General features: G+C 34.0%; 9 protein-coding genes and 4 pseudogenes across 10 annotated transcripts in view; 8 read left to right on the top strand and 5 right to left on the bottom strand.

The window, feature by feature from the left end:
• The window catches only part of LOC120164941 (serine/threonine protein phosphatase 2A regulatory subunit B''beta-like), a 6,440-nt gene extending 5,587 nt beyond the window's left edge, over nucleotides 1-853 (top strand). The window contains exons 12-13 of the mRNA XM_039174563.1: nucleotides 1-64; nucleotides 261-853. The exon at nucleotides 1-64 is cut by the window's left edge and continues 87 nt beyond it. Of these exons, the coding sequence (XP_039030494.1) occupies nucleotides 1-54 (54 nt within the window). The 3' untranslated portion in view covers nucleotides 55-64; nucleotides 261-853. The remainder of the gene's footprint in view (nucleotides 65-260) is intronic.
• Nucleotides 854-4,138: 3,285 nt separating this feature from the next.
• Nucleotides 4,139-7,600, top strand: LOC120164958. The gene is made up of 3 exons (XM_039174578.1): nucleotides 4,139-4,504; nucleotides 4,742-6,652; nucleotides 6,922-7,600. Exons 2-3 carry the CDS (start codon nucleotides 5,063-5,065, stop codon nucleotides 7,312-7,314), a joined length of 1,983 nt encoding a protein of 660 aa, XP_039030509.1. The 5' UTR covers nucleotides 4,139-4,504; nucleotides 4,742-5,062; the 3' UTR covers nucleotides 7,315-7,600.
• A 2,030-nt stretch (nucleotides 7,601-9,630) lies between these two features.
• LOC120164920 lies at nucleotides 9,631-11,097 on the top strand (annotated as a pseudogene).
• Nucleotides 11,098-11,612: 515 nt separating this feature from the next.
• LOC120164954 lies at nucleotides 11,613-15,214 on the top strand (annotated as a pseudogene).
• Nucleotides 15,215-20,344: 5,130 nt separating this feature from the next.
• On the top strand, nucleotides 20,345-27,379 carry LOC120164948 (probable UDP-N-acetylglucosamine--peptide N-acetylglucosaminyltransferase SEC). Of its 2 annotated transcripts, XM_039174571.1 has the most exons (27): nucleotides 20,345-20,534; nucleotides 20,950-21,095; nucleotides 21,179-21,277; nucleotides 21,378-21,428; nucleotides 21,543-21,659; nucleotides 21,855-21,911; nucleotides 22,411-22,530; nucleotides 22,734-22,796; nucleotides 22,891-22,969; nucleotides 23,189-23,298; nucleotides 23,404-23,457; nucleotides 23,547-23,614; nucleotides 23,702-23,804; nucleotides 23,913-24,115; nucleotides 24,342-24,438; nucleotides 24,774-24,845; nucleotides 24,940-25,016; nucleotides 25,103-25,304; nucleotides 25,386-25,553; nucleotides 25,798-25,908; nucleotides 25,985-26,071; nucleotides 26,180-26,307; nucleotides 26,398-26,480; nucleotides 26,573-26,678; nucleotides 26,761-26,907; nucleotides 27,017-27,137; nucleotides 27,233-27,379. In XM_039174571.1, exons 1-27 carry the CDS (start codon nucleotides 20,345-20,347, stop codon nucleotides 27,344-27,346), a joined length of 2,973 nt encoding a protein of 990 aa, XP_039030502.1. In that variant the 3' UTR covers nucleotides 27,347-27,379. The 2 variants fall into 2 exon arrangements, with proteins under 2 accessions (XP_039030502.1, XP_039030503.1); XM_039174572.1 differs by lacking the exons at nucleotides 20,345-20,534; nucleotides 20,950-21,095; nucleotides 21,179-21,277; ... (1 more) ...; nucleotides 21,543-21,659; nucleotides 21,855-21,911 and adding an exon at nucleotides 22,050-22,192 and having other exon boundaries at nucleotides 22,300-22,530.
• A 1,559-nt stretch (nucleotides 27,380-28,938) lies between these two features.
• LOC120164918 (pentatricopeptide repeat-containing protein At5g18390, mitochondrial-like) lies at nucleotides 28,939-31,242 on the bottom strand. Its single transcript, XM_039174545.1, has 2 exons — nucleotides 31,216-31,242; nucleotides 28,939-30,382 (listed from the first exon to the last, which is right to left on the bottom strand). The coding sequence occupies exon 2, from the start codon at nucleotides 30,322-30,324 to the stop codon at nucleotides 28,939-28,941; it is 1,386 nt and encodes a 461-aa protein (XP_039030476.1). The 5' UTR covers nucleotides 30,325-30,382; nucleotides 31,216-31,242.
• A 3,785-nt stretch (nucleotides 31,243-35,027) lies between these two features.
• On the bottom strand, nucleotides 35,028-35,998 carry LOC120164952 (germin-like protein subfamily 1 member 14). Its single transcript, XM_039174574.1, has 2 exons — nucleotides 35,823-35,998; nucleotides 35,028-35,743 (listed from the first exon to the last, which is right to left on the bottom strand). The coding sequence occupies exons 1-2, from the start codon at nucleotides 35,947-35,949 to the stop codon at nucleotides 35,208-35,210; spliced, it is 663 nt and encodes a 220-aa protein (XP_039030505.1). The 5' UTR covers nucleotides 35,950-35,998; the 3' UTR covers nucleotides 35,028-35,207.
• Nucleotides 35,999-37,561: 1,563 nt separating this feature from the next.
• Nucleotides 37,562-39,090, bottom strand: LOC120164917 (tyrosine decarboxylase 1-like). The gene has a single exon (XM_039174544.1). It carries the CDS (start codon nucleotides 39,053-39,055, stop codon nucleotides 37,562-37,564), a length of 1,494 nt encoding a protein of 497 aa, XP_039030475.1. The 5' UTR covers nucleotides 39,056-39,090.
• Nucleotides 39,091-42,270: 3,180 nt separating this feature from the next.
• Nucleotides 42,271-43,021, bottom strand: LOC120164953 (putative germin-like protein 2-1). The gene is made up of 2 exons (XM_039174576.1): nucleotides 42,904-43,021; nucleotides 42,271-42,809 (listed from the first exon to the last, which is right to left on the bottom strand). Exons 1-2 carry the CDS (start codon nucleotides 43,019-43,021, stop codon nucleotides 42,271-42,273), a joined length of 657 nt encoding a protein of 218 aa, XP_039030507.1.
• Nucleotides 43,022-43,683: 662 nt separating this feature from the next.
• Nucleotides 43,684-47,828, bottom strand: LOC120164916 (annotated as a pseudogene).
• LOC120164950 (apyrase 2-like) lies at nucleotides 47,641-51,440 on the top strand. Its single transcript, XM_039174573.1, has 10 exons — nucleotides 47,641-48,232; nucleotides 48,652-48,780; nucleotides 48,871-48,927; nucleotides 49,020-49,112; nucleotides 49,620-49,825; nucleotides 50,020-50,111; nucleotides 50,427-50,638; nucleotides 50,725-50,914; nucleotides 51,013-51,136; nucleotides 51,240-51,440. Exons 1-9 carry the CDS (start codon nucleotides 47,912-47,914, stop codon nucleotides 51,120-51,122), a joined length of 1,410 nt encoding a protein of 469 aa, XP_039030504.1. The 5' UTR covers nucleotides 47,641-47,911; the 3' UTR covers nucleotides 51,123-51,136; nucleotides 51,240-51,440.
• Nucleotides 51,441-53,997: 2,557 nt separating this feature from the next.
• Nucleotides 53,998-55,231, top strand: LOC120164951 (annotated as a pseudogene).
• Nucleotides 55,232-56,170: 939 nt separating this feature from the next.
• LOC120164915 (thioredoxin-like 1-1, chloroplastic) lies at nucleotides 56,171-57,925 on the top strand. Its single transcript, XM_039174543.1, has 4 exons — nucleotides 56,171-56,469; nucleotides 56,796-56,984; nucleotides 57,201-57,365; nucleotides 57,677-57,925. The coding sequence occupies exons 1-4, from the start codon at nucleotides 56,221-56,223 to the stop codon at nucleotides 57,923-57,925; spliced, it is 852 nt and encodes a 283-aa protein (XP_039030474.1). The 5' UTR covers nucleotides 56,171-56,220.
• The last annotated feature ends 11,793 nt before the right edge of the window (nucleotides 57,926-69,718 follow it).

The following is a 69,718-nucleotide window of genomic DNA, read 5'->3' as shown; positions in this document are numbered from 1 at the left end:
GCCTCTAATGGAAGTGCAGAAGTTTGGGATGAATCCCTTGAGGCTCCCTTCTGAGTTGAATAGGGTAAGCCTGCTGAGTTCATCCCCTGCTGAATCACTTGTTTATGTCAGGTCCTAGTATATGCATGAGATCGAAGAATAAAACTAAAATGAAAGCAAAGCATTTATATCCAAGCAACCCGAGACCTCATGCAAGCTTGGAATAAATGTCTGTTGACTTATATCAATACATTTTTCTCGTGATCTAATTGTCTATACAGGTGCTCAGAGAAGGGCTTAACAGACTTCTATGCTGGGCACCAGAAATAGTAATGTTGCATCAAATCAACGAGGAAGCTTACACCGGGTCTCATTGGAGGAATTTAGGATGTACTTTTGACACACCAGTGACGGATTTTCAGGCCTTTGCATGTGCATGGTTCAATTAAACATGATGAATCACGCAAGTGGAGACCGACTTTATCTAAGCACTTCCCTCATCGACGAGTTCTTTTGCTGGGAGGTGAGGATTAAAATCCAATTTTAAAAAGGTTCTGAACGATAGTTATTTCCCCATCCACTCTCAATTTCTAAGATACGATCCAAGTCTGTCCGTTCCTTCTTTGTGTCCCGGTTGCTTCATTTCATGCTTTGAATGCTATAATTGAGCGTAGCAATTTTGGTTTGGATTGGATCATGGTCGTCGAGCAATTCAGATTTAGTTGTTTTCCCTTTTCATTTTAATTTAGGGTTCTTTGCCAGTTAGTTGTGCTATTATGAACATAATTTAAGCAATTGGCTTATTTATCTGTGAAATTCAAAATTTCTGTTGTTTGTTATTGAATAAAGAGGTGGGAGTTTGTATAGAAGTTCCATATATGAAGTCATTGAATTAAGCAGTAACTTCTTTTACAGAAGTGAAAAATATTAAGAAATATAATTCAATTCAGTACTACCGAATGGATTCTTAATGTATATTTAGAAAAATAAATATTATTTGAACTATAATCAATTTGAGTCAAATTAGGACAAACAATTTGCGTGTGAGATGTCTTCATTTGTTGAATCATTAGATTTTTTTTAATGATTGAAAGATGATGAGTTTGGTGTTTGTAAAAAAAATATCTTATATCAAATCATAGTCCAATATGTTCATATCATAATATTTGATAATTCCAAGCCAAACCAAGTCACATCTTCTAATTTGTCTTTAAGCTAAGTACAAAACTTGTTGCTATAGTATCTATATATAGTATGCCATGGATAGATTTATAGTGTAAAAATTAAAAAGTTGTATTGATTTAAAATTATCATATGAGTATGTATTAATTGTTCAAATTATTTATTTATTTTTTCATAAAAAATTGTGATTTAAATCTTTAATCTTATTCATTAATTTACAATCTCCAATAATCCCAAATCATTATAATTTTAAAAAAATTAAACACACACACATATATGACCCATAATCAAGTATAAATAAATGAAATAAAAGCTATGTATCCGTATATTACTTTTGAACATCTCTTACCTTGTCCATCCTGTCTTTTCTATATAGTTTCAAATTTTCTTTTCTTTTTCATGGTTGGGATTCTTGACCCATTAATGTATTGTATATATCATATGAAAGATATACGAGTTGGGAGTTGGCACCAACTGCAGAAAATTATCACTTGCTTTGTGAAATGCGAAGTAGAAAGCAGAAGGTCAGTTGCCATCATAATTATATCAACGGTGACGGTTGCCAGTGTACCCTTAACGCACCTCACCCATACAATTCTGAAAGTGACCTTCCACTCCCAATATCCCTGTTTTTGTTTTTTAGGGACTCGGATAATATATTCGATACAACGTGATTCACTTTCAAAGCAATTATTGATACACCATAATCAAGCTACTATTTTCCACTACCTTCATCATCATCAATTATTGATTGACTTAAGCATTCAAGAGTATTTTGGAACACAAATTTCAGCACCTTTCTTATTAAAGGAGGCTCAAAATATCTTTCTATTTCCTACAAATATAAATTTTTTTTTAATAAAGAGAGATGCGGTAAAACTTATTTTATCTATTTTTTAAATATTAATTAACGTGAAAAAAAAATTAATTGAGAGAGACCAAAGCTCCCATCGGTCCTTTCTGGTTTCGCTCATACTCTTACATTGGTTTATGCTAAAAGTGATAAAAGTAAATATTTTACGATACAAAAAATACATATATAATACAATACATGTGTTTATATTACAGAGATAATTTTATACGAGCTAAAAATTTATTTTAGAATATATTAATTTGTCAATAATCATGTCAAATTTAATCTCTCGTGTAACTTATTTCACGTTGAAGCTGTTTTGTTTATTTTTATTAATAAATTTTTTTAAATGAAATCTAGCATTACTAATGAATATGTATTAAATAATGTTAAATTTGAAATAATCTATAAATTATTCTATTAAAAAATATTAATCGTCCTTTTAAATCTATAATTAAATAATCTGTTTGTCTATGTACAATAAGTTCATTGCATAAAAAATTGGCATAATTTTAAGTTAAAATATTTAAAGGGTTAACTGTATGATTGATCACTTATGTTTGTATTTTGTCTATTTTTTCACTTATTTTAAAAAAAATAATACATGATCATTTTTATTTTTATTTAGTTAAGACACAATCACTTTCATTTTTATTTAATTAAGATGTGGTCGCCACGGGTTAACTCTCATTAACGATTGACAAATTAGGTGGCATGATATTTTAGTATAATCATACATTTGATTCATGTTATTTACATATATGTAAATAAAAGTAGAACTCAGATAAGAAAATATATAAATAATAGAGACTAAATGTGTGATTATACTAAAATACTTAACAGTGGTTAACTCGCGGTGACCACATCTTAACTGAATAAAAATGAAAGTGACCATATATTATCTTTTTTTGTAATCATTGAGGAAAAATAGATAAAACATAAACATAAGTGATCAATCATGTAGTTAATCCATTTTTAATTAAGGATGACAACTAGTAAAGTTGGGTTGGGTTTTTGGTCAACTCAACCTGACTTGAAAATATATATGCTCTACCTGATTCGATTCGAAAAAATATATACTCATCATTCGACTTTGACCTGACTTAAATTTTCATAGTATAAATTCGATCCGAATTGATCAACCCAATATAAAATAAATATTTAATTAAAAAGATAATAGAGAGAAAGGGCATTATAACAATTATTTATAGATTTATTTGAAGAAATTCTACTATTATCTTTAGGTAAGGACGAGTCGAATTTTTTGACCCTCTACTCGAATTCGATCAGACCTAAAACTATATAATTTTTTAAAAATCTTAGCCCTATCAAATCAAAATCTATCAATTTCGAATTAAATTATAATCTTTAGTTTTAATAATTCAATAAAGCTATTTTGGTTGTTATTATTCGAAGAAATATCTGATCTGATTTCAATATATTAACTATTAAGATCCTTAAATTAAATCAGTAATGGCTAACTAATTGATTATATTTTAGCTTTTATTTTCTTTAATTAAAAATCATCGTACCTGTTAATTTTTGTTTTACATTCTTTGAATTACTGTAGTCTTTAGTCTCGGCAAAATAACTGCTGTGGATGGCAGCAGTAGTAATTTCGCACCACTCCGCCAAAGCAAGAAAAGAAAAATGCCAAATCCTTAAGTAAGTACATGTATTTTTCATTTCTTATGGATTTAGTCCTTTTACAATAATTTTATGTTTTCATGTACAATTAGAGATGTATTTTACACATTTTGAAATTTTTTTATAATACTTATCAATATGTGAATTTTTCTTCTTCATATTATTAAAGTATTCAATATTTTTAATTTATAAATTTTAAAATTTTAAAATTTTAAATAGTTTAAATATTATATATTAACACGTTAGTATATGTTTCATTTTTATTTCATTCATTGAATTAAAAATAAATTTATATACGAATAACTCATTTCAAAAATAAAAAACCCGAAAGGATGAAATTATAATAAAAAAGGTGAAATAAACTACTAAAAGATTAGATCCACTAAAAAGACATAGGACCTTATGTAGAATTTCACCAAAGGAGAAACAGAAAAGAAAAGAGAAAAATAGTTAAGCCAGTGGTCCTGCCAATTTGCAGAGATGAAGGAGATGGATGGATAGATAGGAAACCAAAAAATATCACATTTCTAGAGAGAGAGAAACTTCATTAAGGAAAAAAAAAAACAGTGAGAGAGGAGAGATCTCTGAGTTAAGTAACGAGTTTGGAGGAGGGATTAGCTCGACTCGTGGTGTGGAGGCCAGTCACTGTTTCAAAGATTAAGATCGTTACCTCTCGATCGGGTATCTTGAAATTGACGTTAATTGTTCGATTTAATCCTCTCCTCTCTCCATCGCTCTTTAAAGCCTCAACTTTTAACTGCTGTTTTTGTGAAAGAGAAAGAAAGACCTAATTGATCGGTTTGGCTTGCGGATCTTTGTTTGGATGCTGCTTTGCTTCCTCAGGTTTGCTTTTGCCTTCCTTTTCGTGTTTATTTTGGCAGATTAGATAATGAACAAAAATAATTGCTTCCTCAGGTTCGTTGTAAAATAGTTAAGACGTTGATGTCTAATTGTTTTTTTTAAAAAAATTGATACTTGCTTATTTCTGGGGGAGAAAAAGAAGAAAAAAAAGCAAACTTTTCATTGTCTTATGTAAAATTTACTTACTGGAGTTCATTGTCTTGGGGATTACATTTACAGATTTTATCTCTGTGGAAGCTTTAACTTCGTGTAAATGGAACTAACGCTAGCACTATGGAAGGCGTTTGGGAAATAGCGAAGCAATTAAAGCATCGCCGACTTTGATTTAATTTCATAGTTGTTAGTTTTGAAGTTGTATGGTGAAGCCTAAAAGCCCTAATCTCGGAAGTTTGGAACCTTCGAAAAAAATAGAATCTAAAAGATGCTGTTAGGGAGATTTGAGGTGGAGTTGTTCTGTTAAATTTTATGTTTTTAGTGTTAGGGTTATGATGGAGGTAATCATAGCTTAAGGATAGAAACTGAAAGACAGAGTATAGTACTATGGAGGATCTTTCCAAGTATGCCCATAGTCCTGTCCATTTAGCTGTTGCCCAACTTGACTATGCTGGGCTTAGGCGCATTATCTCGACTCTCCCTCAGCTTGCCAAGGCTGGCGAGGTTAATACTGAAGCTGAATCTCTTGAGGCTGAGCTTCAGGCTGATGCTGTCTCAGCAGTCATAGATCGTCGTGATGTCCCAGATAGGGAGACTCCACTGCATTTAGCAGTGCGTTTGCGAGATCCAATCTCAGCTGAGATTTTAATGGCAGCTGGAGCAGATTGGAGCCTTCAAAATGAGCATGGCTGGAGTGCTTTGCAAGAAGCAGTATGCACAAGGGAAGAGGCAATTGCTATGATCATTGCCCGACACTACCAGCCACTTGCTTGGGCAAAGTGGTGTCGTAGACTTCCCAGGATTGTTGCTTCAGCAGCCCGTATCCGTGACTTTTACATGGAGATAACTTTTCATTTTGAAAGTTCTGTTATTCCGTTTATTAGTCGCATTGCACCATCAGACACTTACCATATTTGGAAGCGAGGTTCAAATCTCCGTGCAGATATGACACTTGCTGGATTTGATGGGTTCCGTATTCAAAGATCAGACCAAACATTTATGTTTCTAGGGGAAGGATACACTTCTGAGGATGATAATCTCTGTCTTCCTCCGGGCTCTTTGATTGTTCTTTCTCATAAGGAAAAAGAAGCTACAAATGCTTTGGAGGGGGCTGGTCAACAACCAACAGAATCGGAGGTTGCTCATGAAGTAGCATTGATGTCCCAAACGAATATGTATAGGCCTGGTATTGATGTTACTCAGGCTGAGCTTGTTCCTAGTTTGAATTGGAGGCGACAAGAGAAAAGTGAGATGGTCGGGAACTGGAAGGCAAAAGTTCATGATATGCTTCATGTGACGGTGAGTGTGAAGTCAAGGAGGGTTCCTGGTGCAATGACTGATGAAGAGCTTTTTTCTGTAGATGACGAAGAGAGGATGGAAAATGGCGGCGAAAATGATGCGTATGATGATGTATTAACAGCCGAAGAACGGATGCAACTGGATTCGGCACTTCGTATGGGAAATTCAGATGGCCTTTGTGATGATGTCGTGCATGGAGTCACTGACTGCGAAGAAAATGGTTCAGGAGGTTCCCATGAAAATTGTGAATCAAATGGTGTTGCTAAGGATAAGAAGAGTTGGTTTGGCTGGAATAAGAAAGGCTCGAAGAATAGTGATAGTCCCGAGGATTCAAAGATTTTGAAGAAGTTCTCGAAATTGGCCCCTGAAGGTAGCAGCAATCAGAGACAAGTTGATAGACACAAATCATCTTCAGAAATTTCAAAGGAAGATGTTGATGGCAAGAAGGGTAAAGATAAAGGCAGCAAGAAGAAGAAGAAGGGCCCCCCTAATGATGCTAAACATGAGAGTGAGTACAAAAAGGGCTTAAGACCCGTTTTGTGGTTAACACCAGATTTCCCTTTAAAGACAGAGGAACTTCTGCCTTTACTCGACATATTAGCCAACAAGGTCAAGGCTATAAGAAGACTGAGAGAGCTTTTGACTACTAAACTGCCCTTGGGTACATTTCCAGTCAAGGTAATTTAAGATGTATACTTAAACTAATTATTTGGTTGTATGGTAAAATCCTGTTTAGTTTTTAATTGTATGCATAATCCAGCTTTATTTATAACGTGAATGCATTTTTTTTCATTCGTACCACTCGCTTCACATATCTCTTCCTTTGATCAGCTACTGTCTTGCTGTCTGAACATTTGTTATCGGGCTGTTTGCTGCAAATATCTTCTCAAGTCCTGATATTTTAAGTTATTAATGATTGCTATTGATCTCATTTTCCCCTATTCCAGGTTGCCATACCGATTGTCCCAACTATTCGGGTACTTGTCACTTTCACGAAATTTGAGGAGCTTCAACCTATGGAGGAGTTCTCAACGCCTCTTTCCAGCCCTGCCCATTTCCAGGATTCCAAGTCAAGAGAATCAGAGGGTTCAACATCATGGATTTCATGGATGAGAGGGGCTCGTGGTGGCCAGGCAAGTGATAGCGACAGTCACCGGTATAAGGATGAGATCGATCCTTTCCACATACCCTCCCACTATACCTGGGTCGATGCCAACGAGAAAAAACGTCGTATGAAAGCCAAAAAAGCGAAAAGCAAGAAGCACAAGAGGCAGGCCCCATCAGCAGCAGCCAAAGGTGGGGACGGGGGCCAGCAGGGGAATGAAGAGGTGGAAGAATAATTTTACACGGTCGTTATTTCAGCCCCCTTCAATGGCATCAGCTGCAGACAAAAGGTAAGGCAACTCCCTGTACCCATCTGACATTTGGAATTTCATTTTCAGAATGATTGGTAGAGAGATCACTGTGATGTCTTCTTGTGTCGTTGTATTGTTATATGATTTGGAATGGGGAGGGACGGATTCTGCTCATTTGATTTCTTTAAATAGCTTTGTTTCAAATTCTAAATTTTCGTGGACATGAAAATCTTTGTATGCAAGTCATTGATCATCAAGGTATTTTTTTGGGTTATGTGATTGGTATCAACTTCCATGTCATAATTAGTGGCACGCACAACCAACTTTCTTCCTCATTCTTCTGCTTTTGCATTTCTGAATATTCGATCACTGCCGCTTTGGTCATCTTCCTCCGACTTGGATTGTTTATCCATCTCCTTTAGCCTTTGGTAGGGTCTCGACATCCTTTACACGTGAACGAAGAGTAAACGTTTGTGAACTTGGACGTCAACTCGAGAGAATGATGCTGGTGACTCGAATGTAGCACCTCAAACTGCAACGTGTTGCATACATTGTGTATGTGTTATCTGCTACTCTCACACCCATAGGTTTCTTCTAAGACTTCCTCCCAACAAGCGTTGCATCGAGCACTTTCGTTATTGAGTAGACTACCAAACCAAATACACATCATAAACTTGTCCAAGAAGATGGTAAGATACCTCAACAGTCTTTCGTGAATTAAACAGCTTCTCGTGGAACCTAGAAGCGGCCATTGATTGAAGCCATGGTTAAATCCAATTTTCTAATGACGGCTTTTGTTGTATACGGCGCAATGCTATTGGAGGAGCGTATGTACAACGGATGAGGAAGACGTAGCTTATAATTTCTTTTATAAACAGCTTTGCAACGGCATTCTATACTTCGAAAAAAGATTGACAGAACCTTTACGCGATTTGAGGGGCGTGAACTTACATTCTTAATCTTATTTTTAAATGAAAAAAACATTCTTAAATCTAATCTCAATTGTTGTGTTTCTTTTAACATATACTTTTGTTTTGACTCGGACAGGAAACTAAAAAATTTAGAATTTTATTTTATTTAATATATAATAAATTAATAATAAATAGATATAAAATTTTAATGTATAATAAATTACATGATATAAGTTTTAAAAAGAATCGACGGATAAACAATCAACGAAGATCAAATAAAATCTGAGAGAAAAAAGTTGTCTCAGAATCATATATCAACGCAATCAAATATTAGAACTCGAGCTTGATCTATGTACTCGACCAATAATTTTTATATTTAATCTAAGAAAAATGTTAGCTTTTTTCTATGGGATCGATGGATAAAATATTACAAAAAAAAAAGATATTTTAAACATTCTTGATAAGCACACTAGAGATTACTCTTCAAGTCATATATGGAGAGCATAGATTATTCATAAGAAGAGAACAATGATCGAAGTTCGAAGGAGAAGAAAAAAGAAACAAATGTAATCATGAAAATATCTCATCAAGAAGCGAACGAAGAGAACAACAAAGTGATTATAAATAAAAACACAAATCAAAATTATTAAACAAAGAGAGTGTGGAGTACACTCATTGAACTGAAAGTAGGAATATTTTCAACTTCAAAAATTGAAAAAGTTAGAAAAATCAATGTGGGGGTCCTGAGCTGAATAGTTTAAAAGCGAGGCAAACTAACCCATTTCCCAGAACAGAATGATCAACGAAAACCTATAATAATACTCATCGTCATCTTCATTTTTTCCAACACAAAGAACAGATCAAGTTGAAACTTCGTCCCACTAATAATTTGTCTTCAAAGAAAAAAACCCCTGCCTTTGATTGTTTTTGTACTTTCTTTGAAAAGGAAGTTGAAAAAAGTGGTTGGGAAAGTGAAGTTATTGAAGATAAATTCTGGGTTTGGAAGATTTAAATATGCTGGGATGTGATTGTTTTTGTTAGCATAATAAACACACTGATGAAGATGATGATGAGTTCTTCCCTTTGCCTCTGCCTCAGCCTTTTTCTTTGCCTTCTCCAATTCCAGAATGTTTTCAGTTTTCTATTTTAGAAATTGCCTTTGTAATTATTTGTTTAACGTGAAGTATGTATGATGATTATGATTTATGAAGATTTTTATCTGATTATTTAGACAATAATTCACAGTCCATGGGGGGAGTTACTATATATAGTAACTCTAAAAATGCAGTTAAGGCGTTGGTTAAAAAAAATCCTCATTTTGTAATGCACTACCATTTTCTCAGGTCAAGGATTTGCACCTGGGTCAAGGAAGTGGAAAATTTTATAAACCTGTGGGATTCCGGATGGTTTTTTCTGTCTCGGTTATTACTGTCAGCCAAATGATCAGCCCCTTAGAGGGTACGTTCTTGTGGCTAGTGAAAGGGTAGCTTCGACTCCAGGAGTTTGTCGTGAACGTGACTCGGATTCGGGCTTTGCGGCACTGAAGGAACCTGTCAACTACACGTTGATTTGGAGTTCAGATTCACTTCGCTATGGTCGTGGTTTCTTCTGGTTGCCGAACACACCGGCGGGTTACAGAGCGATGGGAGTTTTGGTTACCGACACGCCGGAGGAGCCTGATGATGACGAAGTTAGATGTGTTCGAGATGATCTTACAGAGACTTGTGAAATTAAGGATGCCATAGTTTCATCTGGTACAGATCCATTTCAGGTTTGGAACGCAAGAACGTGCAAAAGAGGAATGTTGTGCAAAGGTGTTTCGGTCTGGACATTCTTCTGCAGTACCTACTGTGTTTCCGAAAACGACGAGCTGGAGATTGCGTGCTTGAAGAACCTGGATCCCACACTACATGCAATGCCGAACTTAAACCAGATTCATGCTCTTATCAAGCACTACGGCGCAAGAGTTTACTTTCATCCTGACGAAGACTATCTGCCCTCTGTCGGTGCAATGGTTTTTCAAGAACGGTGCACTTCTATGTGAAAACGGCAAGCGTAAAGGTGAACCGATTGATTATTGGGGCTCAAACTTACCTTGTGGAGGGACAAATGATGGTGAGTTTTGGATAGATTTGCCAGGAGATAATAGTGCAAGAAATAATGTTAAAAAGGGAAACGCATTGGGTGGAACATTTACGGATATTGTAATGTGGATATTTTTGTCCCTTGAATGGACCGGCCAACCTTAAGATCGGATTAATGAACATACAGATGAACAAACTCGGGCAACATGTAAGCGACTGGGAACACTTCACTCTCCGGATAAGCAACTTCACTGGAGAACTGTGGCAGGTTTACTTCTCACAGCATAGCGGTGGCGAGTGGGTGGATGCTTTCGACTTGGAATATAGTGAAGGTAATAAGCCAATTGTTTACTCATCCAGACATGGACATGCTAGTTTTCCACACCCCGGGACGTACCATCAAGGGTCGGTTAAACTCGGGACAGGGATTAGGAACGACGCTGCACGAAGTAAGTATTCTGTGGACTCAAGCACCAGGTACCATATTATTGCAGCTATGCATCTTGGAGATGGGGTTGTTACATAACCATGTTGGCTGAATTACATGAGATAATGGGGTCCAACTATAATATATGATTCGCGTTCTGAACTAGATCTGATAATTAATTTGCTCCCTTTTTTGTTCGATTGTCGGTGTAGAACATCTTTGACCTGTTTCAGACGGAGCTTTATGGCGAGGAGGGGCCAACAGGACCGAAGGAGAAGGATAATTGGGGAGGAGATGAAAGATGGTAGTCATACTAAGCATGGATATGTTACCTGTTTCCAAGTCATACTAACCATGGATGTGGTATGTTCAAGGACCTCCACAAGGCGGCCGAAATAGTCATCGGATAATTGCCGCTCCACGTGTAATTTATTTTCGAAACGGCAACACTCATCCATGTTGCAGAGGTACTCCCCTTCTCGTTCGGCATGCAAAAAAAGTAGCTTCGGATGCAACCGGAACTCGGCTTCTCGTTCGGCATGTTGACAAAAGAAGTCGCAAGCTGTATAAAAAGCTCTGTAGTTGCCATTCATTGTGATTGTTTCTTATATACAGTGGTTATACTTGTAGCTCCTATACTAGTGCTTGTTAAGGGAGTAGCAGATTTGCCATGAAAATCTTTGAATTTCGTTTGCAAATTTGGAAAGAAAAAGGTCACAGCTCTGCAGTTGTTTATAAAACCTTAAACAAATTATTACCATTTAATTTTGCATGTGAATTGTATATTATAAAAATGATGCAAAAAGAAAAATGAATAAAACGATTAAAAAACCAAAACGAAGAAGTCCGTGGTCCAAAACGACATCGCAAATTGAATAAAACGAAGAATCTTCTTCTTCTTCTAGTTCACAGTTCCTCGTGTTCATCGACCTTTAGTTCAATAAAAGAAGTCAAAATTTTCTCGAGAAAATCCGGATCATTTTCTCGAGAAAATCGAGTAATATGAAATTACAAAAACTCTCGGCTCTGTTTCTGGTCATTTTGATTATCCAATCAAAGGCGGCGTTGCGGATTGAAGATCGATCTCCATCGAAACAAACTTACGCGACGCTGCTTTACGGAGATGAGTTCCTTTTAGGGGTCAGGGTTTTAGGGAAATCGATAAGGGACACTGGATCAACTAAAGACATGGTCGTTTTGGTCTCTGATTATGCTAAGAAGCTTCTAAGGGTAAAATTAGGCAATCCAATTACTTTCCTGTTTGTTTCCTGGAAAAAAAAAATACTAGCTCTATAATCAATGATCTGTTAGTTTACTGAGAAAGATTTGGCAAGTATGTTAGTATTATTGATTGTGGTTTAAAAAGTGAAGTCTTAAGATTTGAACTATCTTCTAAATCTGTTATCTTTTTTTTGGCTTTGGTGGACAATTGGGCAGGCTGATGGGTGGATAGTGGAGATGATAAGTTTATTGGCAAATCCGAATCAAGTTCGGCCAAAGAGATTTTGGGGAGTTTACACCAAATTGAAAATTTTTAATATGACTAACTACGAGAAAGGTAAATCCTTCTCGATTTTTTTTATGTTCATCTTTGTCTATCATAGAAAATGTAGGCATAGGCTTGTAGCTGAAGGATGAATACAGTGGGCTTAGCTGAAATTTGATGTACTGCCAGTGCAAAACTTTTACACTGTCAATGACCATATCATTAATGAGAAAAATTTAAACTATCAAGTCCATGGAACTAAGTTTGTATAAGTTTTTGATTGAAACTTTTAAATGTATGCCTGTTTAAAAGTTTGCTAGGTAGTTAGGTTGAACTTGGAGATTACTTGCCTATATTTTCTTACTAGATTGTTCATATCCTATTTTTATTTATTTAGGTTTTCTATAAGTCTCATGATAAGAATTTTCTCTTTTACTTCTTTTGTAAGCTGGATAGAACTGAGTTTTTGAATATTATGTATTTTAGTTGTTATCACCTTTTCTCTTTAGCCATTCTTTTCTCAGAGTCCATTGTTCTTTCTATTTCGATGTTTCTTCTGGTGAATTGCATTGTTTCACACTTGGAGTTTGCTTGTGTAGTTGTATATCTTGATGCGGATACTATAGTAGTCAAAAGCATTGTAGATATCTTTAAATGTAAGAAATTCTGTGCAAATTTGAAGCATTCCGAGAGGCTGAATTCAGGAGTCCTGGTAGTGGAACCGTCTGAAGCTATTTTCAATGATATGATGAGCAAAGTAAATACTTTGCCTTCTTATACTGGACGAGATCAGGGTTTTCTGAATTCTTATTATTCTGATTTCCCAAATGCCCATGTTTTTGACCCTAATATACCTGAGGAGGTATTGAAATCCCGTCCTGCTCCTGAGATGGAACGACTCTCTACTTTATACAATGCGGATGTTGGTCTATATGTGCTTGCCAACAAGTATTACTACATTTTACATGAACATTTTGCTTTAAACTTTATATCATGCTGCTGTACCATTGTCAGTTTTGTTTCACGTGCTACATCATTATGTTTCTAACATAGCAAGAACAAAGTATAGTCTCACCAGTGAAAAATTGTATTTGAAATTTGCTTTTCATTGTTTTGAATTCTCATTTTATTAATGACGTTGACAGACTTTTGTATGCTTCCTGTTGTTTTAAGATCATGAGGATTTGTTTCAATTCTTTTCTTCGTTTGTCGGGACACGTTCTTTTTCTCGCTATACCATGATGAAACTTATGCCAAAGCCAAAATAAGAGAGAAAATTCTGGATTTGCTTATTATTTTCTGGTTAAGTATCCTTATCTTTTTTCTTTTTCTTTTTTGCATTACTTTTGCAGTGGATGGTAGATGAAAGTGAACTTCGTGTAATTCACTATACGCTCGGTCCCCTTAAACCTTGGGATTGGTGGACATCTTGGCTCTTAAAACCGGTTGATGTATGGCAGGTAATATTGAAGTCCTTCAGAAATGTACATGAAAAGCAATGATATATTTCCAATATTTGCTGTAACTAGGACAAATGTCTATATAATCGGTTTGCTGATGCTGCAGAATATTAGGGAACAGCTTGATGAACCCGTCCTGGAACTGGAGGAGGCAAAAATCCAAATGATGAGCTTATAGTCAAATTCCTTTTCCTCTTACCTTTCTGCGCTTTACTTTTTTGTTTCTATCGTTCTTTCCATCAGGTTAGTGGCATCAATTATTATGCTTTCCCAAAATTCATGCCTAGATGATTGCTTTCCTGTTCCAAAACCATTTTTCTTTATGTTGCAGAATATGGGCTCGCTTTGCAGAACTCCATTGTGCAATCAAATCAGATACCTATACCACATACTCGGGTCAAGTGGAACCGTTGCTTAAACTATTGTTTCTCCATGTACTATCGTTAACCCAAACGGTCAAGTTAGTTTCCCCACTTTACTTTTAAGCTGAACTCTTTCTGGTTTGTCTACTGAAATCGATGTAAACTTGCTGTTGGTGTGGTTTTATCCAGTTTTCTAACAGTGCACAGACGAAGGTGCCTGCGTACTTGGTTGGAGTTTCAGTTTTTGTATGTTTTATGGCCACTTTGGTGTCCCTTGGAATTTCAATTTCAATTGTGCCTCGACAAGTGATGCCATGGACTGGTTTGCTCTTGATGTATGAGTGGACATTCACAATTTTCTTTCTTTTGTTCGGAGCTTTTCTTCATTTGATTTATCAGTGGGGGAAAAATCAACTCAATCAGGACTAGTTGCTTTTCGTACGGATTCTTTCCATTCAGATTCTAGAAAAGGTTTATTTACTTGGCACGGATGCATAAATCATGTATGATTATATTATTGATATATCATTGGTTGACAAATTTCATACATTCGTTACAGGTTATCAACGACAGGCATCCTCGTGTGATATGGTTACTTGGTATTACGGATTAGGGATGGCTTTTTTGGCGATCGCAGCCCCGTCCTTACCATTTATTTTCGGGATCACCGCTCTGTTCCCAAGGTAATTTCTACCGAGATAATCTTGTTTTCTCCGCATTTTTAATAGAAACCAATTTTCAAACAACAGTTGGACATTGGAGGAAACCAAAAATGGATGACAATAAGTTGTCAAAGCTTGCTGGCTTCATTTCTTATTTGCTTGCAATGTATCGACATCCTCTTTCATAGTCTTGAAGTAGTCTTACTAATTTTCATGATCCGTGTCTATTTCCGCACCAGGCCGGGTCTGATGGTCGTCGGAGGGATTGTATTAGCGTCGTTCATGACATATGCTTCGGAACATCTAGCAATTAGGTCATTTTTGAAAGGTCTTGAAGACCGGAACACCACTCGGTCGAGGAGTGCATGTTTCTTGTGTTGAAAGCAAGCTGGAAAATGGTTCTATTATTTACCAGCAGTGGAAGATTCCTTCAAATTTGTGTTCTGTTTAACATTTAATCACAGAAGTTCTTTTGTTTTAGAATTAATTTCATTTGAATGTAAATCTGTGTATTACAATGAGAGGGTGGCCAATTAACTATTGATATTGAACATAATAAACTTTTTAAGTTAATATAGATACATTAAAAATATAGTTTGTAATTAATTAACTTTTGCATTGGATGAGTCATTAACGAATATAAAATTGTTAATCGATCGAGACACGTGGCAGTTAAACAACTTTAATTATGAAATTAAGTGGAGTTTTAGTTGAATCACCATCCTTATCTTAAAGTACACTACAACTACTCTAATTATTTATTACATTTGCTCGACCTAATTATAACACAGGCTTTTGTCAACTTCAGGAAGGAAAAAAAAAACACAAGTTTTTGTTTTAAGTTGTTTGATTGATTTAAGTTGTTCTACATATAAAATTGAATTACAAACGTACTGTATATGAAGACTGTTCATCTATGTATTTATTTATTTATTTATACACGCATTTGCATCTTATCTTTATTTTTAATTTTCTGACTGCGGAGATCTTTCACGGAAGCTGCTCTCAACCTGACGTTAGGGTCAGCCTACTACCCTACCTCCCCTTATCCCATTGCATATGGGAATCAGGGTTTTGTTGTTGTTGTTGTACATATAAAATTGAAAAAATAATAATAAAATATTAGCTTACGATATAAATTAAAGATATCGTTCGTGTATAATATTCAAATTATTAAAAATTAGAAGAGACATTATTAAAATAATAATAATGAATGTATATAGATCATAAATCATACGTTAAAAATATTAAAATAACGATTTTTTAAATATGATAATACACAATCGTACGGATGTTGAGGCAAATATATACAAGGTAATTATACGGTAATAATTGTAATACTTGGATTACAACATGAAAATCAATATTATAAATAGTTGGTGTTAAATGCAGATTTCACATTATATAATCAGCATTTCTAGCGATGATTCATATAATTAATTCTATTAATTAAGATTATAAAGAGATTATATATGTACACATATACATCTGTGTGTTTGATGACTGCAGATAATAATAAGAACAATCAAGGTAATTAATGACTTCACAAATTACAAAGTTTTTCTCTTACATGTATTGGGAAAGCCAAGAACTCAGAAAAAGCAAAAAAAAAAAGAAAAAAAAGGTTTTTGTTTCTAAAAGGCAAAGCTTTAGAATCTTACATGAAGCCATGATTCCACATCTTATTAATTTCCCTCCATTTTCTCAGCAGCCAAACACGATAAAACCAAAAAGAAAACAGAAAACGAAAGAGGATATAAAGCCAAGCATTAGACTTGCCTAAGAGGATAATATTCCCTCGAAGTCGTCGTCGTCGTCAACATCATCTTCTTCTTCATATTAATTTGCAGAAACTATTGTTTTCGGCCATGACTGAATGAAATGCAAGTTGTTGAACTTGGCCTTGAAATGAATGATCTTCTTCCTCTCAGTTTTCCAAGTAATTCCAGTCATCCTCGCCTTCGAACAAGTTGAGAAGAAGATACCAGAACTCAGAAGCTAATCAAAGATGAGGATCAGAGTATCCAATACAGAAAGATGATATATATAAAAAGGAGGAGGCATTTATTTAATGTAAAACTAAAATAGTGTTATAAATTTTTATCATTTTTTACCAATTTTATTTGTTTAATTTGACCGTCATAGGTTATGATTTAATCATATAAATTATTAACGTCAAAATTTAAGTAAATAAATATATTTAACTATTTATTTGATATTAAAGAAATTGTTCAGCCTTTAAACGTTACTTCAAAATTTAATATTTATAGTAGACCTGGTAAATTTGATCAGAGTTTGAGTATCCGAATCGAGATTCAAAATTTGAAAAAACCTAATTGAACGAAAACCGGTTCGAATATTAGCCAAATCGAAAGTAACTCGATATGAAAATAACTAGAACAAAACCAAAACGTCCAAATTTTAGTCAAACCGAAAGTAACACAAATCGAAAATAGTTGAACCGAAAATAACCCAAACCAAAAGTAACCTATATTTAATTTATCCAAACCCCATAAATAACTTATTTTTACACTACATAAATAAGTTATTTTTACATATAAAAATATCTATTTTTATTTATAATTTTAAATTAAAATATTATCGATGATATAGTGATATAATGTCATTTATAAATATATTTAAAATATATTTATTCAAACATGAATAATATATTATTACTTTTAAATTTAATAAAAATATTATATTTATAATTGAACATTAAGCATTTAATTTAAAATCTTAATTGATAATAAAATTTATAATTAAAAAAATTATTTTGTAATCAAATGGCTCGTACTACAAATTTTTTGGTCCAGATCAACGAAAAAATATCACAAACACTAACATTTCTTATATTGACCGACCCGAAATCAAACGATCCGATTTGATATGTCTGAAATCAATCGATTTTATATTAACTCGAATCAAAAATCAATCGAACTGATAATGACCCAACCTGATACCCGAACCGGGCCGACTTACTACAGACTCGAATAAAACCGAAACTCGAAATGCTCGACCCGACTCGACTTGACTTACTATAGACCTAAATAAAACCGAAACCCAAAATGACCCAACCTAACTTAAGCCATATCCGAATTAAATCTAAACCTAAAATGATCCGAATGATCAATTTACTACCTCTAATTTATAGAATTCATCCTGAGACCCACTCAGCCCACTATTGCTCCGAAAAGGGCCTTGCCATTTTTCTTTGCTAATAGGAGACTAACCTCTATTAGGGCCAGGCCTTGAGTAGAATTGATCGTGTGATGTGCAACGTCCATCAACGATGGTTCATTGATGATATTTGCTAATTGATAAGAAAGTATATATAAAAACTCTCGGTAACGTTTAAGTACAGTAGTCATTCATAATGATGTTTATACAATAAAGTATCTTTAATACTATTATATCATTAAAAACTTTTGATATGCATATAATTAGAGAGAAAACATCGTATCATTCGACTGTGATTCGAAATTTAAACTCTATAGGGTTTCTTTTTTCATTTATACCCTAATTTGTTACTTTCTGTTGTTATAGTTGAGAAAGTAAATAATTGTATCACCTTTTTGAAGGGAAAAAAATTCACTCCTGATATTGAATTTAACATTTCATGGTAAGAGATTGTTTATGAATTTTAAGAAGAAAACAATAAAAAGGCCTTCTTCCTCTATTAAGACTGTTCCAAATACAAAACTCTAAACACATAAATGGGTCCAAAGCACTCAAAAATAATATATCTTTTGATTCGTGATGACAGTTGATTATGTATTAACTTGTAGTTTCTAAGGACGGCTCATGTAATGCAGCAATGAAATTGTAGAAGGTCAGGTTTTAATTACCTTTCCTGCATCCAGTAATTCTATGCCTGGAACTGAGAATGGTGAACTTCGGGATGTGGATGATGGAACTGTAGAAGGTCAGGATTTAATTACCTTTCCTGCATCCAGTAATTCTATGCCTGGAATTGAGAATGGTGAACTTCGGGATGTGGATGATGGAACCCATCAAGTGGATTCTCAACCTAATAATGCTGAGGCTGAAGATGGTGTAGTGGAAGCTGAGATCCTGGAGGTGAATGAAGGGGATATTAGAAACCCAGAACCATTGAGTTATGGAAGCAAAGGTAGACAACGCTCTTGCTGGCAATTTATCTGATATGGAAATGAGTGATGAAGAAATTGAAACTCTTAGAGTTGAAAAGAAATTGGATGATGTTAGCTCTGGTGCTCATTCTATGTCTTTTACAGTTGAAGAAAAAATGGACGTCCCATCTGTGGATGCATAAGCACAGATGTGTATGCATCTGGTCCTTTTATTGTTACATCTTGCAGATGTGTATCCTTCATATTGTCACTGAATCAGGTGAAAATACATACTTTCCCGCTCAGTGTGATGGTGCAGAGAAGCCCTCTTCTGGGGTAAGCTTGTCTATAGTTCCCCAGGCGTTAATGTTTCGAGCTGATGCATGTATTTAGATTTTCTTAATTGGAATAATTTTTAGCAGAGGTGCAGTTTTGTATCTGTTAACATTTTTTCCAATTAATGTCATTAGCAATCTGTTATATCATGTAATAATTTTTTCATTATCAGAATTATGAATCATGAGTGAAGTCCTTTTTCTCTTGAAAAGGTGGTGGTTCAATTATTACTCTCTAAAAGGATTTGACAGTGCAACCCTTACCATTCATCCCTTGATAATTGTAAATTTTATGTAACAAGCATTTTCTCGGTATTTTAGTTTGATTTTCAATTGGATTTGCAGTCATTCTGGATCGATAACCAGACGAGGAATCCACATGATGTGGGGTTCGTCCCATTGGATGTTAACATTGTGCCACTTTACGATCGTGGGTTTGCAATGGGTTTGACTTCGGAAGATGCTTCAAGTAATTTGGAAGGGTAAATAACTTTTGTGATTTTGTAAATATTATTTGTCGTGTAAAATGGAAAGTGATTTAATCACTGTGTTTGGTTCTAACTTGAGAATCTGTGTAAAATGGAAAGATATTGGGCCTTGTATGGTTGGATTATTATAACTAATTCGGTTTAGTGGTTAAGCCTGTTAACCTTACTTAACAGATTAAGACATTAAATAATACCGACATGATACTATGGCTTTCGTATTTGCTAATTAATTATCTTAGAAATCACGATAGAATGTTTTATTAGAATTTTTCCTACTCTGTTTGGCACTGTATGTAATAATATTTTATTTTTTATATTTGTTTCCTATGCAAATATAAAAGCAATTTATTTCATATGTAATAGATCATCAAACATTCAAACTAGATAGGTGTCAGTAATTAGCAGAAACTTCTTTTTGGTTCCGCGTACGCACCAAACGGCTCCATCTCATCCCTACACGTACAGATCAACGGTTCAGATTTCTTCTCTCTTCCGTATATAAAACTACCCGACGACAGGTCTTGCAAAATTAGCTGAAAAGAAACATAGAGAACGGAAAAAAGAAGAACTCGTTTAGGGAAACGTTGGCGTTTGATCGAGTGCACATCTTCTCCGTCGCGTTTCACTTCTAGGCCTTTGATCTGATAAGTATTGGAACTTTTTCTTTCCCGATTTTTTTATGATTGTATTTTATTGAGGGAGATCGGAGATGTTGTCGTTGCAAAACGGAGTTGGGACCTCTAGGGCTTCTCCGTATGGCGTTGGAGTCTTTGATCGAGCTGATGATAACTCCGATGCTTCTTCGGTGGCTGCCGGGAAATCTGCCGTGTATGCGGTGAAGCAGGAACCGTCTTCTTCGCTCGGTATCGTGCCTCGTAGTGGACATGATTCACATGAAGGTTCATTGCTTATTCTTTTAATATCAATATTTTTTATATTATTGTTGTTTCCTAATTTTGGAGCTTAAATATTTTTTTCATGAAAAAAATTAAACACACAAAAATATTAGATTATAGCTGTTAATTTTTAATTTTGACAATTTGGAGTTTGATCATAAAGTTTCTTAGTGGATTTCTTAAAAGCACTACAATTTTCAGTTAGATCTGTCTTTTTGTTTTGGAAAAAGCGTGTTGATGCATAAGTTTTAGCTTTTTAGTTATTTTTGGTACCATGGTTATGATTTTGTTGCCTTTAAAATTGAAATAATTTAAAAACTTCAAACCGTCTGAAGAATTTATTAAATACTGTAAAATTCTAAATGTATAGTATCTTATTTTAATCACTGATGTCCCCAATGATTTGCTTTTGATGCAGTTGATGAAGATATGCACTTGGCTCTAGCTCATCAAATGTATAAATCTGGAAACTACAAACAGGCATTGGATCATAGCAATGCTATTTATAATCAAAACCCACTTCGTACCGATAATCTGCTTCTTTTGGGTGCTATTTATTATCAGGTTAAAAGATTGCCTTTTTGTCTTCTTTTTATGGGGAACGTTGTTTTGTAATTCCATATAAAGCTTTATGTATATGTTTGCAGTTACATAATTATGATATGTGCATTGCAAAAAATGAAGAAGCCCTTAGAATTGAGCCTCGTTTTGCAGAGTGTTATGGAAACATGGCAAATGCTTGGAAGGTACTTATTAATGTCAATCTTTTGAAGTTAAGTTTTTTTTAAAAAATATAAGGATTTTTTTTAAGAACTGATGGAGGTGTATTTCCCCCCTACTGTGCAGGAAAAAGGTGATATTGATGTTGCCATTCGGTACTATATGATTGCAATTGAGGTTTGTATATTATCATAGAACTTCTCTTTTTGTTGGTAAAGTTTCGTCTTCCTTTTTTGCCAGCCAAATCTTTTCTGAGATTATTAATCTTTGTTTGAACTTGCATTGCTGCAGCTTCGACCAAACTTTGCTGATGCATGGTCAAATTTAGCAAGTGCTTACATGCGAAAAGGAAGATTAAACGAGGCTGCACAGTGTTGCCATCAAGCACTGCAATTAAATCCTCTTTTGGTATAATTTTAATATGGTTATGACTTATTAATCCAGTGAGATGCTCAAAACTTATAATTTAATATGAAGTTCAACATTTCAATTTTTTTGGTTCCATTGTTTGCTTAACAACTGTGATTTATAATTTAAGGTTTCAATAAGAATTTTTGAACTATGTGCAAGAGATCTGACCTACACCTTTTAATTGCTTTACAGGTTGACGCTCATAGTAATCTTGGAAATCTAATGAAGGCTCAAGGGCTGGTGCAAGAAGTAAGTGTCTAGAAATGAAATGTTTCTACCTTTTGATTGCTTACCGATAGTAGCAGAGGATGTGAAATTCTTGGGGTTCAGTTATGTTAAACTATTAACTGATATAATTCATGCCTTTGGGCTTTGGCATTACCGTGTGGAACTTTTCAATTAGGATTTGGTTGGACCTCATTCCATTCCATCTTTTGGTGGAAGTGGTCCAATCTTTTGATTGCTTTGAGTGTGTGTGCTCATCGCTGATTAACCTGGCCTAGCCTCTTACCATCCTGCTCGAACAGATTGTGAGGAGAAAACATCCTTCCCTTATTTATAGATTTTTGTAGTGTCTTTATCTGGTAAATTACTGATCGAGGTAATTCATGTGTGGAACTGCGTCTCGATATAACAGTTCAATACAGATATCAACTTGTTATCCACGGGCCAGGGCTCAGATGATGGTTGCTCTTGTTATAACTTCATCTTCAGGGATCGAAATTGTCAGAACTAACATTTTGTGCAGGCATACAGTTGCTATCTTGAGGCTCTACGGATACAGCCTAATTTTGCTATTGCATGGTCAAATCTTGCGGGTCTGTTCATGGATTCAGGGGACTTAAATCGAGCCCTTCAGTACTATAAGGTATGCAGAATCTTGTTTCCATGATTTTTTCTTTTGTTGTTTTTTTCTTGTCAAAATTCTGTAAAAGATGGCATGACCAATCTTTCATGCGCTGCTTCTTTAATAATTTTCCATGAGATATAATATACCCCCTAAATCCAGTTAGTCCTAAAAACTATTTTCTGTGCTGCAATACTTACTAACATGCAAATTTGAAATTGCAGGAAGCGGTTAAACTTAAACCCACATTCCCTGATGCCTATCTAAACCTCGGGAATATTTATAAGGTAAGCCAACTTGCCTTGTGCTGATAATGTTTTGTTTCTGCTAGTGCCTGGACCACTGTATTGGAGAAAAACAAGATATCTCTCGTCTCTTCAGGCTTTGGGAATGCCTCAGGAAGCTATTGTTTGTTATCAGCGTGCTGTTAAGACTCGGCCAAATAATCCAATTGCTCTGGGTAAGTGCCTTCTACGTATATATATTTTCTTTGATCAAGGATCAAAATTTTCTTTGAACATTTCTTTTGTGCTGTAGTTTCTCTTATGATTTTTAATTTCTTTGAACTTTTGCATGGCTGCTTATTTTTGTGCTTAGACCTGTTTGGATTTTTATAATACCTTTAAAAGTCAAAGTTAAATAATATTATTGAAGTACAAGTTACCTAACTATGGTGCAGGAAATCTGGCAAGTACATACTATGAGCGAGGTCAACTGGATCTGGCTATCCTCCATTATAAACAAGCTATTGCATGTGATCAAAGATTTTTGGAGGCTTACAATAATTTGGTTGGTTTCCCCAATTTTGTCAGATTGTAAAAATTATAGTATGCTTCTATGCCTTTTCTTTTGAAGTATGTTAACCTGAATTTGCTATTAATTATTTTCTTGAAGGGAAATGCTTTGAAAGATGTGGGTCGTGTTGATGAGGCAATTCAATGCTACAATGTAGGTTTTTTCTTGATCATTTAGGTTTTATTTTATCTAATTATTGTCATTGATCTATTTAGCTTAAAAGTTTTTGTTGCTGGGTGAAGCAATGTCTCACTTTGCAACCTAATCATCCACAAGCACTTACCAACCTTGGGAACATATACATGGAATGGTATGCTATCCTGAGATTCTTGATACGTTGATTACTAAAATACAGCTTAGTGAAAAAAATTCTTAGAAGGTCTTTTTAACTTCACAGGAACATGGTTGCTGCTGCTGCTGCTTATTATAAGGCTACATTGGCTGTCACAACAGGGTTGTCTGCTCCATTCAACAACCTTGCTGTAATCTATAAGCAGCAGGTTGATTTTTGGTTTTTTATTTCTGTTATCACCGTTGATACTAAAATTAAGTTAGCAAGTGCCTTTTTCTTTGTATCTATCATCTAATTAGTATCAATTCTTTTCTAGGGAAACTATGTGGAAGCTATATCTTGTTACAATGAGGTTTTGCGGATTGATTCCTTGGCAGCTGATGGGCTAGTAAATAGGGGTAACACTTACAAGGAGATTGGTAGGGTGACTGAAGCAATTGAAGACTATATTCGTGCAATTAATATCCGTCCAAATATGGCAGAAGCCCATGCAAATCTGGCTTCCGCTTATAAAGATAGGTAATTTTCTTCATTTCCAGTTGTTTCTTTTTAATGTTCACATTCCTTAAGAGATTTTTTAGGACGGGGTTGATGTTTTATCCATAATGAGGAAAAACAAATCTGATGCATCCTGCTCTTGTCAGCATAATTTTTTATTATTATTGCATGTAAGATTTGTTGTCTTGGGCATGGAAAATGCCTTTCTATGCTATGTGATTTTGACTTGGTTTTACTTGTAAAACAGTGGACATGTGGAGGCTGCCATCAAAAGCTATAAGCAGGCACTGCATCTTCGACCAGATTTTCCCGAAGCTACTTGTAATCTCCTGCATACGTTGCAGGTATCACCATGAAGTTAAATCGAGGAAAAGAGCTATATTTACATGCATTATATATCATTTTTATGTGGTAGTACGAGTCATTTCTTGACATGCCAGTTTCGTTCAATCAAGGCATTAATCTTTTCTGGGTGATAATATTCATGCTGTATACTTCTACCAATTCTAAGAGTGATGACGAATCACGGCTTAGATTTAAATAGCTTTCTTCATTGTTTATTTTGCAAGAGTATTCCTTGGAGCCTGATCTTACTTCAAAGTAAATGGCTGGGATGGCCTTTTGTAGAGCACCATATTGAATTTGGATGAACTAATCTAATTTAATTTTATGTTTCCAGTGTGTGTGCAGCTGGGAGGATCGTGATAAAATGTTTACCGAAGTTGAGGGCATTATCCGAAGGCAGATTAAGGTGAGTATTGATATGCATGTACTTTAAGACTGGCGCAAATTCCTCGGTATTTCCTTTTTCAGAGCACCTAACTGCAATAACTCTGTTGTCTCAGATGTCAGTTCTTCCAAGTGTGCAACCTTTCCATGCCATGGCATATCCTATTGATCCGATGCTTGCCCTTGATATAAGGTATAAATATATTTTCATAGTACTGTATGTAATTTACTATAGCGACCTGCATTTTTTTTGTTAACATTTCTTCCCTTTTCTTGCAGCCGTAAATATGCTGCGCATTGCTCCATTATTGCATCTCGTTTTGCGCTTCCTCCTTTCAATCATCCTGCACCGATTCGTATTAGGATCGATGGTGGAAATGGGAGACTGAAGGTTGGTTATGTCAGCAGTGATTTTGGCAACCACCCCTTGTCACACCTCATGGGATCAGTATTTGGCATGCACAACAGAGAGAATGTTGAGGTTTTCTTTCACCTCCTTATTAATCATATTGTGATATAACACTTGGGACATGATTAAACATGATAACATGGTATTTTGCAGGTATTTTGCTATGCCTTGAGTCAAAATGATGGCACTGAATGGAGACAGCGTATCCAGTCTGAAGCAGAGCATTTTATTGATGTCTCTGCCATGTCATCTGATGTAATTGCCAAAATGATTAATGAGGATGGAATACAGATCCTTATCAACCTGAATGGTTATACCAAGGTATATTATGATCAAAATTTTCATCCTTTGAGGAACCTAATTTTATTCCCGGAGGTGCTTTATTGACTGCTGTGATATGACGAATAAAAATTCCATCCGAGTTTTTTTCTTGAATTTTTTTTTACTGGTGCCTGAATTATGCCATGCATGGTGCTATTAGTCTTTTTAGTTTTACATTTCTGAATTATCAACTTCATAAATTTGTAAACTCTAATATGAAATCATTGCCTGCTCAATGATACAGGGTGCGAGGAATGAAATTTTTGCTATGCAGCCTGCACCTATACAGGTTTCATATATGGGATTCCCTGGGACTACTGGGGCAGATTACATTGATTACTTGGTCACTGATGAGGTAGGAATCGGTGCTTTACATAAATCTTCAATGATTCTGTTGTTCTTTGTCTAACTTCATATTTGTTTGCTTTCAGTTTGTTTCGCCTTTGCAGTATTCACACATTTATTCTGAGAAGCTTGTCCATCTCCCTCATTGCTACTTTGTGAATGATTATAAGCAGGTCAGTATTTTAAACAGTGTGACAAGATAGAATCCAATCATTGTCAGTGAACTCCTATGATGTGCTAGATACTAAAGACCTAATTTTATAACACTTCACTGTTTGCAGAAAAATCGTGATGTGTTGGATCCAACCTCTCAGCACAAGCGATCTGATTATGGTCTTCCAGAAGATAAATTCATTTTTGCTTGCTTCAACCAATTGTATAAAATGGATCCTGAAATCTTCAACACTTGGTAATATGAGGATGATCTTGAAATGGGCGTAAGATTTTATATTTTTTCCATCACACTTCCCTTTTTGTTTTTACTTATTTTAAGTTGCAGGTGTAAAATTCTCAAGCGTGTACCAAATAGTGCACTCTGGCTCCTCAGATTTCCAGCTGCTGGAGAAATGAGATTGCGAGCATGTAGGTTCTAATGTTTCATGTTATTCTTATAAGAATGCAGCGTTCATAGTATTTTTTTCGTTCCTGTTGGTGATGTTAATCTTAATTTTCAGATGCTGCCGCACAAGGGGTACAGCCGGACCAAATTATTTTCACTGATGTGGCCATGAAACAAGAACATATCAGGCGCAGTGCTTTAGCTGATCTTTGTCTTGACACGTAACTATTCTTCCTCCTTTGTGTAACAGCATTGTTTTGATCTTAAGTTCAGTAATGATTGTTGTCTTATTATTCTGTATAGGCCTTTATGCAATGCACATACTACTGGCACAGATGTATTATGGGCTGGTTTGCCTATGGTGACTCTGCCTCTTGAGAAAATGGCTACTAGGGTTGCTGGATCACTTTGTCTAGCTACTGGTTGGGGGGAGGAGATGATTGTAAACAGGTAAGAGTGTTTATATATCGTTTTCCTTTTGATCACCCTTCTTGGTTGAGTCGGGTTCTTTTAGTTTACTTTTATGTAACATTATGTTGTGTAATTTCTTCCTTCACAGTATGAAGGAATATGAAGAAAAGGCAGTCGAATTGGCATTAAATAGACCAAAACTCCATGCTCTCACTAAAAAGCTCAAGGAAGTTCGTATGACTTGCCCGCTTTTCGACACAGCACGCTGGGTAAATCTTTATGTAGTAGCGTCGCTGTTATTATTTTCACAATAAATGCTTAAAAAATGGTTTAAACTTGTAAAATTAAAACATGGCATTGGCAGGTGCAAAATCTGGAGAGAGCATACTTCAAAATGTGGAATCTGTATTGCGCAGAGCAGCAGCCACAGCACTTCAAAGTCACTGAAAATGACGTTGATTTCCCATATGATAGATAGGAACAAACAGGGAATTTGTAGATGAGAATATAGGAGGAGAAAAGATTTCTAATTCAGGAAGGGAAGATTGTTTAGAGTTATTATTCGGACATGGGTTTGAGATGTACTATGCATAGATGCTGCAAGACCTTTGCATTGCCTTGAAGATGCTTAAAACAATTGGCTAAGACTTTATTAGTAGATGTAATGAAGTTCAAGTTTAGTGTGTTTATTTGCCTTTTTTTTTACTTTAATTTTCGATGAAGCCAACAATTATGAAGCAGAAAAATTGCGGTTTCTTTAATTTTCTGCGCAGTGGATAAGTGTTTGTATGTGGCTTGTCACTTGTGACTCCTTTAAAATCAAAATGTGGAAGATGCAGTGAAGAACTTCATTGAAACTTTAAAATGGTGAGTAAAATTAAACTTGAAAAATAGGATTTTATACTCAAAATGTATTCAATTTGACTCTAGTTGTAATTTTAATTTGAATATTTTAAAAATTTTAAGTTATAAAATAAGATTCAAATGATTTAAAAGTATAAATAATTTACGTTTAAATAATTAGAAAATTCATCTGAATATTTTTAAATTTTAAGTTATAAAATAAGGTTCGAAAGATTTAAAAAATTTAAATAAGTAATAAATTAATTTTTTCTAAGGTGATTATAAATAGTATTTATTTAATTTTTCAAAGAAAAATAACATTTTTTTTATTACTTAGATCATTTAATGGATTCATAATAAATTGATTTTTGAGCTTAAGTTAAATTATATACATATAGAAGATCTTGTTATACAATATTGGATAAGTTAAAATAAATGGTTGAGAATAATAGTAAGAAATGTGAAAGATATTTATTTAAAAAAAAATAGAGTCAATCTTATTTATTTATTTATTTATTTTCATTCATTCAAAGTTCTTGAATCTGATAAAAAAATGTTATAATATTATAAATATTTATATTAAGTCTAAATAATTATTTAAACAGTTAGATTTTATTTATATTTTATAAACCTCAATCAGTTCGAAAAGAAATCTGAATTATATAATAAAACTCGTGAATTGAACTAACTTAAACCTTTTTAACTCAATTGGATCAAATAGTATATCGAAAGCCAAGATAAAATAAACTTTAATCTTTGCGACACTTTTTTCCTTTAGGATTCCCCTGGAGTTTAACTGTTGCGTTCACAGCTAGCAATATTAACTCATTTGTGGTTGGGTACTTCATAGCATCAATCGTTAATTCCATGGAAACACTTGGACATTGCAGTACCAGTTACGCCCATAAAGAAGTTAATCCAACAAACTAACGCTCGAGTTATACCCTTGCTCAAAGCCCCTACGAATTGCTAGGCAAGAAGGATTCGGCACAATTGTTCTTCAAAGGGCTGCATTAAGTAAACTGATTGAAGCTCAAATGATGAAACACGATCGACAGAATGCACGAAGCAATTCTCGGTGACAGTTGTGTGTTGGAAAACTCGGCTAAATTACAAGTAAATGAATCCCGAAACAGGAACTGACCTTTTAGAAGTTAGTATCAACACTCAGCTGTCGAGTATTGTGACAATGGGATAGGCTACAATCTTCGATTCTCAATTGCGGCATCAAGCACGTCGAAGTGAAACCTCCAACTGCTCTATTCTCTTAGCCAAATCATGCTTCCCACAATTCTTTAAACCATCAGTGACCATGTCAAAACACCTTGAAATCGGTGCTAAACCCAACTCAGTCATCTCCACCAAATAATTCGCCGCCTCCACAAATCTGCCACCGCGCCCGCACATTGTTATCAGCATTGTATAGACTGGTCTGTTCGGAGAATGACCCTTGATCTTCATCTCGCTGAAAAAGCTAAACGCGTCGTCAAACTGCCCTTTCCTACACAAGCCTTTGATTATAGGTGCATACAAACTAGGGAATGGTCTATAACCTTGTTCAATTGAATTATTTAAAAGAATAAAAGCCTCGTCAATCCGACCTACTTTCGAAGCTGCAGGTATCAAGATTTTGTAAGTATTAATATCTGGACAAAACCCCAATTTACAAACACTGTGGTACATATCGATGCAGAAATCAACCTCCTCGGTTTTACAAATTGTTTCCGTCAATGAATTGAATGTTGCAACGTCAGGAACAAACCCTTCCTTAGTCATTCTCCTCACCATTTTCTTGGCTGATTCAAGATAACCTGCATTCAACAAACCTTCAATTAACAAATCTCGACCTCGAACTGGAGGATTAAACCCCTTCTTGCTCATGTCCTCCAAGAAGTCTTGTGCCTCTTTCATCTTCCCGGCAGAGCACCAACCATTCACCAGAATTGCATATGTCCTCTTGTCTGGTACCTCACCTTTCCTGATCATCCTCCGGATTAACGCATATGCTCCATGGAACATCTTCACCTCACAAAGCGCAAAGAGCAATGAATTGTAAACACTTACGGTTTGTTTGCAACCTAAATTAGTGCTTCTGTTGAAAACTTCCACAGCCTGGTCAGCAAGGCCGTTCCTCCCATACTCTTCAATGATAAAAGAGAGAGTATCACAAGAAAGGGTAAGCTGCTGCTTTTGCATTTGTTGAATGGTTTTCCACATGGATTCATACTTTCTATGGCGAATAAGGGTCTTGATGAGCTCCTCAAATTCGACAGATGTGGGGGTATAGTGGGAACGGGCCCATGAGAAGAAGCAAAGAGATTCTGTAGGTGAGTTGGAGCAGGAACGAAGTACGCGGAAGACAAGTTCTGAATTCACAGAAAGGTTCATGCGGTTAAGAGTGCGCTCTGGATGCACTTCACGACGAACAATGTTAGAAATGTGGTGGATAGCAGCAAAGTAGTCATCTTTTGAAACAGCAGTGGTGGAAAGAGATGAATCTTGGAGAGAATTTCCCGAAGTTAGGGTCCTAAGGGAACAGATAATGTTGTGTGATCTACTTCCATGTTTGAGGAGCAGTTGTATAGGCCGGAGCAGTTGTATAGGCTGGAACATTTGTGGTAGAAGCTATAGTCCAGTAACCTCCATTTCCTCCTTGATACTTGTAAAGCTACTGAGGCAACAAAGGAAAAATATGCTGCAATTTCAAAATTTTATATACTATAAGAAAGAAGAAACAGAAAATACCGACCACATGCAGCGGATCGAAAAGGAACTCAAGATGAATCAAATCATGGTAAAGAAGCTCACTCTCATCACACATTAACATACAAACAAAACAAAACAAAACAAAAACCACATTTTTAAGCTCAATCACATGAATCGTTGATTTAGTATTGTTGCCTCGTCAGACCTAGCCCTCTAGGTGAAAAGAAATAGAATTCATGCTACAATTCACCAACACCGAACCAAAGTGCAATAAAACGGAGCACTGAGCTTCAGAAAATGGAATTTCTTAAAAGCATTTCACATAAACAACTTGTTTAATATGCAGTGGTGTATGGTAAATTGAATATGTAAATTTCTTATTTCACTCCCATGTTCATTCAAATTGATCATATTTTCAAGCTTTCAGCGGGAACGCCCAGCCACTAAGCCATTGAAAAAGAATAATTAATGAAGAGAAACCAAAAACCATGAAGCAAAGAGTTCCATACTATTAAAAATAAAATAACCCAGTTTGGGAAAGCAAAGCTAGATGCTTGAAAATAAGATTTTCCAAGTAAATAACTTAATTTTATACATTAAAGATAATTACCCATTAATAAATTCATCACCTTTATTCCGTATATAACTTCCTATATCAAAGAAAGACCGAAAATCTTAATGGAAGCTTAAAGGTAGAAACTTTAAATACCCCAGCGAAGCAACAAGCTTGAAAGATGTAAGGAAAATGATAAAGAAGAAAAAGGTAACGAGAAACAAATGAAAGAAATAAAGAAACACCTTTCTGGCTGCTGGAGAATGGAGATGGACCGGTTGCAGAAATTGAGAGGGTGAAGAATTCAATTAAAATACAAAATAAAATGGAAAAAAAAATAAAACATAGTCACTAAACTATATAAAAATACTGTTTTGATCATTAAACTTTTGAAAATTATAAAATAAATTTCAACTTTGAATTTGATTATAAAACCAACACATCAATTGTTTGAGACAATGAATTATTTAATCTCTCATTATGACTAATATTTTATTTTAATATTTTTAACGATAATTTTGAAAAGTAGAAAAAAAAAAGAATATTAATTTAAAGCCTTTAGCCTGCAACTGCAAGTCCCAAGGTTAGGTTCAAATGCTCCCTTTTCCCCCTTGGCCTTGTACAATTTTAGCAAAGCCATGGAGGCATGGAGCAAGCCCCACTCTTTCACATCTTCTAACTAAAATATCAAGTCCAGGGAAGAAACAAAAGCTTAATGCTCTAATATTTTCCCAAAAGTTTATCACTCAAAGATCTCGTAAAGAATGCTATACGATAGCTCATTTCAAGCTTCATTATTTTGTAATTGTGTGTCTTTTTTGAATGTTTGTACTAGCTAACATTTGCTTTGTAGCATTTGGGTTGTAAAACGAGTATGGATTGGGTTTAGACGAGATTGGACCAGCAGGGTGAACATGTGCACATTACTATATTAGCTTAGTGGATAATATAAATGGGCTTTAGGGACTCGAGTTTGATCTAATCAGATTTGATAGAAGCAAAATCCAATAGTCATAAACTATATCGAGACCAAAATCACTACCAATGTATCAGAATCCAATAGTCATAAAAATTCCAATTAATCTATTTTTCTAAACTTTGTAAAATGCGAGGATCAAACCCTTATATAAATTAAAACATAGAGACCAAAGCCACAATTTTCCACGTATTTTCTCATGTATTTTTCTTGTAACTCTCATCAATGTCTGTCTGTCTGTTGCTAGTTTTCTTGTTTGAAATTTTCTCCTGAACATTAATGCATATGTAGATTAATTTCTTATTTTTTCCTCAGGTTTATCTCCAATCAGATAAGTTTATTAATTTTCATAAAATATGAGTATTAGGTTCTAATATATTAAAATAGAACAATTAAATATAAATCAAATTATTTCAGTGATTAAAAAATAATTGTTATCTCTAGGATTTTTGAGGTTAAGCGTACCGTATGTAAGGAATATTTGATTATTCATTATCAAATGGATTGTGAATATTTCGAATAGATACTACTTTTTTATTCACCTTATATTAATAAAAAATAAATAAAGTAATTCATTATTTTTATAAAATAAAAGAATTAAATTTTAAAAATATATACAATATTACTAGCAAAATCATAACACAATAGATAGTCTTTCTTTCTTACAATCGATAGTCTTTCTTTCTTTTTCCTTTTATTTACTTCTTTTTTCACTTTTTCCTTCTTTATTATCTACATAATGTTACTTTTATTTACTTCTTTAATTATTTATTTATTCTTCATGAGAGAAAGCAAAATAAAATATTATTTGAAAAGCAAAACAATTTATAAATTATTTATTTACTCTTCACGAAAAAGAGAAAATAATTATTTTAAAAAGAAATAAATAAATTATAATTTTGATTAAAATTATCAAATAAAGTAAAAGATAGGTGACAAAGGAGCCTTTTGGATCGATTCAGGTCGGAATACTTTCGGGTTAGGTTGATTTGAGTCGAATCGGGTCGGAATACTTTCGGGGTTAAGTTGATTTGGGTCAGATCGGGTTTGGTTTGAGTCTATAGTAAGTTAAGTCTAGTCAAATATCAAGTCGGGTCAATATCAAATTAGGTTAACTTTTTTGCCCGACAATAATTCTTTTATTTAATAGGTGTAACAATACGTTTAACCTTGAATTACGAGCCTCATTAAAAACTTCTCTAACCTAAATGAAAGAAAAGAGTGCTCCACAATAACAGAGGGGAACTAGACAAAAATTCATCACTGCAAGGTACTAACTAAATTGATAGCAGACTGCCCAATCACACAACCAGAAAGCAGAAAGCATAACCCCTACAAAGAAGATACACGCCCCGATCTGAAGTGATACCGCCAAGCTTTGAAGAATCTCTAACTTTTGAACTTGTTTTTGCAATATAATCTGTTATACTAAAACAAATCCTTGAGCAAAAAATACGAATATCACCATTCTTAAACATATTTCGATTGATTGATTGATTTTTTTTTTTGTTTGAGTCAATATCACATTAGTTGATTTTTGAGTCGGGTCAATATTGAATCATTTTGTTTTTGGGTCTGGTCAATACTATATCGGTTGATTTTCAGGTCGGATAAACCTTGGATCTTCGGGTTAAGTTGGATATGAGTCTAATTGAATATATATGTAATTATTGATATATTTTTGTAAAAAACGTCTTTTTTTTATAAATCGACATTTAGACTCAATTTCATTCAAATTCTATCATCATTTAGTGATTATACGATTTATTTAGTAAAAAATAAATTTTTTATTTATAAATTTTATTATAATTCAAAATTTTAACTATATTTATTTAAGGGAGGAGAATTGTGTAAATTTTAATTAATAATAAAATTTATAATTTTATATTTTTCACTAAGTAAATCATATCGTAAGTTTTTTGGATTAGATCAATACGAAAAATATCACAGACTCTTACACATTTTATAGATCGGGTTCAAGTAAATTATCATCGCTAAATGATGATTGAATTCGAATGAAATTGAGCATATATGATAATTATACATATACTTGATTAGACTCATACCCAACTCAACCTAAATTAACTCAAAGATTCAAGGTTTACTCGACCTGAAAATCAATTGATTTGGTATTGATCCGACCAAAAAAATAAAATGATTCGATATTGACTCAACTAAAAAATCAACCAATGTGATATTGATTCGAACCACAAATCAATCAATCCAATATTGAGCTAACCCAAAATTAACTCGATCTGATATTGACCCGGCGAGATATTTGACTATACCTAACTTACCATAGACTCAAACCAAATATTCGACTTGAATCAACCTTACTTGAAAGTGATCCGACTTGATCCTACCCAAATCAACCTGACCCGAAAGTGTTTTGATATGAATCCAATTCGAATGACTCGTTTGCCACCTCTACGTTCAGTATGAATATTTCAAATATTTTATATTATTTGATAATTTTAATCAAAATTTTAATTTATTTATTTCTTTTTAAATAATTATTTTGTCTTTTTTCGTGAAGAATAAAGAAATAATATTTTATTTTTTCCATGAAGAAAAAATAAATAATTAAAGAAATAAACAAAAATAATATTATGTAAATAACGGCGGAAGGAAAAAAAATACAAAAAGAAAGAGTCAACGGCTTGCTGTTATTTGTTAACTTTAAATTTATTTAATACACGTGGCAAGTAATTATTCGTGGGGCAAGTTAAGGGGTACAATTAAGGGGCAGAAGAATTGCGTTCGAGTGTGAGGAGGGTTAAGGCCGTAAGGCGTGTAGTCGATCCGAGCCGGAGATATGCCGACAGTGTTAAGTCCTGGTATTGTGTCAACATCGACAACGGTGACATTCGATCCAACTTGATTAGATGTGTTCCCTGGCTTGTTTAGCCCTGAAAAATACAAATATTCTGCTTCTACAAGCTTTGGGTATTTGAAGAATTTGGCGTTTACGAACACTGCAATGATTCAACATTCTTTTGGTTATATAAAAATAACGTTTATTATGATTGCAATGGTAATTCAAATCCAAGAGTGTTGCAAATTCCAATTTCACATCTGAAATGATTACGAAGAGAGAGGAGACTGGACTGGAGAGGTACATTATAAACCAGTCTGTTTATTACATGGTACTTGGCAGAATACTCTGATTTCAATAACCAAAATGCATGCAAACATCATTTGAAACAAGTGAAACGAACTCGTAGGGTTTTGATATAGCTCGTAATGTGCTTGTTAACCCGATTAGAATTTAGACTGAAGATCTTTAACCACATCCTTGTCCAACTGGAAGGCCTTGGCCAGAACATCTGGGTTGATCGATGGGTTCGAGCCAAAGGCTGCATTGGCAATGGCTATAACCCCAGCATTCTGGCTGCTGAGGCCACCAAATGCAACAGCCGCAGATTTCCCTATGTTGAACTGGAAATGAATCAAACCCATGGGGAAAACGAAAACATCTCCGGGGTTTAGGATTTTAGTGAAGAGACGGTAGTCAGGGATCGATGTAACGAAGCCGACGTAAAGTGTGCCTTGGATGACGACTAGGATCTCGGTTCCTCGAGGATGAGTGTGAGGAGGGTTAAGGCCATTTGGGGCGTAGTCGATTCGAGCTAGAGATATGCCGAGAGTGTTGAGTCCTGGTATTTCATCAACACCAACAGGGGTGATACTAATTCCAGTTGGATTAGATGTGTTCCCTGCCTTGTTTAGGCCTGAAAAGAAGAAATCATCCGCAAATGCAAGCTTTGGGTCTTTGCAGATTTTACCATTTACAAACACTGCAATGAACAAACGTTAAGAAATTATAAGCCAGAACTGAATGACGAACATTATAACATAAAGTCTTGAAAGCCCTACCTCCATCTTTGATGTCCTTGACAGCCACACAAAAGTCCTGGAGAGGACTGGGATCGGAGGCCATGGCCAATGAGCAAGCAAAAGCCAAGAGGGTGAAAGCAACAAGAAAACAATGAAATCCTTTCATTATGATATACTAGAAATACTCTTAGCTGGTTGTTTTTGCTATTGCTTTGGATCGAAGACTGAGAAACTTTGCATGGCAAACATTGCTATTTATAGATGGTAACCAAAGACCTGCAGGCCATGATTTTCCTGAGCTAGCAGGTAAGGATTGTGACAACCAACCCGCCATATACTGTCAAATAAGATCGGGGAGGTTCAGCTTCGTGTGACAAAACCTTGAGAATCCGTGGGTGTGATGCGGCGGGATAAACATGAGAGTAAGCAGCCGTTGATGAATCGGTGGTTGGTGTATGTTAAAATATGGATAAACTACTTGTTTAGTACCTAAACTATCAGTTTTGGTCTGTTTTAATATTAAAAAATTCAATTTTTTCAAAATCATACATAATATTTAGTTTTTATTTCATTTTAGTACCCATTAAAAATATAACGTTAAGTTAAAAAAATTTAAATATTTAGATACTAAAACGGACCAAAACTGATAGTTTAGGTAATAAACGTATTAAGTTTTTAATGGTGGGTACTAAAAATAAACAAAAACTAAACGTTATGTATGATTTTAAAAAAAATGAAAGTTTAAATACTAAAACATATCAAAATTGATAGCTTAAATACTAAACACATAGTTTACACTAAAATTTTTATCTACATAAAGAACTAAAAGAAATAAATAAAAGTGAGATAATCTAATATAAGTTTCATCGATCTCTTCTTCCAATCTTGAGAAAATGTATAATGAATTTCGAAATTGGGGTTAATTGGAAGGATGTCATGTCCACTCATAGGTCAACAAGTTAGATGGATATAATCAATGACGATATATTTAACTCTGAAAGATTTTGTGAATTTACCAGAGATCATATCAAAAAATTGTAATGTTATAAAGGATGTTAAATATTCCATATCTCTTTTTATATCTTCCAGAATTTCTTAAATATATGCGTCCAAAAACTTTAAATATTCCTAAAACTATCTAAATCTCCAAAGATTTTAAGGCACAAAAATAATATACAGACCAGATTTAGCAGTTTACAACAATAGGAATTGCAAACATAAGATTTGTGTGTCCTTATCCAATGGCATGCCTGTATTCTGTCTACCATGTTTTTGACTCTTCACCATTCAAGTTGAATGCAATCTTAAAGTTTCATATAAGTTTCCATATTGTCGATGCGGATTTCTTAATCTAATCACGAATTACCTAGACTTGTTTGCATCTGATGATGACTTCTGGTCTGTTTAATTCAATGAATCAAATAAATGTTTCATATACTTCTTTGCTACTTTGTTGCACAACCAAGTACTACGCAGAATTCAATTAATTGATAATTCATGAAGCAAAAATGTAATAAATTTACGTCACTCGTAATTATTTCATCATTATTGTACTAGTGTATCTTGAACATATCCGTAATCACAAATATAAATAATAGAATCAAGCCAACAATTGCTAAAGAATTCACCTATGCAATCACCCAAGCCAAGGGATTGCCCTATTATGTGTACATTTTATTATATATAGGACCATTTTTCTTTTTTCCTTTTCCCTTTCTCGACAAAGAAATTATTTCAATGAATAGAAGGGAACACGCGTTGACGCAACCAACTGGCTGTCATTTTATCGAATGATTAGTTAATAACGATTGAGCTTTTTCTTGAACGAGTTTCCACAAGGCATCCACGTGGTGCTGTTGAGTCAGAGTTGACCCGATTGCGCATCGGATGACGTAAACACCACCCGCCACTGCATGGCTCATGAAAGCTCTCCCACTTGAATTTATGGCCTCCACCAATTTCGAGTTCAATTCTCTGCCGTCATCCTCAGCCTCCGCCGCCGCCGTTGGCTTCAACCTGAAACAAACCAACGAGAACTTCCTCGGCATTACGATCTCGAACCTCCCATCTTTCCTCACTAATGCTTCGAAGTGTTTAGCCATGGCGATATCGCTTCGAATGTGGTACATCAGGTTGGCCAAACCATGTCTGCGGATCACAATCCAAAGCTTCAAAGCCCTGAACCGTCTGCTCAATGCGATCTGCCAATCTTTGTAGTCCACCACTGATTTGGTTTTACTTGCATTGTTTTTAAGATATTCAGGGTCACTTGACAATGAATCGGTTAGCAAGTGTGGTTCCTTGATCCATAAACAACAGCAATCCATGTTGGTGAGAAACCATTTATGTGGGTTCATGCTGATGGAGTTAGAAAGCTCCACTCCATCGAGATGATGGCGGAGCTCGGGGCAAATGCACGCGCTTCCTGCGTATGCTGCATCGATGTGAAGCCAAGCCTTGAATTCCATGGCTACTTTGCCTAACTCCGCGATAGGATCAACGGCTCCGGTGGGTGTTGTCCCGATGGTTGCACATAGAAATAATGGCACCAACCCTGATTTGATATCGTCTTCAACGGCGGAACGAACCGTTTCAGGTGACATTGCAAACCCTGTCGAAAATGTTGTTTTTATTAACCGAAAATTTGACGGGGGGATGCCAACTAATTTCGCAGCCTTTTGGAAAGTGAAATGCGTTTGATCCGACGCGTAAACAGCTAACTTTGTTATATGTTCCCACCCACCAAGCTCTTTCAAAGCTTTGTCTCTTGCGGCCGCCAAAACGCAAACAGCAGCCTCGCATGTACTTCCGTGCAAGACTCCGCCACCGGTTCCGGCGAACAAAAACGAAGATGGTAGCTTAAGCAATTTCCCCATCCAATCCACCACGATGGACTCGAGCTCAGTCGCTGCCGGCGATGAAATCCAGTTGAAACCAACGACATTAAAACCCGAGCAAAGCATTTCCCCGAGAAATCCAGCAGTGCTGGCATTTGCTTGGAAGTAGGCGAAGAAGTTCGGACTCTGCCAATGAGTGAGACCCGGAACGATGCAATCGTTGACATCTTTGAGTATATCTTCCAGTGATTCAGGGCAATAAGGTGCTGACTCTGGTAATCTGGCGGACAAATAACCGGGCTCAACAGTGCTTTGAACCGGGTATTTCTCAATATTCTCATAGTAATCGGCAATGAAATCAACCACTGCTTTGGACTCGTTTGTAAAACTCACTGGATCAAGGGGAAGAAATGATTCTCTTGATTCACTTCCCATTTTGTTTTCAACTCGTAAACCTTTCTTTATCTCGATGGTATTCGGTACGTTGAAGCAAGCAAGTCATGGGGGTATATATAGCAGTTTTAATGTGTGTGTTCTATTTTATTTTAAATTAAATCAAGTAAATATGTGAGTACTGTCTTATTTTATTTAGTAGAGCCGTAGAGGACCAATTATCAAAAATAGTACTATTTGGACGGCACTTTTTGTTATTTGAGGGCAGCCTATCTATAGTCCCCTCATTGTACATGTGCTTAAATTGGCTTCCTCGCCCATGTAGGGCGTTGGATTTTTTTCTTCATACGGGGCTATACCCAAATTAATTTTTGAATAAGGATGTTTGTTACAGTAATCTTATTAGTTGTCAAGTGCTCTATAGGTCATCAAGTATTTCTCGCGACAAAACATCCTCTGTTGCAGCAACTCTTCTCTCTTCCCTCACTGTTGCAGCTCTATTGGTCACCGTGTGCTCTTGGAGACTTATGGTGATCACTGTAACAATCACCATACTTAAGCAAATAATTGTTCGACTGCACTATGTGAATTTTTTTTTCATTGCATTATTCAAACACTTTTGCCGCTCAAATTTGGATAGAGAACTTATAATTTTCCGTACTAATAATGTGGTTAAATAAAAATATTTCAAATAGGATCTTTTAACAAAAGAATTATTAGTAAAATGATAAGAAGGTTTTATTTGAATTCTTTTATTTTTATGTTCGATTTTTAAATTATATTTTAATTATTTTATTTAAAAGTTATATAAAATAACTAAAAGAAGAAAATATAATTATAACTATATTGTTTTTTAAATATATATGTATTCTTAATAATTTTTCATCTGAATGGGTGCCTATTTGATTCATAACATATTATATATATATCAAGTGACTTTAATGGTTAAAAGGATAATTGGTGTCTTTAGATATCTCGTAATATATATCTATAAGAATATTTGAGCAGTTAATATCAAATGATTGATAATATTAAAATATATATTACCTTATAATTATTTTAGATTAATTAATATATTTATATATATATCAAACCGAGAAATACATATAAAATTCTTTTACTATTTAACTAATAATTATTTATTAAAATAAATTATTATATAAAACATTTTCCACGTTATAAACTTAACAAAATCTAGCTGCCGGAACCTGACATCGGTTGTCGGTTGTCACAAAGAACAAAAAAGGGGGCCAAAGTCGGTTTGCTTTTGGTTGTTGAAAATGATCTTAATAGTACACATGTTAAAGAAGTTTATTTTAATTCTTTAATTTTGTTTTACATATATATTTATATATCATCCATTTAATATAAAAAATATTAAATAATTAAAAGTATTCAAAACAGAAAATACTTTACGATCATTTTAATTTAATAAAAAAAATATATCATGAAAATAACTTCATATTATTACTTTCTACGTAACATGAGAATGTGAACTATAGGAGAATGACAACGAAAAATTGTACAAGTAACCACTCGTATTCCGGAAAGGAAATGACATGTTTTTCCTCAATACTCTTCAAACTTTGTTTCCTAATTTTATGTAGGAAATAAAACGTGCAACCTCACACGTGTAAATCAATGTCATATCAAATACAATATATATTAAAATGAAATATTGTAATATTGTTTTCATAAAAATATATGTCGAATATTATCAACCAATAATTGTTTTTTTATATATTTATATTATGTATTCATATTTTATATAATTTATGATATGAATAAAAAATAGTAGAATTTTTTTTAAATGATCTAGAGTAATTATACGACAGTGTCTCTTTAAAACTTTTAGAATTTTGTTTAACAATACATTTTATAGATACAATTGCTCGAATTTAAATATTTAAAAGAATTAATATTTTTCTATTATCAATGTCACTCTCATTGAATTTTAAAAAGTAGGGTGATTTTAAATAATAACATGATTATATAATGAAATTAACCTTTATGAAACAGAGATTGTGTCTACATATTATCAATTCAACAATATATTGATAATAAAGAGTGAAGTATTTAAAAGAAACTTTAGCCGTCTCTCAATTTTTTTTTCAAATTAAATTTATTCTAATATTTTTATGTTGTTTTTTCCCTTTAATTTTTGTATGGTCGTCGGTGATATTAATTTTAATGTTGATTATCGACTGTCGGTGATATTAATTTTAATGTTGATTATCGACTGTCGGTGATTATTAATTTTCTTGTTTTTATATCATGTTTTTTTAATCTTTTTTATTTTAAATAAAAATATTTGTCCTTATGACACATTTTCCTTTGCTCTTATGACACACATTTTCTCTACTCTTGTGGTACGATCCTTATGGTTTTTGGTATGTTTTTCGCATACCTTAGCAATCTTTTTAGTACTCGCACAAAAATTATCACGAAATTTATTTTCTGATTGGTTTGTCGATGGTCACTTATACTCAGATCCCCTCTTTGATAAAAGTTTATTTGCTGATATAATCATAATTGTTTAGCGAAACAACATGTCAGATTATTTGTTTCACTCACCACTCATTTATCACTTCGTAAAACGTCTCATTTTACAAGAGTTTTTACGAAGATTACTTACTTCATTCTCATTTGAATGTTTTGTTTTTCTTCGTATCTTTAGGATTAATATTTTATTTTTGTATGAGTAATTTGGTGACTATTGTCTCCGATTTTCTCTCTATACTTTAGTGCGTTGTAGTTCTGATTCCTTCCTTTATTAATGAAATCTAGTTGCATTGCTAAAAAAGAGAGTAAAACATTCAAATAATCTTTTGATTATATGGTATTTTTTTGATCAGATCATTACATTATAGAAACTTACAAATAACCACTAAATTAAAAAGATACAAAATGATCATTTTCATTAAAATGTCAAAAACAATATAAATAAACAAACGTATTAGATTTAAAATAGAACAAATCAGTAATGTGTAAAATTTATATAATATCCAATTATTTAAATAATTCAAGGATTTAAAGTACAAATTATAAAATTATACAGTTTTAGAGGACTTAAAATGGGTAGAGAATGTAGGTCAAACTGGCAACACATATTAATATAATCCAAACAAACAAGTTTACATAAGCTGAGGTGCATTACAAAGTAAGAACCTCTTATTTTTCACATTTCTTAAAAAATTAATGTTCCTATAAATCACAAGCTAAAACTTAAACCATGCATCACTCAGGCATTTCTCCGATCAGAAACTGGATCGAATATCATTCACCATTTTGGCGTCCAGATTAAAAGCCTTGGCAAGAATATTAGCATTAATGGAAGGCTTTGAGCCGAAGACTGCATTAGCAATGGTGATCACCCCTGGGTTTTGGCTGTTAAGACCAGCAAAGGCCACGGCATGGCTGTTCCCAATGTTGTACTGGAAGTGAATGAGACCCTCAGGGAATACAAAGGCATCTCCAGGGTATAGGACTTTAGTTATCAGACGATTATCCGGGTTCGACGTAACGAAACCGACATGGAGTGTGCCTTCGGTAACCACTAGAATCTCCGTGGCACGAGGGTGAGTGTGAGGAGGGTTGAGGCCACCTTTAGGTGCGTAGTCGATTCGAACCATGGATATCCCTAATGTGTTGAGTCCTGGTATTTGTGCAAAGTTAACTGGTGTCACAGCTGATCCAACTGAATTCGATGTGTTTTTGCGGATATGGAGCCCTGAAAAGAAGAAGTCATCTGCTTGGGCAAGCTTTGCGCCTTTGCAGACACTCCCATCGACAGAAACTGCATGAAAGCATGAAATGTTCGTGTTAACTCAGTGTGAGATTCGAATATCGATATGTGTTCAGCAAATGTGTTGAACATAGAGAGAACATACCAGAGCCCTTGGGGTCAGCTACACAGAAGTCCTGAAGAGGGCTAGGATCAGAGGCAAAGGCCGAAGACGAAGCCAAAGCCAAGATGAAAATGGCTAGGATGATTTGAAGGGCTTTCATTTTAGTATATGGTGGGTTTGTATTTCTTTAGTAGGTATGAGAAACTTTGCATGAAAGAATGGCCTTTTATAGGTTGAAGCCATTGAATTAGTCCATGGTTTTAGCATATTGTCCTTTGATTTATACCACAGCTGACAGTACATACTGAAACAAAAGAAACAAATTTTCAAAGGCCTGCATGAAAAAGCTAATAGTATAATCCATCTTCCTTCCCTTAAATAATAACATATCAAAACAAAGAGTTTTTATTTTTATTTTTCAGACATGAGATGTTTTGTCTTTTTCTTTCTAGAACTTGTTATCTTGAACCTTTGCTCCGGCAGAATTGGGTCAATTAAAGCTAATTAAACAATGGGATTCTGGCACTTTATGGATTGGAAGTGACTCCAACAGAATCTGAAATGAAAAACTGGTATTTTTCCAGTTCATTTATTTATTTACTTCGCTAAGCATCCAATTGGAGGGGCTCATGTGATAGATTCGACAAACATAGCTAATTAACAAGTGTGACATTATGGGGAAGAAACAAAAGTGACATGTGACACATAAAACTTAAGTACACATTACATAAGTCAAGCCCGAAAGGACGAAGAAGGAGACTGAAATACAGGTTAACTGGGGTTGAACAAGACACTCCATACCCAATTTTCCTAATCAGTGCATTACATTAATAAATTTTGAGCTTTTTGTTGGATGAGTTTCCACAAATTAACCACATGGTGTTGTTGAGTCAGAGTTGCTCCAATGGCGCATCGAATTACATAAATTCCACCCACCACTGCTTGACTCAAGAAAGCTCTACCACTTGAATTTATGGCCTCCACCAATTTACAGTTCAACTCTCTATCTTCATCCTCCTCCTCTATCTTGGGGTTCAACCTGAAGCAAACTAAAGCAAACTTTCTCAGCACAACGATCTCAAACCTTTCATCTTTCCTCACAAATGCTTCGAAGTGTTTAGCGATATCGCTTCGAACGTGGTACATCAGGTTATCCAGACCATGTCTACGAATCACAATCCAAAGCTTCAAAGCCCTGAATCGTCTACTTAATGCGATCTGCCAATCTTTGTAGTCCACCACTTCTTTGGATCTACTTCCCTGTTGCTTAGAATTTCAGGGTCGCTTGACAATGAGTCCGTTAACAACTTTGGTTCCTTGATCCACAAACAACAGCAATCCATGTTGGTGAGAAACCATTTATGTCGGTTCATGCTGATGGAGTTAGCAAGCACTACTCCATCAAGATAATGGAGAATCTCATGGCAAATGCAGGCGCTCCCTGCATAAGCAGAGTCAACGTGAAGCCAAAGCTTGTAGTTCATGGCAACTTTGCCTAACTCTGCAATAGGATCGACAGTTCCTGTGGGTGTTGTCCCAACGGTTGCTCATAAAAACAATGGAACCAAACCTGATTTCATATCATTTTCAATGGCGATACCAACTTTTTCAGGGGACATGGAAAATACTGTTGAAAACGATGTTTCAATCAACCGAAAATTCGATGGGGGAATGCCTACTAATTTCGCAGCCTTTTGCAAAGTGAAATGCGTTTGATCCGACGCATAAACAGCCAACTTTGTCATATGCTCCCACCCACCAAGCTCGTTCAAAGCTTTGTCTCTTGCAGCCGCCAAAACGCAAACAGCAACCTCGCATGTACTTCCATGCAAGACTCCACCACCGGTTCCGGCGAACAAAAACGAAGACGGTAGCTTAAGCGATTTCCCAATCCAATCCACGACGATGGACTCGAGCTCAGTCTCCGCTGGCGATGAAATCCAGTTGAATCCAACGACATTAAAACCCGAGCAAAGCATTTCTCCTAGAAAGCCAGCAGTGCTGGCATTTGCTTGGAAGTAGGCAAAGAAGTTCGGACTCTGCCAATGAGTGAGACCCGGAATGATGCAATTATTGACATCTTTGAGTATATCTTCGAGTGATTCGGAGCAATACGGTGCTGACTCAGGCAACTTCTCGGACAAAATATTTCTTTTGTAATGTATATATATTTCTATTAGTACTTAAATTTCTGACTAAATTTAATGTCATAATTAATCGTGTACAAACATTTTTTTAAAGTATAAATTTATACTTATTTATAAAGTGCAATAAATATTAATGTAAGGATATTTTTATCTTTTCACAGTTTCAATTTTTTAAAAATAAAACTATTAAAACCTAATATTTAGGTTCGTTCGGATCTAGAAAATATTTTCTATTTTTGTTTTTCATTTTTATGTTTAAAAATAGTTTTTATTTTCAATTTTTTGAAAATCAAAAAACATGTTTGGTTAATATAAATGAAAACTTTACTTTCAAAATAAAAAAAAGAATATATTTGACATCTATTTAAAAAAAAACAAAGATCAACAAATAGTTATTAAATAATTATATTAAAATATAATTATTAAAATATCTTATATAAATTTAATATGTGAGTCTTGCATATATAAAACAATAAAATTATTTTAGTTTATAATAATAATATTGTAACACCCTAATCTAGTTCGACCCGAATAACAAAGGATTAAAGTGTCACATGAAACCATTGTAGTGGCTAACCCAAATTTTTTTTAAAACGATTGTAAACCATAATATAAAAACTATCCATAAGAATATAAAATAAAAACGTAATAAATATGAGTTTACAAATACGGGAAGCTCCCAAACATCCAAAATAATAAAATATTGAGTTTTATAAAATAGAGTAACGACTGAATATAAAGGGTCTATAAGTAGTACATGTTCTCTAATATAAATCAAGACGTATTCTAAAGTCTCAACTGATTTCGAATATCTGGTGACGATAACACTCTACGGATGGTTTCCTAAGAACCTACGCACGAAAACACATTCCGAAGAACGTTGAGCTTACGAGTTCAATGCCATACTAATAATTGTATTCTTCGTTTTTCTTTCCATCTTTGATATTATTGGTGGAGTTCTTGGCGGCGCTAGCTTTGATCTTACTGCTACAGCTGCCTTCTATGCCGCCGGTGTCAGCGACAACACCCTTATCTCCATGGCCCTCCGCCTCCCAGCTCAGGTCAAATTACTTGCAATAAATTTGTTTAGTTGTGAATTCATGTGGTGTTGGTATGTCGAGAATCAATATTATGTTGTTTTGAGAAGAACAATGCATTGCTAAGAATAAATCCTGTTGAAATTTTATAAAGTATATACTGTTATTTAATAGCGGAATTCAGTGGTTGTGATAATCTAGACACAAACGTTAAAACATTTGAATTGATTGAAAAATAATTTAAAAATCTAAATAATAAAATATATAATTTGAACACTTATTTTCATACTAAATCTATAAAAAAACAATTTATATGATATTGGAGAATATATTCAATTATCATACATATATTTAACCCATTTGATTATATTCCTTCACGTTGCTTGCTATCGTTAATTTCTGTGTATCGTTATTTTCTTATTAAATCTATAAAAAAACAATTTATAAAGAGTTAGAACTAGATAGCGGAGTAGTATTGCATTTGTTTAGGTTTTAACTCATTTGACTATATTCTTCATGTTATTTGCTATCGTTAACTTCTGTGTAACATTCTCTTCATTGTAACTTCTGTGTAACATTCTTTCATTGTTTCTCTTTTTAATTTTAGTTGGGTCTTATGTTTCTGTTTATATGCAGAGCTTTTACGCAGGAGTTACTTGTAGGGATTACTTTCCATTACAGACGTGCATATTAGATTGCATATGAAGACTGTTCAACTATGTAATTATTTATTTATTTATACATACATTGTATTTTTATCTTTATTTTTAATTTTCTGACTGTCGGAGGTCTTCCACGGAAGCTGTTCTCAACCTGGCGTTGGGGGCAGTCTACTACCCTACCTCCCGTACCCCATTGCATATGAGACTAGGATTTTGTTGTTGTTGTATACATATATTTAACATTTTTTTCTGCATTCTGTAAGATTGTAGATCTTATCGATCCTCATTTTCTAGTACAAATTTAATGATATTTTAATTATTTTACAGATTTTAAATCAACAAATATTAAACTCATTAAATAGATTTAATGATGAAAAATAATGTTATTTTTTCTAGATGACTCAAATTTAAACAATTACATTTGTAGTGTGCACTTGTTAATACACTAATAAAATTTTGAATATTCAAATTTATCCCCAAACTATGACTTATATTTTAAATTATTTTTGAACTTTTGAACATTTCAAATACATCCCTACTTAATTAACATAGTGATTTAATATTAGATCCCTTTCTCAAGAAATTGAATACAATATATCACTACTTAATTCGAAAAATAAACTTATTAAAAATAACAAAATGATTATTATATCACATTGTAGATTCTAATAATAATGAATTAAGATAAAAACAATGTTGATGGTATTTTAATAAAAAATAATTTAATAATTAAAAATAGAAAAATAATTTGGTGATTAAGAATAATACTGAGAAATACTTCTTAATTTCTATTTCTCAAAAATAAATAAAAAATACGTTAAAATTCCTCTACTTTATGTAGAATTAAATATAAAATAGAAGAAAAAAAAAAATCAATAAATATCCCATCCCTTGCTTTTCTCCCAAAATCGCTCCCACTACATTTGCTCTTTCTCTCATCATTTTTCCTTTTCAATACCAATCCCTTGAGAATCACATCACATTTTCTTTTTACATTTTTTTTGTTTGATTCAAGGTTAAATTTCATATAAATTCGAAAATACCGAAGTTCAGAAACCTGGTGGATCTGGAGCCATTACCGGCTCCAACCGGCAACTTCCAGATCCGGTACCGGACACCATCCTCAGCCGAACTCCTCGATTCCGGGTCGAACGGTGGCCCAGTATCTCCGAACGGAAACGGCACCGACGACCACCCCGAAAAGATGATCAAGCGTTCAATGGCCAGGCATGAGTCCGTCTCCGACAAGATCCATAAGTACCGAGGCGTTTTGCTGGTCATCTCCATCCCTATCGTGCTTATAACCTTCGTGTTATACGTCCTGCCGGGGAAATCGGCGTCTGATGCGACCATGCTGGAGGAGATCGAGTTAAATAGCAGGAGAGTAGGGGCGAATTCCAGAGGGAATTGGAATTATGCTGTGATTTTTGATGCGGGGAGTTCCGGAAGTCGGGTTCATGTTTATTGTTTTGATCATAAGTTGGATCTTGTTCCAATTGGTTCTGATTTAGAGCTTTTTGAGCAGGTGATTTCTTTTTCCCTACCTAGTAAATTTTTAGACAGTTATGTTTTCTTGGAATTTAGCTTTGTCGTCGATGTAGTTGTGGATTTAAATATGTATTTTGGATGAAAGAGGATGGTTTATTTGATAATTCAGCGCTATAACCTTGGTTCATGTCTATTTTTAGCTCTCTTTTTTCTTTTTCTTTGCGAAATTAAGGTAATTAATATTATGTTCATGACCTTTATTTGATATTTGTGAATCAATGCATAATTTGGCCCATATTTAAAGTAGGGTTTAAACTTAAAGAGAAGTTTCAAACATCAATTGTATGGTCTTCTTCAATTTGCAGTTTTATTTATGTTCCGTGGAAGAAACATTTTCTTGAGTTTTATACGGTTTTCCAAGTATTAATTAGTTTTATGTGGTTTGTTTTGCTCTAGCTCAAACCAGGTTTGAGCTACTATGCAAATGATCCACAGGCTGCGGCAAATTCATTAAGTTCTCTTCTTGACAAGGCAGAAAGTATTGTGCCAATGGATCTGCGATCAAAGACCCCTGTCAGAGTTGGGGTAGGTACCGCATACATGTATTGTGCGTTCTTATTTTTGCATTCTAAGTCTGTTAAGTTGCTGAAAAACTGGAAATTCAAATTTGTGTAGGCAACTGCTGGTCTAAGGGCATTAGGAGGCGATGCATCTGATAAAATTTTGCAATCAGTAATTATTTTTCCAGACGCTTGTTGGTTACGTTGACAGCATTTACTTTGCCATTTTACCAAGCTGATGATATCTTAAAATTATATATTTAGGTTAGGGAACTTTTGAAAAGTCGAAGCACCCTTAAATCTGAGGAAAATGGGGTCAAAATTTTGGACGGCTCTCAGGAAGGTTCTTATGAGTGGGTATGATATGCTAAATTTTCTTGTACTTCTATAATTTTCTTTTATTTTTATTACTATAATCGGGGTTAAAGTATATTGGCAATCTCTACTGTATAGTATAAAGTGCTATTCAATCCTTGTATTTTATTACTGGCAAAACTTAAATATCAAACATTAGTTGAAATCTGACAAAACTTATAGCTTTCAGATGGTTTTCCATTAACTTTTATTTTCTCCAATATCAAACATATAAGAGATTGAAGTACTCAGTTCTATAGTATATATATTAAACTGCACTTTTAGTATAGTGCAACAAGGACTGCTTGATATTTTAACCTTATTTCTGATCAGCAATGATTGGTCTTATCAAAATGATTTCATGATAAGTGCTCGAGCCTGAGGGGGAACAAAGGGAAACTAGAATAAAGTATTTACATGCTGTCAGAGATCAGGATCCATTGGGATTTTTCCTACTGATTGGGCCAGTGGACCTAATTTGACTTTCTTAACTGTCATCTTCTTTTGTAGGTGACTATAAATTACCTATTAGGGAATTTGGGAAGGACATATCGGGACACAGTTGGCATAGTTGATCTTGGTGGTGGATCTGTTCAAATGGCATATGCCATCTCTGAGAATGCTGCTTCAAGGGCTCCTAGTTTACCAGCTGGCCAGGACAGTTATGTAAATGAAATGCATCTGAAGGGATCAAAATATCACCTTTATGTTCACAGGTGCCCTCATTTTGACTAATTAGGATTCTATTAGTGATTTGAAATAGTGGATTGTGTTTCCTCTAGTGGTCAATTTTATTATTCGTGTCTCTACTCAGTCATGTAACTCTGTAGTCTCATGAGCCATGAGATCATATTTAATCTGAGATCTGTATTATGTTTCACTTATATACTTCTTGATTTTACGTGAGCAGCTATTTGCACTATGGCTTATTGGCAGCTCGAGCAGAAATTTTGAAGGCCTCTGAAGATTCTGGGAACCCTTGTATCTTGGAGGGTTTTGATGGTATGTTTGAATTTGTTTGATCACAGCTCTGACTTTACAAAGTGAATTCTTTTAATTATTTGGGCTGCATATGGCGAACATGATATACGGATTCAATAACCAAAGTTTGGTGCTTTGATCGCTGATAATGTAATCTTCGGCAATTAGCTGGGCAATGAGATCTCTACTCAAAATTGTAGTTCATATGTCTATTCCAAAAAACTTTGAATGCTCTGAATAATGGAATAGCGAGTAGTTATAACATCCTTCTTTCTTTGTTGGACAGAATATTTTCCATTCGAGTACTTAACATATTGGGCATTTTATCTTTCTAAGGTACTTATCAATATGGAGAAGATTATAAAGCATCGGCCCCGTCATCCGGTTCAAGTATGGAAGAATGCAGGAGGGTGACTCTCAAGGCTCTTAAAGTAAATGATTCGTGCACGCATATGAAGTGCACATTTGGTGGCATATGGAACGGTGGAGGCGGGGATGGGCAGAAGAATATGTTTGTTGCTTCATTTTTCTTTGATAGGGCTGCTGAGGTATTGCACGATTGATAATTGTATTGCCTGTATGAACTACAAAACAGACTGATTAGCCATTCTAACTAATTTGTTTATGAATACAGGCTGGCTTTATTAAAGCCAGTGATCCTGTTGCAAAAGTCCAGCCTCATTCATTTGCCGACGCTGCTAAACGTGCTTGTCAAACCAAGTATGCAGATGCTAAAACAATATATAAAGACTCGGGCGAGAATAACCTGCCATATATATGTATGGATCTGGTTTACGAGTACACCCTACTTGTCGATGGATTTGGTAAGCCTACTTTTGGCATCGAATTCAAGTTATGGAACTTAGTACTTCATAGGTATCTTAGGATTCTCATTAACCCAACCTATCTTTGTCTCGGACAGGACTTGATCCCTACCAAGATATTACATTGGTGAAGAAAGTGAAATACCGGAATTCCTTCGTTGAAGCCGCTTGGCCCCTAGGTAGTGCCATTGAAGCTGTATCATCATGAAGTAAAAATTCCAGGTCAGCATCGTCAGCTTTTAAATTACTCTCTAGAAATTTCCATGACGTCTGGTTCTTAAGCATCATCATTTCCTAATCGAATACACTGTCAATAAATATGCAGAACGAAGCACCATTGCACGTTCAGATTGTAGATCGGAATTTTTGGTGGGAATAATCGAATACAAAAGTTTGATTTAATCTTCTTCATTGGTAATATACATTTTTATTAGTTTTCCTGATTTTTATAATTTTTGTGAGGTTTAATTGAATTAGTTCATTTAGCTTGTAACAGATTACTTTACCAACGTGTTTGTGTCCCTAATGTTTTTGTTAGTTAAAAAGTTGTTAAAACACGCATTCGCCTCTTGTATTGCATAACCTTTTCTTTTTGATTTATTCTTTAGAAAATAAACTATTTAATTAGATATTTGATTTTGTATTTTGTAAATTAAATTATTTAGAACCTAATTCCGTACAACGTAGCTTATATCGGGAGTATTTTAACTAAATCTCTACATTTAAGCGTTCAATAAGAAAATAGGTCAACAAGGATTTTTCACGATATAACCATTTTTAATAAGTTATATTAATTAGAAAAAAAATATTTCTTCACTCACCCGGTGAGTAGAGGTGTACAAAAAATCCGAATATCCGATTTTGCGTAAAAAATATCTGAAATCTGATTTGGGAAAAATTGGTTTTTTTTTAAATCGGATTGGATATTTTAAAATTGGATAGTATAACCGGTTTGGGAAAAAATTAAACGATCGGATTTTATATCGGATTAAAAATCAGTTTTTTTTTAAAAATCAGTTTTTTTTAAACCGAAACCGGTTACATCGTCCGACCCTCCAAACTGGTTATGATCCGAATCGGTTTTTTTATAAATCAGTTTTTTGACTTAGTGAAAAAATCGGATCGATTTTTATCTGATCCGGATCGAATTTAAATCTGGCTATGTGCATCTCTACCGGTGAGCATGAAGTAACTTTGCCACATGTATTTGTGGGGGAAAAAGGTAAAAAGCTTATGAATTAGATTTGTTTTCCCTTCCACCTTTACCATTTTGCTTAATATAAACCCATTTAAGGGGCAAAGAAAGTAAATGGAGATAAATAATAAAGGTAGATCAACCGTAGTTCAAAAGGATAATTTTTTGATTGATTGTTTTAATCGAAGTGCGAACTGTTTGGGAGACGGGGAAATTCTCTGAGCACCTAGTCCTCACATGAGGAAGGAAAGCAGAGGAAAGTGGCGGGCTTAGAATACAACACAGAGAAACTTGAATCAATAAGCGACCTTGGCGGTAGTAGAAGGAAGTGTTTGTTCGTATTAGAAATCTGTAGTCCGAATAACTGAATTTGTAAAGTGTGTCTGCGGTGCATCTAAAACCAATCCGATATCAAAATCTCATCTTTAAAACAGTTGGAACACCAAAAATAATCAATAGCTGATCAGTGATCACCAAGCCCTTGAATTTTTGCTTCTTATTTCAATTATCTCCCTTTGGTACTTCAAATATTGATTCCCAAGAGAATCAAAGGTTGGAGGTTTTGATGAAAATGGCTATACTGATTATGATGATGGCGAAGATAGAGATGATTTTGATGGCAGTAGTGTAACTGGATTGAGTTTAAGCCATGGTATTACTCGGGATGTAAAGGAATTATGGACATAATCCATGAAACAGGTAAGTCATTATCTTGAATAAGCTTGAACAATGTGGTGTAAGGGTTCCCTCTGAGTTGATATATGATGATGGTATGTGATTGATTATGTTACTCAGATACAGGTAAATGTTGGATATATGTATATGTTCTTTTGTAAGTCGTTTCATCTTCATAGATTTAGTTCCAAGTTAGGCTCAACTCATTATCTGGCGGGGTGCCTCTTATGGAAAAAAGCTGGTGCATTGCCATTTGACATGAGATGACCACTAGGCTCTAGATTAGGTGAAGTACACGTGGAAAACTACATTGGGGTCATTTTCATGACTTTTTCCCATAATTGGAACTTAGCTGGTGCGTATTCTTACATGAACAAGCTACCTAGTGAGTACATGGGAAGTAATGGAGTTTGAGGGTAAGAAAAGCTTTTAGTTTCCAGGTACTTCGCATTTAGAGCAAGCTGAAAGAAAAGAAAAGCACTCATATTCAGCCAAACAAAAGCACTGTTGAGGGATAATATCAGTATCTCAGAAAAATAAAATAAATAACTAATATATCGTAGATAATCATAAAACATTTTTTTTCTCATTCTTATTATTATTCTTTCTTTAGCATATGCTCCAAAACCCTCATATCTTCTCTATTTTGTCTTTATTATTTTTTATGTTCAAATTTGATTTTTTTACTAAAAATTGAATTAGACTGTTCATTTGAATAAAAATTAATAGATTTTTTTTTCTAAAACCGACAGTTCGACATATTATTAAAATTTAAGGATCCATTGAACTGATAAAAATCCAGATTAAACTATTTTTCTAAATTTTAGTGGATTTTGCTTTGATTGATTATAAAAAGTAATATATTTTTTCATTATATCTAAAAAGGGGAAGTGAGGGTTAAATCACTAGTCAAGCTTGATCAGGATCATGCTGACAAAAATAATAATAATATTTGGTATAAGATTATATGATTAAATATCCAAAGAAAAAAATTAGTGGATAATGGTGGGATTTTAGGGTAAACATGTATTTATTGCACACTACAAATGAAGCACGTGGAATAATTAATTAAAAAATCCTTTATTATTTAAGAAAATTAATTGATACATTTAGATTTTTTTTAATAGTTTGAGGTGATAGTATTGATAAATCCTACATCCATAAAATCCCTGTCTTCTTCTCCATTTTCAAAGCTTTTCATTTACTTCAACTTTGTCATGGTTAATAACTTTATTCGTTAAAAACATGAAGCACATACATTCAGGTTTGCCTCCGGGGTTCAGATTCCACCCCACGGATGAAGAGCTCATACTTCATTATCTAGTGAAGGAACTCAGTTCCTCACCTTTCCTCCTTTCCATCATCGCCGATGTCGATATTTACAAGTTCGATCCCTGGGACTTACCCGGTCACCCTTCCTTTAACAACCCTTTTCATTGTTGAATCATTTTTAAGCCTGTTTTAATGTGGTAACCTTATGCCTTTGTTTTTGTTTTGTTGTTGTTCATCAGATAAGGCTGTGTTTGGTGAGAAAGAATGGTACTTTTTCAGCCCCAGAGACAGAAAGTACCCGAATGGTGCAAGGCCAAACAGGGCAGCTGGATCTGGGTATTGGAAAGCAACTGGGACAGATAAGATTATAGTTGTAGCTGGAAGGGATGGAGTGCATTCGAACATTGGTGTAAAGAAAGCTTTGGTGTTCTACAATGGAAGGCCTCCAAAAGGGGTAAAGACCAACTGGATCATGCATGAATATCGCCTTTCACACAGCCCTAAATCCAACCACAACAATACACCATTGAAGTCCAAAGATTGCTCCATGAGGGTAAGAGCCCTCTTCTCCAATCATTTCATCTTAAATAATGTTTGATTCTTCATTCTCGTTTAAAAATTTGATTTTTTTAGTTGGATGATTGGGTTCTTTGCCGCATATACAAGAAAATCCCATGCCTTAACTTAAACACCAGCAGCTGTAAATGATCAAGTTCCAGATGAAGAAGAAGCAGACCAGTTCATTCAAGATGCCCTTTTACCAGCCCTGGAAAGCCCTTCAACCAACAACGATAACATTATTAGCCTTCAGCCCCAGAAATCATCGTCTTTCTCCAATCTGTTAGATGCCACAGACTACTCGATGCTTAGTAGTTTCCTTGCAGATAATCAGTGCAACACAACTGGACATGAATCTTCTTCGTTGGGACAGATCCCGGTCAGCAGCGACAGCAGCAGGTTGAACTCTTGGGTCCCGAGCATGGAAAACAAACTCAAGCGCCAATTTTCAAGCACTGATGAAGATTACTTGGAGCCATCAAAGAAACATATCGGTTCTTGCAGTCACACTAAGAGCACCAGCCAATCTGATACAACTCAATACAACTTACTAAACCAGTCATTTTTGAACCATAGTTTACTTCTAAATCATCATTTTCAATTTCATGAATAGAAAATTAATACTAATGATTAAACATGTATGATTTTTGTGTTTGAAAAATGGAAATATTCGAATTAAAATATTTGAAAATGTAACAAATTTTTTTGAAGAAAATTCGAGTTCACTCTCACTTGGTCACAACTGCCTCGTTTTCCCACTCTATTAGACTCTTCAATGCCTTAGATGCTATTCTGCAAGTGAAATAAAAAAAATGCCATCTTTCTTTACTTCAATTTTGATTGCTTTACTCATGCTTTCCTTACCAAAGCCTGTGCTAGTTTAAGTAACTTAGCTTTAGGCGAACATTTTCATGATGGGTTGAAATAAACTTGGGTTTTGAGTCTCATCTCTATGTGCAAATTGTGTTGGTTAATATGTATGCAAAAAGTGGGGGTTTGGTTGAGTGTTAAGAAGTTGTTCGATGAAATGCCTGAAAAGAATCGTGTTACTTGGAATGTGATGATCACCGGCGTGGCTAAGCAATGAGAGATTGAGTTTGCACCATTTTTGTTCGAGCATATGCCTGATAGGAATATTGTTTCATGGAGTGGATTGATTGATGGGTACACTAGTGAAACTCCCTTTAATTTTGCAAAATCTTCTGTTTAATACCACGTGTGAAAAATTGGCTAATAACATGCATCTCCAGACCAGCATGAAAACCGGCCAACACTTCTCCAATTACAAAAACAACATAAACGGTTAGATTCAACTCAGGATAAAACAGATGAACGGTTAAAGTCAACCGTTGGAGCTTAAAATCACCAAGAAAAAAAACTGGCTAAGTGTTGTTGATTGTGTGAAAAAACAGAATTGGCAAAGCCAATATAATCAAAGAAAAAGGCAACCACTTTTAAAGAAGAAAACAGACATAGACACAGCACAAAAACTCTTCTTTTTTATATCTATTTTTAATTTTCTTTTGTAGTTGAAGGGGCAGGGTTCAATTCTCAATCTGGGCTTTGATTGTGGGGAAGAAAGGGAAAACAATAGAAAAATTAAACAATGGCAATGGTTTTGGGGAAACCAACACTTTTTTCAGCTTGTGACTATAGCCAGAAGAAGAATCAAGGTGGTGGAGGTTCTTTGTATTCTAAGAGAATTCCTGGGTTTTGTTGTAACAGAAATAGATTTACTTCCTTGAAGATGAAATCTATGGCTTTGAGGTGTGATTTCAATCAGCAAAGAATGGCCTATTTGGAGAGGGAATTTTTGAACAGGAGAAGGTTTCATCAAATTCCCATTAAAGCACAGGTTGGTTTAATTAATTTTTTTGTTCTTTTCCAAATCTAGAATCTTTCTTTTCTGGGAAAAATGCGTTTTTTTCCCTTTTTAAAAGAGAAAGCATGTCATTAGTATATATTGCTTCTTAATTTATTTTATGATGTTTTATTGGAAAACCTTGAGTTTCTTGGTAATTAGCTTTTTTCTCTTATTAACCTTCTAAAGATAGTTCTTAGCTTAGTTATCACATGCCAAAGACTAAACCTTGAATACTTAAAAGTTTTGGGTTTTGCTCTTAAATAAATGATACTAAACTTAAACTTATTGGTTTATCTTTTTCTTCTGGTATTGTTTAGTGGAATCAGATGCAAAGTGGGCTTATTGGTAAAACTCCGAAGTGGTGGGAGACAGGGCTGCAACCAAATATGAAAGAAATGACATCTGCACAAGACCTTGTGGACTCTCTGTTGAATGCTGATGATAAACTTGTTATAGTAGATTTCTACTCTCCCTCCTGTGGGGGCTGCAAGGCTCTTTTTCCCAAGGTTGTGAGAGTGTAAATCCTTTGCTTTGTGTAGCTGTGTTTCTGCATCTATTTAGACTGGCTGTGGTGATTGCAGGGCTATTTTTTTGCCATGTTTACAATAATGTAGACTCATAGTTTCATGTACTTTGTTTTGCATATTTGTTCATTTCCATGTATTTTTATTGTTTTGCTTGTATTTGGATTAATTGTGATTTATGATGTTGGGATCTGGTAGATTTGTCGATTGGCGAAGATGAACCCAGATTTGCAGTTTCTTCAGGTGAATTATGAGAAACACAAATCCATGTGTTATACCCTTAATGTCCATGTGCTGCCTTTCTTCCGATTCTATAGAGGATCTCAGGGCCGTGTATGCCAGTTTAGCTGCACCAACGCAACGGTTAGTCTCATTCTCCGTCCCTTCTTATGCACTTTTTTATCAGATATGCTCAATCAAATATATGGGACTTGGAGTCCAGTGTTGAAAACGCATTACTCCTTGGAGGAGGTCACATTCATGAAATGTGCGTGGTGCATAATAGTTGTGAATTGCTTGTTGTGAGAACCGAAGCTGATTATGTTGCTTTCACTAAATTTTCAAGATTGTATAGATTGCTGCAGAGCTGTTGCAACCGGTTTTGCATCTTATTTGATGTTGGCATAACATATGTTTGTCGAAATTTTCACCATGTTTATCGTATGATTCCGCAGATCAAAAAGTTCAAGGATGCATTGGCCAAGTACGCAACAGACGGATACAGCCTTGGGCCGGCAAAAGGTCTCGACGAGAAGGAGCTATCGGCATTAGCAGCCAACAAAGACCTTTCCTTTACCTACAAACCAAAACCAGTCCAACCCGATCCGAATCCTGTTCCTGAAAAGGAAGATACCCCGGTATTGAAAACATGCTTAAACCCTATAGAGAGTGAGGAGAAAAGCATTGTTGATGCTGGGGGATGATGTTAGGTTATCATTTTGGCAGACCTCAAATGCCCTGCCCCCACAGTCTCATGTTCAATGCTAACATTTCATGTTAGAAATGGACAACACAGTAGGGGTTGAAATGCCATTAAAGGCAACTTGTCTCCTCCATAGAGTTGTAGGTTTTTGGATTTATTTTTCTGGATCCTAGCCTGCTTTGCTTCAAGGGTGATTGAAGAGCAAGTAGCTGTGAATATGTTGAGTTAATGTAAAAGATCAAATCCATATAATCTTATATATACTTATAGCATTTGGTTATATAAAATGAAAGCCTTTTTCCCTGTGTTTACTGTTTTGTATATATATATAAACTCTATTTCTTTAACAGAATGTAAAGCCTCACTAACCATAAATGTTGTTGTAAGGAAACTGAAATAACAGAGACGGAAATCGAACCACAGGCGACAGACTGGGAGAAAGAAATGGACTGAGCAGGGCTGATGAGGGAAACTGCAACTACTGTGGTATGAGCCACGAGTTGATGAACATCGTGTTTTACATTTTAATTTTTGAATGTATTATAACACTCTTAACCCATATTCATATTCAAATACAAGTTAGATGTCACATGTTTCTGTATAGCATTTATTGTTTAAAGGCCAATAAAATTTTGTTTCTTTTAAAATATTCTAATCTAATATTTATTATCATATTATTTAGTAAAATAAATTCGTAATGATATATTTTAATTTCTAATTGGCATCTTTTTTAGGCAGTTACTGGATAGTTTAATACTGTTTCATATTATAATTAAAACTGTCTAATTTTAAAATTCAATCGATTGGTCTTTATAACATAATTTATTATCGCATTCATACACAACCATTTAGCATCTTATTATATTTCAATTTTCTTTATTATGCTTTTTCATACTATATTATTACACATTTTATAATTCTCATATTATCTTTTATCTCATCATACCTTGTACGTCTATAGTCGATTTATTAGAAACAAATTCTTTTGGTTATTGTCTACCGCCACACGACCACCCACTCACAACAATTACTATTATTATAAATTCCACATTATGCATATATATATACACATATATTATTTTCAAATCGAACTAATCAAGAGAAAATTTGACAATCATCATCTCACAATTTTATCAAGAATCATATAAATTAACGTCATATTTTAACATGTATTTCATATTTTGTTTATTCGTATGTGTTCTAGAACTTTTATTTCATTCTCATATTATTTTCTTTCATATATTTGTCATAACTTCCATATTTACTTCATATTTACTCACACATATATACTTATTATTTATATGGCTATTCAACCCAATATAACTCTTTATCTATAAACCATTCATTGTAATTTACACTAAGTTTATAAAATTTTACTTTAAAATATAATAATTAAACTTGTACCGTTTCTTTTCCTATATGCTCTTTTCCTTATACTAATCCTTTCACTTTACTATTCTTTTTTAAATATCGTTTCTTTTTTTTGTACAATTTTTTTACTGTATTGTTTCATATACTATACCATTTACCGTACTATTTATTTAATTTCATTTTACAACCCAATACAAAATCATGAGAATGTATGATACCCGAGTCTCATTGAGTGAACACTTGTATGCACTTAAAAATGCCATATATATATTTGTACTCGAAAGTACCTCGTAGAATTGCACTGTAGGTGCCATATAAACATATATCATATAATCACTCCACCTCATGAACCACAAAGGTACATTAGCCATATGAGTGATGTATTCAATTATCACTTCACCTCATGCACCACAAAGGTAGGGATGTTCAAATAACCGAATTAATTCGGTTAACTGACGAACCGAATTAATTCGATTAATTCGGTTCGGTTACCGAATTAGTTCGGTCGGTTAACGGTTAAGAAAATTTTTAGAATTCGGTTAACGGTTAATTCGGTTGGAATTCGGTTAATTAACCGAATTAACCGAAATTAAATTTTAAATTTTAAATATATTATATATAACATATGAGCTCAGCCCAAACCATTTAAAACCCAATTAATAATTTAAGATCCAATAACTTTTAAACCTAAATCAATATTAATTAATTTAAAAAATTATATAAAAATTTTTATTTTATAATTATATATTATTTAAATTAATTGTAAAAAAAATTTTAATTAAAAAATATTATATATATTATATATAACATATGGGTTAAACCCAAACTATTTAAAACTCAATTAATAATTTAAGATCCAATAACTTTTAAATCTAAATCAATATTAATTAATTAAAAAAGTTATCTGAAATTTTTATTTTATAATTATATATTATTTAAATTAATTATAAACTTTTTTTGAATTAAAAAACATTTAATTTTTATATAAATTAGAAAATTTTTAAAAAATTCGGTTAATTCGAAAATTAACCGAATTAACCGAAATTTATTCGGTTCGGTTAATATGTTCGAAAAAAAGTTCGGTTCGGTTAACGGTTAAAGAAAAAAAAAAGTTTGGTTAATTCGGTTCGGTTTTAACCGAATGAACAGCCCTATACAAAGGTACATGAGTCATATGAGTAATATGTGTCGTATCATATAACATATATAATATCATATAACGTATATAATATAAAACATTTTTAGAATAATTATCAACTTCATATATTATTTTAACATATATTAATATTTTAATTAACTTAATAACTCATGTTCGTATAAATATTCTAAAAGTATTATTAACATATATTCAGTACTAATTTCTTTTACCAAATCGAAAATAGCTTTAATTCTATCTAGCTTTAATTCTATTAAATTATCCTTCTATGTCCCTAAAGTAATCATTATTATTATTTTTACAACCATTCACTTGATTTTTCAACATTTCACATTTAACCACTAATAAACTTTTCTTTCAATTATAAATTCAATATTTTGAATATATCTAAATTAGTTCCTTAATATTCCATTTAAATTCATATCAATTATTTTCACATTATATCCAATCTAATGCATTAACTTTTTATAATTGTCATTTCACCACCAACTTTCCTAAAACTTACGATCTGGATCTCTATTTTATACAACTTCCCACATGAGCCAAATTCCAATTTAACTATTCAAGTCCCTAATTTCTCATACTCAATATCTACTTTAATCCCTAATTTCTCAATATTTACAATTTATTTCTTTAGCTTATACATTCTTCCAAATTCGATTCCAAAGCCATAATATCGTAATTTTAACCATAAGTTAAATTCTTTTAATTTTTTATCTCAACTTTTCTATTTTATTTAATATAGTCCTTTTTACCATTTAATCCTAAATTCAAGATCCTAACACAAATTCACATATTCCAACATGTTTAATTTCTATTTCTTAACTTATACAAATTCTCTATATCAAAACCCACAACTTATATAATTTATAATTTAGTTCTCAATCTTAACAATTTTATAAATTTAACTTCATTTCAAGCTTTAATTAATATAGCCAAATTTCTAGCATTTTAACTAAAACATAATACCTCAATAATTTCACAATTTTCACTTAAGTCCTTACTTTATCCATAATTTATGATTTAGTTCCCAAACTTTATCAAATTTTCAAATTAGTCCAATTTCACACTCTAGCATCAAATTCAACATTCTAACTTTTAAATTCCAGCATATTACATCATCTATTAAATAATTACACTTCAGTCCCCAAATTTTCCACAAATTTCAAGTAGCTCCTTATAATTCCTCAAATTTTCAATTTAATCCAAATCACCATCTAAACATCAAATTTAGCACTTAAACTTCTAATTTCAACATGATACATCATGTAATGCCCCAAATATCGGCCTATTAGTTTTGTGTCGACCCAATAATTTATTTAATAGATTATTTGTATCATGAGGTTCTTTTGGTTCGAATTTGAGTTTAATTGAATAGCAAACTAGCCATGTAGAAGTTAAAAGGGGAATTTTTAAGCTTAGGAAGAAGATGGAAGGACCAAGAGTGTAATTATATCATTGAAGAAAAACATGGCTGATTTGGGATGATTTTTAGCTTATTTTACGTGGGTTAGAGAGCTTTGGGGCAAAGCATTTTTCTTTTTCTCTTCCCCAAAACATCTCCTTCATTCCATTTTTTTCTACTCATTATTTTTTCTTCTTTCAAGCTAGATAAACAGGAAAGCTTGCACATTTCTTCATCTCCTTCGTCAATCTGAAATTCAGAGTTAAGATTCTTAATCTAGGGTTCTTAAGCTTTCTGAATAGTTCGCCATCTTCTTTAATGGTGGCCATGATCTCATTGTAGGTTTTGTGAGGGTTTAAGCTTCAAAAGCTTCCCTCATGATTTCTATTTGATTTTCATGTAGTTTAGTTGTTGTTTAACACCTAGTGTCCTTCACTTTCATGTTGGAATCGACTGGTGTTTTTTGAGTGATGGAAAAATGGTGCAAGAACCCTCCTTGAGCTAAGTCAAGGAAAGGTTGATCCTTGGGTAAGTTATAGACATTTTTTTGGGTTGCTATGAGATGAGGTAACACACTATAACTCTTCCTTACCACTTGTAATGTCTTCTAAATGAATATGGTTGCATGTATGGGGTAAGCAAAGCATGTTGCTAGAGTAATTTCCATGGCAAGATTCGTATTTGTGTGTTGTAAGCATGCAAGTTAGTACCTTTTGACCTTTAAGACACTAAATAAGACATTAAACATGTTTGCTAGCCTTAGGGGAAATTGTTGGGTTGATTTTTGGGTGTTTCCGAGCTTAAGTAAGTCATTTCCAGAAAAAAAATTGATCCCTCAACCAAAGGGATCATCATAGAAGTCTCAGCAGAGTATCAGAGAACGACGATGTTGGCTTAATGGGCATGTAGAGGTCATGGTTTGAAATGAGTCATTTTGTGTATATATATATGTGTGTTATTTATTTTATTTATCGAGTTTCTAAATTGGGGTTCCTTTTTTATAAATTGTTATGATTTGTATTTTATATAAATATTTTTAAGCAAGTATGAACTATGGGGAAGAAGTTTTGGGTCTTCACTTTTAAATTTCGTGTGACATTCGGATATGATTTGGTTGTTACAAATCAATTATTAAACAAGTGCACATAAATCTCCATATTTATCATTTTTATTGTTAAGTCCCTATACTTTCACAATTTTTCAATTTAATCCAAATCATATTCTAAGCATGTAGAGTCACTTATACTTCATTTCTAAATCTTGTATAATTTTTACCACGAATTTTCTTCATTTCTTTCCCTTGGCCAAATATTTCTGTCCTAACATGGATTATATTTTGATTCAAGCATTAATTCTTCCTCTAAACAACATTTCCATGAAATTCTCATCATTCTAAATTTCAAAAAAATTCATACTTTCCCAATTTACCCTTTTAATTTTCCAAAATTACAAACTAGTCACCATAATTAATAATTTCCCAATTTACCTTTTTAATTTCTACTTTAGACACCAAACTTTCAAAAATTATATTTTAGCCACTAGTCAAATTTTAGGGTATTACATGTATACTGACTTGATCAGTTTCATCGCTTTGCTTAGTACACAACCAATGAATTTCTGTTTTTTCACATGAAAATTAAACATATTACCAAGTCAAAGGTTTATGTGTCTATGCTTCTGCATTGTTAGCACTTAGCAAGCCAGGTACTTTCACATAATCTAAACTGAGAATATGAACTGCTAATGATGATCATACAACCACCTTTTTTTTAATCTGAATGCATGCACACACGGGACCGAATGCATCGGTATCTAGAACCATGATACCATGCAAGCAAGAAAAATTATGATATTCATGCAAGCATAACCAGAAGTTAGTTGGACAAACAAAGATACAAAAACGGTCTCTGCAACAAAAACTATCATAGGCAAATGCAACCTGTTTCTGCACACTTTAAACAAACGACATCCATATGGAAAAAAAAATCAAACCCGAATTTAATTATAAAATTATATTTTTAAATTGATTCATAAAATAAAAATTCGAATCAAATTAAACTCATCTTCTGCTACTATTTTTTTTTCTTCTAAATATGCTTTAGTAAAGTTGTGTCCTTGTAATAATTAATTTCAATCTATAATTTAAAAATCTCGAAAATTTACAAAGAGCAGTCCACTGTTTAAGCTGAACATTGACGGACGACTGGGAGATCTTTCCTCTGTATTTCCCACATCGATTCGCAATTGGAATATTCAATAAATGCTTCTCGGCTCTTGCAAGGTTTACAGATGGTGGAAAGGAACACCTCAACTCCAACTAAACATTTCCGATCAACCCAACTAAACAAGTGTTATTAATAATCAAATTAATTTATTTGTTGACTTTCATTGCTTCAAATCTTTCTATCAATTTTAACATATCTTTCTTGTTTACAATTTTAATAGGGTAAAGTATACAAATGATCCCCCGACTATAATATATTACTTTATTGAGTCCCTTGACTGTTAAAAGTTACAAAATGATCCTTCGACTATAGGAAGCTGCTTTGTTGAGTCCCTCGACTATTAAAAGTTACAAAATGATCACTTAACTATTCAATTATGTTCCAAATTCATCATCTTCTGTTAGAAATTAAAAATCATTTGATTTGGACATTAACATGATAATTGAGATATGATAGTCGTTTGAGATAATGAGATCAGATTTTATCATATCCCAGTCAATAGGTTAACGTAAAACTCATATCGCCGTTGAATTTTTAATGAGAAAGGATGGATTTGGAACATAATGAATAGTTGAATGACTATTTTGTAACTTTTAATAGTCAAGGGACTTAACAAAGCAACTTCCTATAATTGAAAGACTATTTTCTAATTTTTAATAGTCAGTGGACTTAATAAAGTAATATCCTATAGTCAAGGGATCATTTATGTACTTTACCCATTTTAATGAGCAGCAAAACCGACCGAGTTTTTATTTTGGGACAAAAGAACTTTTTTCTTTTCGGCGTTAGGAGTTTAGGACTGGCTAAAAGTGGACACCGTTGACTTAAGAAACTAATAGAAAGAGTGGATTCCAATTTTCAACATGTTTCACTTCCACGTGGATATTGGGGATTGCATGGCAAAAACCCTCCCCCCAACCACTCACTGCAACCAATAATCAGCGTAAACGAAACCAATACTTTTTTGGGGGACTCTTTTTTACTTAATTTATATTAATATTAATTATAAATTTGAGAATATAATTATTTAACATCGATAATTATATTAATATTATTTCTTCTTTAAACTAATGAACTTCATAACTGACAATTATTAATTAAAATTAAATAATTTTGTCATGATTATATGTTTTGAAAGCAATATATAAAAGTTAAATAAAATTTACATATTGATAAAAATATAAATAAATTTTTTTTTTTGAAAATTATTAAAGATTAATCCTCAAAATTATTGAAAACTTAATGATTTCGACTGCCCATTTTCCCCATGGCCTCTTTCCCAATTCTCACTCCCCCCCCCCATCATTGGCAATCTCAACAAGAAGTATGATATTTCTTTGATTTCAAGAAGTATGATATTTCTTTGGTGACGTTATTTTATTTCCCTTTCGAAAACTACACTACAAGAAAGATTTAAAAAGAAAGCCAGAATATATAAGCAGCTACTTGAACACGTTATGGAATGAACAAAAATAAAACTACATAAAACAGCATTTCAGTTGTTGTTTTCATGCGTCTTTTTTACCGTCGTCATCAGTAGCAATTCCGCCATTGTTGCCGATGTTACCTCCCCCACCGTTCATCCCGGTGAGAATAGCATTCATCATTTCCTTTTCATCAAAATTCTGAGCATTCTTCACATCGCCGTTTGTGTCAATGAAGAGCATGAAATCATCGACCAGCATTTGGTTGGCGGCTTGCTTAGCGAGCATGCTCTGCTTCTTTCTCTTGAGCATTTGGCATTCCTTAGCTTTCTTTCGTAGAGACCTCAGCAACTTTTTCATCCGTCTTTTCTCCTCTCTCTTCCTTTCCAAAGCAGCCATAGCAATAATTATATCTTGGAGATCCTGTTTGATCCAAAAAAGAAAAGAATACTATATGCGTTAACAGAATCTAATGCATGGTTATTGTTATCTTTCTCATAAACAAATGAAAACAGGAAAGAAAGCTGCAATAGCAGAAATAGAAATCTAACCATAAGAGTATGAAAGGAAGACAAGGGAATGCTGAAAGAGGGGTGACTGTGTGAGGGATGATTTCATGTCGAATCTGAACTCATCTATATAATGTTTGGTGGCACATGCGGATATGTTGATATCGCGCGAGATCGAACGATACAGAACCAGAATCGAGCGTAAGTTCTAGGTTCTAGTCAAGGGAATATTTTATTGGGCTTTGAATAATAATGTTGGACAACTTACAATGGGTTCTACAATTCAAGGGACCTTTTGGGCTACACCAGAGAGTTGGGTTTACTTCAATTTCTATCTTTCGTTATCTACTTCAATGTCTTCTAATTAGATTTTATTTTTTATTTTTTTTGTTCTTTTAATCAATCGAGTAAGTATATGACAGCATCTATTCAAAGATAACTTTCAATCATTTAAACGTTCATACCTATGACATTCTTGGTGTTCGAATTCGAGACCTAAAGAAACAACAACAATTTCTTTATCAACGAGATCATTTAATTTGTGATTCTAATCAAATTTTATAAATGTAACATACTGTCCTAAGGTACCATTATTGGAAATATCGAATAAATCCATTCATTAAACACTTAAATCACTTTGAATCTTTGTCACTTGAACCTCCCATTTGATGCGGCACAAAAACAAACGAACGCCGCGAATGAACTTAAATAGGAGGCCACATTAAAAAAAACAAATTTCATAACCCAAGCTTAGGGAATATACAGCCCTTAACCATGAAAACTGACATGTAAATATGCATAACTGAAACAATTGAAATGTCATTTCCACGTGGAAAATTGAATGGCAATAGCATTTAAGATACTTGTCCAAATAAATTCGGCGGCAAAAACATAACATAATTTATTCGGTGGAAAACTGAAATGTTGAAAATGTTCTTAAACAATTTGTCAATAAATTTTTTATTTAATTTATAATCTTTTAAATAAAAGCTTATTTAATTATAAACTTTTATATAATAATTTAGTTAATCAATCATTCATATTAAAAACTTATTTAATTTTTTTAATTGCGAGGTAAATTTGGTACCTAAAGTATCGATCATGTTGTTTTTGTACAACTCATCACAAAAATTATGTTCAACATATTCATTCATAGAAGGTTTAATTATATGACAAAGCTAACATTTGCCATAGAGTGAGGATGCTTCATCGCTTTGTAAACATCAAATTTTACCACTTCACCGTCAAATTCTATGGTAAGAGCTCCGCTTCTAAAGTCGATTTTGGTATGTGAAGTGCTTAAGAATGGGCGGCCAAGAAGGATATCAGAGGAAGTGTTAGTTCTGTCATTTTCTATGTTGATGACACAGAAATCTGCCGAAAAATACCTTAACCAATATGTTTTCAAGAAGTCCTTCAAGATAGATGACGAATTTATCGGTGAGCTGAATCGTTACTCTAGTTTTCTTCAAAGGCCCTGTAGTAATTAACTTTTTATAGAAGCACCAAGATCGCACATAGCATGCTTAATTCCAACCTTACCGATTTTAAAGGGTATAACAAACATACATTGGTCCTTTAACTTTGTTGGAAGCCTACGTTGAAAAACAAATGAGATGTTCTCGCCTAGGTTTACATTTTCATTGTCGGTAAGTCTCGTTTTGGTTGGACAAATATCTTTCAAGAATATGGCGTATCTCGACACTTTTTGGATTACCTCAAGAAGCGCTATATTTATCTCCATCTTTCGAAAAACATATAAAATTTCTTTTTTCTCTGCTTGTTTATTAAGTTTTACAAACCTGGTGGGGAATGAAGGAGGTGTTGCAAAAGGAGATAGCATATGATGATTTGGCAACGCGTCTTTATTTTTCTTCTGGGATCTTCTGTCGACTTCTTCCTTTTCTTGAAATTTTACGGAATCATCTTTATTTTCTCTCATTTGCGTTGATTTATTTCTCATGGGAACCTGCGACAATATCTCATTTTTGTTTGGATTTTACGGTAACATCCTTAGGAATTGGTCCAATGACGGTACCACTCCGAAGGGTGATGCACTAACGTTTTCTCGTGGGTTTGCCTCGGTTTGAGATGCTAGTTATTCTTGTGATTCCATGCGTCCCACGGTTTGAGTCAATTGAGTCATTTGTTTTTCGAGCTATTAAAAGAGAGCTTCAGTGTGATTCTAAAATTTTTCTTGAGATAGTGTCAACAATTCGACGATGGACTCCATTGATGATTTCGGGGGTTGATACTATAGTTGTGGAAGCAATCTCGGTTGATACGGTTGATTAGGTCTCGAATTTTGTCCATAGCTGAAATTTGGGTGGTCCCTCTACCCTGAATTATAGGTATTTGTGTTAGGATTATACGGTCTATGGGGAGGTCCCAAAACAATTTCAAATGTATTTATCTGTACGACATCGTCTTCTTGTAACATCGGACAACAATCCGTGAGGTGGTCTGGCATTGTGCAAATTTCACAAAGTCTAGCCGTAGTCGTTTTTCCTAAAACAAGAGATTGAACAATATCGACTAATTTATTGATTTTATTTTGTAATGAAATTGCACTTATCTCATGAACCCGTCGAGTAGGTTCACTCGAAGAGTCAAATTGTTGAGAGTTATCAGCCATAGTTGAGATCAGATTTCTGGTTGCATTTGGAGTCATATTTACGATTGCTCCTTTGTTGGTTGCGTCTATCATCTTCATCTTCAAGGGAAATAGTCCTTCGTACAAGTATTGGAAAAGTATTTGTTCCGATAGTCCATGTTGTGGGCAGCTAGCACAGAGTTTCTTGAATTGTTCCCAGTAGTCATATAACGATTCTCCATTTGTTTTTTTGTACTCCTAAGATTTTCCTTCTTAATTCACTCGCTTTTGTTGCAGGGAATAACCTGTCAAGAAATAGATGTGTCATATCATGTATGAACGAAATTAAGAGGTAAATAAAATAACAAATCTTTAGTCGAATCAGCTAAAGAAAAAAAGAAAAATGTGGAGTTTAATTTGATCATCAGATACTCCATGTGGATTCATGCTAGAGCAAACCATATGAAACTCAGTAATATGCTTATGAGGACTTTCGCTGGGCAATCCATGGAAAGTAGGTAGAAGATCAATTAAACCCATTTTTAGCTCAAACGGTATATCTCCATTAGGGAATGCGATGCATAAAAATGTTGGTTCAGCAGGTGCCGCAACTAATTCTCGGATTGTCTGATGATCCATTGGAAGGTTCTTCGAAATCTTCTTTGGCGTCAAAGAATGCTTCTGCGTCAAAGGGTATCTCCGGATTAAGTTCTGGATTTTATTCGGATTGTTGTTGTTCTTTTTGTTGTCGTAATCACCTTCGTAATTTTCGTGCTATTACTTCGATCTCAGGTATCAATTCTACTTGTTTAACCAGATTTTTTTTGGTCATAAATCAAAACAAACTTTAATCAATAATTTTTTGTGATCCCCAACAACGACACCAATTTAACAAGCATCGTAATTGTAAAATAATTAATTTTTTCCTGGATAATTATACTAAAAAAGCATAATAGGGGAGAAGGGTATCAATCCACACGGATTCAAAAATTTTAAATTTTGATTTGATTTTATCTTGAACCAAGAAAGATGTAAAACAAATAATAAAAAAGAGGTTTTAAAATAATCAAGTAAACGAAATAAAATAAAATAAAGTAATGAAAGCAATAAA

The sequence above is a fragment of the Hibiscus syriacus genome, unplaced genomic scaffold (assembly GCF_006381635.1).
Source record: "Hibiscus syriacus cultivar Baekdansim isolate YM2019G1 unplaced genomic scaffold, ASM638163v2 tig00111558_pilon, whole genome shotgun sequence".
NCBI lineage: Eukaryota > Viridiplantae > Streptophyta > Magnoliopsida > Malvales > Malvaceae > Hibiscus > Hibiscus syriacus.
Note: the sequence above shows the minus strand (reverse complement) of the source record. Positions and strands in the feature narration are given on the sequence as shown.

What these genes read in the sequence shown, in the direction of transcription:
- LOC120164918 (XM_039174545.1), bottom strand. Translation starts at nt 30,324, where the DNA reads ATGTTCCAGCCTATACAACTGCTCCGGCCTATACAACTGCTCCTCAAA.
- LOC120164952 (XM_039174574.1), bottom strand. Translation starts at nt 35,949, where the DNA reads ATGAAAGGATTTCATTGTTTTCTTGTTGCTTTCACCCTCTTGGCTTTT. An exon ending in CAAGGACATCAAAGATGGAG is followed by an intron (nt 35,744 to 35,822) that starts GTAGGGCTTTCA and finishes TGTTCATTGCAG; the next exon opens with TGTTTGTAAATGGTAAAATC.
- LOC120164958 (XM_039174578.1), top strand. Translation starts at nt 5,063, where the DNA reads ATGGAGGATCTTTCCAAGTATGCCCATAGTCCTGTCCATTTAGCTGTT. An exon ending in TGGGTACATTTCCAGTCAAG is followed by an intron (nt 6,653 to 6,921) that starts GTAATTTAAGAT and finishes CCCCTATTCCAG; the next exon opens with GTTGCCATACCGATTGTCCC.
- LOC120164917 (XM_039174544.1), bottom strand. Translation starts at nt 39,055, where the DNA reads ATGGGAAGTGAATCAAGAGAATCATTTCTTCCCCTTGATCCAGTGAGT.
- LOC120164915 (XM_039174543.1), top strand. Translation starts at nt 56,221, where the DNA reads ATGGCAATGGTTTTGGGGAAACCAACACTTTTTTCAGCTTGTGACTAT. An exon ending in GCAAGGCTCTTTTTCCCAAG is followed by an intron (nt 56,985 to 57,200) that starts GTTGTGAGAGTG and finishes GGGATCTGGTAG; the next exon opens with ATTTGTCGATTGGCGAAGAT. An exon ending in TTAGCTGCACCAACGCAACG is followed by an intron (nt 57,366 to 57,676) that starts GTTAGTCTCATT and finishes ATGATTCCGCAG; the next exon opens with ATCAAAAAGTTCAAGGATGC.
- LOC120164948 (XM_039174571.1), top strand. Translation starts at nt 20,345, where the DNA reads ATGTTGTCGTTGCAAAACGGAGTTGGGACCTCTAGGGCTTCTCCGTAT. An exon ending in TGGGTGCTATTTATTATCAG is followed by an intron (nt 21,096 to 21,178) that starts GTTAAAAGATTG and finishes ATATGTTTGCAG; the next exon opens with TTACATAATTATGATATGTG. An exon ending in CTGTAATCTATAAGCAGCAG is followed by an intron (nt 23,805 to 23,912) that starts GTTGATTTTTGG and finishes ATTCTTTTCTAG; the next exon opens with GGAAACTATGTGGAAGCTAT.
- LOC120164950 (XM_039174573.1), top strand. Translation starts at nt 47,912, where the DNA reads ATGATCAAGCGTTCAATGGCCAGGCATGAGTCCGTCTCCGACAAGATC. An exon ending in TATCTTGGAGGGTTTTGATG is followed by an intron (nt 50,112 to 50,426) that starts GTATGTTTGAAT and finishes TATCTTTCTAAG; the next exon opens with GTACTTATCAATATGGAGAA. An exon ending in TCTTTGATAGGGCTGCTGAG is followed by an intron (nt 50,639 to 50,724) that starts GTATTGCACGAT and finishes TTATGAATACAG; the next exon opens with GCTGGCTTTATTAAAGCCAG.
- LOC120164953 (XM_039174576.1), bottom strand. Translation starts at nt 43,021, where the DNA reads ATGAAAGCCCTTCAAATCATCCTAGCCATTTTCATCTTGGCTTTGGCT. An exon ending in AGCTGACCCCAAGGGCTCTG is followed by an intron (nt 42,810 to 42,903) that starts GTATGTTCTCTC and finishes GCTTTCATGCAG; the next exon opens with TTTCTGTCGATGGGAGTGTC.